The sequence below is a fragment of the Artemia franciscana genome, chromosome 7, assembly GCF_032884065.1.
Source record: "Artemia franciscana chromosome 7, ASM3288406v1, whole genome shotgun sequence".
Lineage (NCBI taxonomy): Eukaryota > Metazoa > Arthropoda > Branchiopoda > Anostraca > Artemiidae > Artemia > Artemia franciscana.
Window position 1 is genome coordinate 40,199,794 of NC_088869.1, and position 72,089 is coordinate 40,271,882.

The 72,089-nt window shown below is 34.9% G+C and overlaps 2 protein-coding genes across 4 annotated transcripts in view; one reads left to right on the forward strand and one right to left on the reverse strand.

Annotated features, from left to right (window-relative positions):
- The window catches only part of LOC136029284 (serine/threonine-protein phosphatase 4 regulatory subunit 3-like), a gene marked incomplete at its 3' end in the record, with an annotated part of 55,996 nt that extends 46,484 nt beyond the window's left edge, over positions 1 to 9,512 (reverse strand). For both annotated transcript variants that reach the window (XM_065707539.1, XM_065707538.1), the window contains 1 exon segment: positions 9,373 to 9,512.
- A 9,024-nt stretch (positions 9,513 to 18,536) lies between these two features.
- LOC136029288 (DDB1- and CUL4-associated factor 13-like) lies at positions 18,537 to 52,844 on the forward strand. Of its 2 annotated transcripts, none has more exons than XM_065707544.1 (4): positions 18,537 to 18,660; positions 28,549 to 28,763; positions 35,136 to 35,273; positions 51,833 to 52,844. In XM_065707544.1, exons 2-4 carry the CDS (start codon positions 28,562 to 28,564, stop codon positions 52,828 to 52,830), a joined length of 1,338 nt encoding a protein of 445 aa, XP_065563616.1. In that variant the 5' UTR covers positions 18,537 to 18,660; positions 28,549 to 28,561; the 3' UTR covers positions 52,831 to 52,844. The 2 variants fall into 2 exon arrangements, with proteins under 2 accessions (XP_065563616.1, XP_065563617.1); XM_065707545.1 differs by having other exon boundaries at positions 18,541 to 18,664.
- Positions 52,845 to 72,089: the final 19,245 nt, after the last annotated feature.

Consider the following 72,089-nt stretch of genomic DNA (forward strand, 5'->3'; position numbering starts at 1 on the left):
GATTACATTTTGAGTTAGTTCTTTATGTTTCTAACGGAAAACATTACCATATTTTCTGTCAAAAACATTACTTTAATGTTTACCTCACTGCTGCTCATGGGTACTAACTGAAAAGTTTGCTTGTGGCTTTAATAGCTTGAATGACTTCCACATAATTTCATGATTAAGGACAGACTTGTGAGACCTGGTCTGCTCCATTTTGAAGTTCTTTCATATGCTGAAATTGACGGTTTTCAATTTCTTCTTTTTATAAATGATTTACCAGATGCTTTGCCTCTTTGTAAAATTATTATATTTACTGATGATGTAGTAATTTTTTCCTCTCACTGGGACTTAGCAGTTCTTTTCAATAACTTTGAATGTATATTACAAGGTGTATCTTTTTGATACTCAAGGAATTTACTAGCTCTTAATGAGAAAAATGCCAATATATGTTGTTTTTGCAAACTGGATTGGTCATTTCAGATGGATTCTCTCTTTTGTTGAATAGTCTTGAATTAAAAAGGGTTGATCAGTTTAAATACCTTGGTGTTATTTTAGATGAAAATTTGTCATTTCACAAACATGTGAAAACACTATCGTCAAAAATTTCCTTAAATATTGGTATTCTATCATGTCTTCATTATTTTTTTCCTAAAAATATTCTGAAATCAACGTATTATTCTTTTGTCCACCCATATTTTCTTTATTGTATTTCTATTTGGGCTTCTACTTTTCCATCTGTATTTAATCTCTACAAATACTCCAGAATAAAGCAATGAGAATTTGTTTTAATGTTGAGCATAGATCTTCAGTTAGACACTTATATGGGAATTCAGGAATATATTCTTTGGATCCAACTTCATGCAATTTCTATTTCTAATATTTGTCATGATTATTTATGCAATAGTTTACCTTCAAATTTCTCTGGTATTTTTTCAAGTAATTCCCAATTTTATAATTATCCAAACACTCATCATTCAGATTTTTTGTGTGAATTTCCTCCTAAGTCAAGAGCAGGTTTCAGCATCCGTCATACTGGGTCAAAAGTTTGGAACTCGATTCCAGTATCAGTATGAGAATGTAGCAATAAGTGAGAGTTTTAAAATTACTAAAAAAGATTTAACAACACAGCGATCATTTTTTCAGAGACAATGAACTTATATTTATTAAAAAATTGCAAAACATAATTGCAAAGTTGAAATTTGTCAAAATTATTGGGTGTGAGGATTAAAGGTATGACGGATTTATATGTAAATTATGATGGGTTTTCAAATATTTAAATAAATAACAAATGATTAGGCGATTTGTGTTCAATGTGTTGTGGGGAATTATTTTTTGTTTTTAAGGTTTTTTTGTATATTTATCTTGATTCTGTAGGCTTGTATTTACTTTGGCTTGATTTATTTTTATTTTATCAGAGCTAAAGTATGTAACACAGTCAGTGCTAGCTTTTATTTTCGTAGTGTAGGTAACATTCTAATATTGTCAGTGCTAAAGTATGCCACCAGGCAAGTGCACTGGTTTGTCATATTTATGTATGTAATTGGTGCAAATAAAAAATTATCAATCTATCTATCTATCAATGAAGGCATTTGTTCTTATGGGGATTTCTCCTCTTTTCCAAAATGAGGCAAATTTTCTCAGGCTTGTAACTTTTTCTGGATAGATTCTAAATTATCAAACTTTATAAATTGGAAACACCATAAAAAAAAACAATTCTTTTAATGTGTATACTCATTTCAAAACACCTGTTTAAGAGTTTTGACACAATTAGCATGTTTAGTTCCTTACTTGCAGTTTGTCAACTATTAATCCTACTGACTGTTAGAGCCATCAACTGTTAAACATACAAAAATCACCATGAAACCCAATTTTTCCACCTAAATATCAATTAAAACCAGGTTCTTTGGTAACACTTTCTGTCCCCCTATGAGAAATCCCCTGATGGTGGCCATGATCCCCTCCTCCCTATCTTTCCACAATTTTTACTGGCAAGCATGTGAATGTAATCTTTTATGGTACAAAGAAAACATTTTCCTCCAATAACAGGAGAGAGGGACCATTACCCTGCAGTATTCATATTCAGGCTTAGTCTAAACAAAGGGAGACTAGAGATTAATTTCTACCTTGCCTGCCTCAGGCTTAATTTATCTGAAGGTTCATTGAGAGTTTAAAAATGTACTTTTGAGGCATCAGGCACATCCCCCCACTGGCCTTCCTCCATATAGCTGATGCAAATTACACATTACTGTACAAAATTTATCAAAAATCAAGTGAATCAACTTAGCAAAATACAGCTTTAATTTTTTTTTTCATTGAATGGCTATCTCAGATTTCCACAATTTTTCTTCCAAAAAAAATCAAATTCCACATTTTTTGTTGTCAGGAGCTTAAAACCTTCACATTAGGATTCTCTGATATGCTGAGTTTGATGGTATGACTTTTGTCAAGGTCATTACTCTATTGGGGGTGTTTTGCCCTTTTTCAAAAATTCTGACTTGTAGCCATTGATAGGTAGCTAAAATATGATGAATTTTACAAATTTAATTTCATTACAAAAGACTTATTCCTTTAGTGTGTACACTGTTATTGCAACTTTTTTTTATATCTTTAGCTACTATTTAGCCACATTACTCCTTTAATGTTTGTTACCATCACCAATTTAACAGGGTCTTTGACTAAATTAAGCCTGTAGATGTTGCAATAAAATAGCAAAAGTCCATTATTGGTGATCCAAAACTGTACTTGATATTTTCATAACATCCTATGCTGGCAGGCATTTCAGACTATTCAGACATATTACCTTTGAGTCTACCAATAATCTAGCAATTTTAGGTGACCCTTGTCTAATTCAAGAATATCAGAAATAGAAGCAATGGGTTCTTTTCATGTGCAAAATATGTATTCACAATGCAGTTTCTATTAAGCTGTGGAAATATAATAAGCTGTGGAAATATAAACAAAATTTCATGAATATTCTTCTATACATTTACTCTTCATTCCAAATTCAAATCAAAGATTTGGCAGCCTTTTCTGGGTTTTTTTGCTCAAACTTAACACACGTGTCCATGATTGAGCTCCAATGTTGGTTATCTGTGCATTTAAAAGTGTTAGACCAGCTACTGGGTATCTTAGCCTAGACTGTTTGGCAAACTTTAACTTCTTCATGTTATTTAGTTACACAGAAATTGCTCTTCTTATGCTCTTTCTCAAGTTGCTTCTGGGAAAATTCAACTTTGAGCCATTAAACAGGCCCCATAAGATAAACCTTATTTTGATCACCATACAAAAAAAAAAGTGATCATCACTAGAAATGGCAAACGCGGCGATTAAGATAATCATTAGAAATGTGTTTTTACAGTTGTTAAAAACATAGCATTCATTTGTAAATCAACTATTTAAAAGTAATATATTCCAAAGACATTGATCACAATCTGATTCTACAAGATTTGATTTATAGATGCTATCCTTAAATGTCTTATTCTTATTTTTAATAAGAATTATCTGATTCTACAAAATTTGATTTATGGATGCTATCCTTAAATGTCTTATTCTTATTTTTAAATATATAAATGTCATAAATGTTCTTATTTTCTAGTTATTTGTGAACATCTTTATGTGAAAATACAGAACAGTTATAAATATTTTAAAATTTTGATTATTCTTCTTACTCTACCATCTTGAATTCATACACATTCACCTTTGGCGAATTCTCACATGATATTCTTCACATTTAGCACACACTGCTGAACACAGCAGGTAATTCTTACATGATAATCTGTCATGTTTACTATGCACTGCTGAACACCACATTTGCACTCAGAGTAGTCAAAACATTTTTTAATGTCACAAGAAATAAAATATATGACTCTCTTGAGTGCTGGTGAAAGAGTAGTTGGTAGAAGTTGCAGTGAATTGTCAGCCAAAGTCCTCCCTTAATGGCAAAGACCCAAGTCATTTCCAAACCATTTTTGAACTTACACAGAATATACACAGAAGTTGTGCTGAGAAGCATCAGATGTGCATAAGTTGGTGGTAGCATAGCCAAATCAAAATTTGCTTGTGGCCCCTTTTAATTGGTATATTGGTGGTACATGTAAAATCTGTGGTCATCCAATATTTATTCCTTGATTTACCATAAAAAGCAATGATAAAAGGTTTCTCCTGCTGCTGCAATCTGTTGCTTGGTTGAATTTCTGTCATTGAAAACACTGTTTAATACAAATAAATACTACTTATTGTTAATTAATTTTTAAGTTTACACCCACAATCTTACCACAATTATGTAACTGCTGACATATACATTATTACTATTACCATTTTATTTTTTATAGAAAATCTGAATATATGTTTTTAACTATACATGTTATACCTAGACTCAGCTGTCAAGTGAATTTTCACTTAGCACCACTGCAGTGTATTTTTTTAGGAAAAATAAAACTGCCAAACTTCAAGTTTTGTTATTACTAATTTGAATTTTTTTCAGTAACTATTAGAGATAGGATAAAAGTTAAAAGGACAGAAGAGATCTATTTTTTGTGTTATATAACTTTTGTTTGAAAATTTGTTTTGTGTTTCCAATGATTTGTGAATATAGCCAAAAGAGTGAAAATCTGCTGCTATTTTCAAAGATGGTGGCCATAGTAATTTGTGAAGGTTGTACCTGTATGTATCTTGGACAGAACCTTAATTTTTTTTGAAAAAGATGATATCATTATTGACTTTTTCAGGTATATTTCTTCTATTAGCTCACATTAACTTATCCTTACTGCTTAAATGTAATTTTTTGGGGTATGTTCTCCTCTTTAGTAAATAGTTATTATTGTTTCAGTCTATATTTATTGCTATTTTGGTCAGGTATGTTTTTTTTTTCTTTCAGTTTACATCAGTTAATAGTTATCACTTTTTTCAGTTTATATTTACTGTTATTATGGCACTTGGTGACATAATGTCTACCAAGTGACATATAGCAATCACAAATTCTGTTGGTCTGCCTGTCCTGGTTTTGCTAGTTTGGGCACTTCCAGGTAATCTAGGACAATAAAATTTGGCAGGCGTATCAGGATCCAGACCATATTAAATTAGAAATTGTCATTTCCCTGATTCAACCATCTGGGGAGAGTGGGGGACGGTTAAGTTGGAAAAATTAGAAAAAAATGAGGTATTTCAACTTACAAATGGGAGATTGGATCTTAGTGAAATTTGATATTTAGAAGGATATCATGTCTCAGAGGTCTTATTTTAAATCCTGACAGGATCTGGTGACATTGGCGGGAGCCTAAAATCTTGGAAAACACTTAAGAGTGGAGGGATCAGGATGAAACTTCATGGGAAAAATAAGCAGAAGTCCTAAATACATGATTGACATAACCAAAACGGATATGCTCTATTTGGGAGAGTTGGGGGGGGGGGGAGGGTAATTCTGAAAAATTAGAAAAATGAGGTATTTTTAACTGATGAAGGAGTGATTGGATCTTAATGAAATTCCATATTTAGAAGGACTTCATAACTCAGATCTCTTATTTCAAATCCCGACTGGATCCAGCATCATTGGGGGGGGGGGGGGGAACCAGAAATCTTGGAAAACGCTTAAAGTGGAGAGATCAGGATGAAACTTGCAAGAAAGAATAAAGAAAGAGTCCAAGATACATGACTGACATAACTGGACTGGATCTGCTCCCTTTGGTGGAGTTGGGGGGGGGGGGTAACTAAGAAAAATTAGAAAAATTAGGCATTTGTAACTTACAAACAGGTGATAAAATTGGATATTTAGAAGGATTTTGTGCTTTAGAGGTCTTATTTTGAATCCTGACCAGACTTGGTGACATTGAGGGCAGTTAGAGGGGGAAACTGGAATTCTTGGAAAATGTGAAAATTGAGGTATTTTTATCTTATGAATGGGTGATTGGATCTTAATGAAACTTAATGATTGGATCTTATTGATATATAGAGGGATCTCATGTCTCAGATGATCCATTTTTAATTTGAATCAGACCCAGGGAAACAGAAATCACAGGGGGGTGGAACAGAAATCTTGGAAAACACTTAGAGTGGAGAGATCAGGATGAAACTTGATGGGAAGAATAAGCACAAGTTATAGATAAATAATTGACATGATTGGAACACATCCATTCTCTTTGGAGGAGCTGGGGTTTGGTGCTTTTTGCAAGTTTGGTGCTTCTGGATGTGCTAGGATGATGAAAATTGGTAGGCATGTCAGGGAGCTGCACAAACAGACTTGATAAAGTTGTTTTCCCTGATTCAATCATCTGGGGGCTTAAGGGTGTGGAAAAATTTAAAAAAAATGAGGCATTTATAACTTATGAGTGGATGATCAGATCTTAATGAATTTTGATATTTAGTAGGACCACATGACTCAGAGCTCTTATTTTAATCCTGACTGGCATTAAGCCTCTGATTTTCCTTTTAAATCAATCTATTGATTCTTAGGATTTTGCTAGAGCTCATACCATATGAGCTCTTGGCTCTCCTGGCCTTGTCTCAAGTGCAATATGAGCTCTTAGCTCTTGTTTTTCATGTATGATTTTTTATTTTACATTATTCAAATTTATTACTTTTTTCAGCTTATATTTACAGTTTTTTCCAGTTGGGTGCCTAAAATGTGCAGAATATACCCTTCATCTAGGAAATAATACATCACCTTAAAAATGGCAAATAGCATAAATGGTAGATTTTTTTTAATATTTTTACTTTAAAAAATCAGCTTTTAAGTGCCTGTTCTGCATTTCAAGGATCAAAATGGATTTTGAAAAGAAAATTAATGTTTCAATAAAATAATCTATACTTATTTTCATTCATCTAAAAAGATCAACTTTTTTCTGTAAGAAGGGGGAGGGATTACAAGGCTGCAAATCACCCATAAAACTTTTTCTGTGATCACTTTAAAACTTGCAGCCACAGTCCCTTGAACCAAGGAGACTAATTTACAAAAAAATACCCAAAGGATTGGTTCCTATGAAATCAGTCCTTCCTATTTCAACAATAATGATTGACTGTTGGGGAGCCTACTCTGCTCTACCAGAACTCAGCTATTCTCACCACCAAATCATTCATTAGAAAGGCTTTTTTGATCTGGAGATTCAAACATCATAAGAATTAAGTATGTTCAGAGGCATGACAATTTTTTAAAAATATACTAAGGGGTCAGGGACTGGGAGTATGCACCTGAAGCAGTACATTGCTAGGTTCTTGTTCCATAAAACTTACAAGCCTGAAGATTACCCTCACCATTTTGTATTCATACTGTAAAAATATATCTACTTAGGTCAGAGCCATGGAGGCTGAAGCCACCCATGTAGATATTGAATTATGTGATGATTCAGATGAGGAGACCCACAAGCTGGCAAGTCTGTAAGGTTTTATAACTACATCAACAAAGACATGTTTCCTTTTTTTTTCATAATTTTCTTAGTTCATTCATTGGGTAATTTAGCTACTTTTCCATTATTTTTGTAGAAGGCAGGCAACTGGTTATTTTCTGCTTAATTTTTCAATTTACCCTGATTTTTACTGTTCTCTGTCTTATATTACAGAAAAGTTTATTGTACATAAAAAATGCCTTTACATGCAAACATCAGGAAAACATTTGGGATTAGAATTTATTTTTCAAATATTAATATTTACTGATTGTATGGATTTTGAATGAACAAATAAATGCCTCTGGAATATATTTCAATAAAGTGATTGATTTTATAATTGAATTATGAGATTTTAGCTAATATTTTTGGTAAAGCTCTATAATTAGGCTAGTTAAGAAGAAATATGTTAAGAAAACAATTCTTATTTCATAATATGCAGAATAATCATAACTGACATATTTTGGCTATAATTTTACTATACTTGATAGTCAGCCCTTTAAAATATGCTCATATAGGCTATGGGTTGGCCAAATAAAATATTTTCTAAGCTATGTATTCTACCATGTATCACTCATGTTTTGCTACAGTTGATTCAAATTATGGGCACATGGGTTGAAACAAAAAATACACATGGTAGAGTACATGGAGCATGTATAATTTGTATATAAGGGAGGGGGAGGGGGTTGGTTAAAGTATGGTAAAACTGTAGTAAAAATGCATTAGCTACAACTATTCTGCATATTATGAAGCAAGAATTCTTTTCTTAACATGATTCCTTCTTAATGGCCCTAATTCTATACCTTCAGCCAAACAATTTTCTAACTGGACTATATCTCAGCCTAAAACTATGAACAAGTCAATAAGTCAGTTTCTAGGGTCTTATTAACAGCTCAAATGAGAAATTGACAAAGAAGCATTTCTAGAACTAGGAAAGAGCATTAAAAATGCATCAAATGATGTATTTACTTTTTTCCTTGCTAAACCATAGGGTAAAAGACCTCTTTTTGGGAAAGAGTACTTTTCATTGGCATTCTGGTAAAATATAGACAGGTTTTTTGGACCACCTTTACTTTATTATAATATTATGCAATGTGAGAGTAGTAACAAGAGCCCTGCCTACTTGGTGAAATTTTCACCAATAGTTTGTCAATATAGGCTAAATTTAAAATGTGGTCTCTGTTTTGATAAGCAATTGAAAAAACATTCTGTTTAATATTTGTGGCATATAGAATAAATATCAAGCAATAAAAGTTACATTTTTAGAACCAGAAGCAAATCAGCTTTCTGTAAATATATAATTAAAACTGAAAGGATTTAGACCTATGCATCAAAATAGGATAATGGGTATTTCCAAAAAGAAGTTCTTGTAGTTAAATCAATTAGGCTAACTAATAATTTCAAGTGTTTGATCTTAGATAATTTTAACAGTAACCACATTGATGCATAGTTTAGATTTGTAGCAATTTTTTATATATAAAATCCTTCTTAATTTCATTTTTGGTACCAAGGTGTGAGGGTTTTAGTTTTAAATAATTTGCTCAATTATATACTGTTTTTTACCCTAAGAACAATAAAACTTACTGGATACTTGAATAGATCACTGCTGAGGAAATTTTTATTCATATTATCCAGCCAAAAACAAATTAGGCTATCTTGTTTTTAAAATAACCCACTAAATAGGCAGCACTTCCCTCTGGGGAAATGTGTTTTGCTTATACCAAGCAGCTAGGGGCATAAGCTACACACCTATTCAATGGTAGGCTATTATAGGGTCAAGATGAAAACTCCTAGTGAGCTAAAAAAGAAAATTAAAACTATGATTTACAAAATACCAAAAAGTCTAGCGGCGTCACTGAGCCATTAGGAATAAAATAAAAGTGGTTTAAATGTGCCAAAGTGATGGAAGTAAAACTGGTGTAACTAGACACTGTTACAAGAATATCAATTAACAAAATGATGAACAAATTCTTCAACTAGATAAATTTCTGTTAGTTAAGTCAAATATCCAAACCTATAAAAAGTCAATAAATATCATCAATGTTTATGAACATTTAAAATTAACACCAAATAAGCGCCATTTTAGCTTCTTTTCTTCGTTTCGCAATCATGAGAAGCTATACAGAAATTTAATAAAGCGAAACTTTTATGTCGTAACCAAGACAAATAATTGACTTCGACGAAACTGTAAATAGTTCGCCTTTTGCTACTGAAAACACATATGCCAGAAAATCATGTTGGTTTATTGCACCGGGTTATTTTAGGTGCAAAAGAATCTAAAGCTGTTTTTGATTTGGAAATTACTTTTAATTGATGAATTGTTGAAGCTTTTGCATTCCTATTTTAAATAGTTCACTCACAGAAATAAGTGGGCTATTTACTTATTTTGATTTATTTAAGTGTTTACTTAAATAACCACGAAAAACAAAAGTTCAAGATCTGTTTTGCTGCAAAATTATAATTTTGTCTTTCATCAAGCAAAATCCTCCTCAACCGTATTTTCTAAACTTTCCTGAATATAAATGGATCTCGATCCAAGGTTTTATTAAAGGAAACTACTTGCACTATGTTTTGATGGAAGTATTTGGTTCTAAGAGCAATGCATGTCAACGCTATTTATTCTAAAGGGTTCTATTTTATTGTCTTTAAAAAATAATTAATGAATTAATACAGCCACATCTGTTGCCAAATTTTTTTTATTAATGTTCCCTTGATCCTGAGGTTTTAATTGAGTTGTCTGCAAATGTGAATGCCAGCACGGAGAGGAGGGTTAAGGGGCAATGCCCCCCTCCCGGAAATTTGGGACTATAAAGTAATTATAATGAAACCAAAGGACAGATATCAGAATAGGGGAAAATAATGAAAAAATGTGTGTCGCCCCATTGTTTGCTGCTTGCCAATAAATTTTAACCACTAATAAGAATAATATAATTTCTAATCCGTGGCTGACCGACCCCTTTCCAGTTTTCCACAAATATTTTTCTATATGATTTGGTTGGAGCAAAAAAATCAAATTCTTCATAGTAATGATTGGTAAGTAAATAGCAATTCTTGTCAATAACAAAAGCATAAGAGCCTAACTGTTAATAATATTCAATCAAAGAACCAACCATTTATGGTGATCCTAAATATTTATTTGTTTGTTAGTAATTAGTGCTGTTATTAATATACAAGAAAGTTCGTATAATTGTAGAAAACACAAAGAAAAGAAATTAAAAAGGGGTAATTTCAGTAAAAACGTGCTGTCAACTTTTTTTTGCATCGCAAGAGCACCCATGAGCTGATATATGAAGACACTATAATCAGAAATGTTTCCCCTAAGCAGAATGACGAGGGTTTTTGTATTTTTCTCCTGAACAGACTTGTTTTTTGTGTTTCATAATCATTTTCTTTCCAAGAGTGATTAAATTTATTTAGTTGTCACTTGAAAAAAATTGCAGTCGTAACGTTCAAAAGTGTAAAATATATTCGTTTTTGGTATTCAAAATTAAATTGAAAATATTGAAATAAACATTTTTGTTTGATTTTCTTAATGTTAGTTTTAATTTTTTAGTTTGAACAAACTACTTTGATAATGGGTTACTTTTTTCATAAACACTGAGTCTAAAGACATTAAATATTTTGGTGTTTGTTAAACAAGTTCAAAATCGTCGATATTGTTAAAAAAATATCCATCCAACGCTCTGGCGCTGCTCAACAGAACTGAATGCTGAGAGTTTGTATCTTAGTCTTAGTGATTTGACTATTGTTTTGTGCATTTTTTGCGATTACTTACTTTTTCATATTTATATACTTTTACTATAAGCGACATACTTTTTCCATTTCCTTTAGAATAATATCAGTCCCTAAGCTTCATTAAATAAATAAAAAATAATTTTTTCAGCTGAAAAGAAGGAGCAACATTAAAATTTAAAATAAACAGAAATTATTATGCATATGACGAATTCTCCCTCTCCTCAACACCTCGCTCTTCACGCTAAAGCGTTTTGGCACTTTAAGGAAAGTTACTTATTGTTCTAGTTAAACGCCATTTGTGTTTCAGGAGTCGTTTTTAAAGAACTGGGACAAAATGTAAGCTTTAGCGTAAAGAGCGAGTTGTTGAGAATGGAGCAGCCCCCCTCATATACGTAATGATTTCTGTTGATTTCAAGTTTTAATGCTGTTCCTTACTTTCAGTTGAAAAAAAAACATCATAGTAAAGAGTAGGGAGCTAAGGAGCAGACTCCCCTTCATACAAAGAATATTATGTTCAAATAGGTTTCGAATCTATTACTTGCTTTCAGTTGAAAAGGTCTTTTTCTTATTTAATTTTTAATTGTTTTCCAAATCATACCTAGGCCTAACCAAGATATAATTTGAGACACGATCCCTTAAATCCATGGTTAATTGCTTTTAAAATGTGTGAATCAATAATTTCGCGTTGATTAGCGCCATCATACGTTTAAATTTACTATTTCACTTTTGGATAAAATTTGAATGTACTTCAAAAATAAGCAATGAACAGTAATTTTGGCGTAAAGTCCCTCTTAATATTTCTACTAAAGAATTTCAGTTGGATGAAAATTGGTATTATTGTTTGTATGGATACAAATTCTGTGAGACTTTTGATCTTCACATAACTGAAGCCATCACAACTTCTACAATAGGATTTTCTTATCGATAAATAGATTACATGCATTCTTTTAAATGCTTTGAAGTACTTCATATAAATAGAAAAAAATATTACCATTTAAAATTTCTGAGGACTAAGTTACTAGCATTATTTGCCATTCCAAAGAAATTTCCTTGCGGGGCGTATAATCACCTGCCTTGCCGTTTCCACCTATGTGCTTTCAGATATGAGATTGTAACATTTCAGCTGTATAAAGAAACCTTTTAATTAATTCTTACTCCTGTACCTCTTTAAACATTTATCTGAAGCCTTAGGAAGAGTAAGCAGTTTGTCCATTAAAATGTAATTTTTCAGGAATTTAAGCTACCCCCCTGAAAACAATGATCCCCCCTCATTATAGCTTATACGCAATTACAGATCATTGATCGTTGCCTAATTTCATTACAAATAAAGCGACTCAACTTGGTTGAATCCAGTACAGATACCGTTTGGCATTACTTCTTTTGCAACTGGGAAGCCTAAATATAACTAGATCTAGGTTACAGGGGCAGCGTGAAGTATAGCGGCAACCTTTGTTCGGCTTCGCCGAGTAAAGTGTTCCGAGGCCAACACTTGGGTTTTGTTTCCTCGCTTTAAACGCTGAAGTTGTTAATCTGTAAGGATCTTAAAATAAATACTAGGTGCACCAACTTGCAAAAGTTGCTAACCCCTCATCGCTGAGGATGATTTTAGCCTAACAGCCGATTATTACTTACAAGTCCCCTAAATGTCTTTTCACTGGAACCAAATTGATCTTATCATCAAATACACCGGAAACAAATAACAGGTACACCAACTAGCGAAAATTGCGGACCCCTCATTGTCGAAGATGGTTATGAGCTAAAAGCCGACTGTTGCTTAAAAATCCTCTATATGTCTCACAATTGGTATCGATTTTTGGTTTCAGTATGTACATTACTACACAGTTGTCAACCCCTTTAAACTTTCAAACTGGTATATCTCATGATGGAAATTTTCTACCAAAAAATGGATGACATGTACTTTGATCAGATCATCAAGAGCTATCGACTGCCATCGAAAAAAAACTTTATCTGTCATAGTTCAAAAGTTGACTTTTTTGCCGTATGCCAAGTTTCCAACGTCATCACTTAGAAAGGAGCAAAAGATAAACTCTAATTTCTTTAGCAATGAGAGAACTTTCAAAGTTTAAGAGGTCCATCTGATACCATTTCTGTATCGGCCTATTTTTGGTTTCAGTGTGTACTAATACTGAAGTTGTCAACCCCTTTAAACTTTCAAACTGGTATATCTCATGAAGGAATTTTTCTACCAAAAAAAGGATCATATATACTTTGATCAGCTCATTAAGAGCTATCGACTGCGGTAAAAAAAATCTATCTGTCTTAGTTCAAAAGTTGCCAATTTTGCCGTAGGCCAAGTTTCTAACTTCATCACTTAGAAAGGAGCAAAGGATAAGCTCTAATTTCTTTAGCAATGAGAGAACTCTTAAAGTTTAAGAGGCATATCCGAAACCATTTCTCTACCGCAATCCCAAGTGTGAAAAACCGAATGATATAATCAGCTTAAATCACGAACAGAAAACATTGTAGAAACAATAGATGGCAATACTTTCGGTCCCCACTTTTTTGTTGTTGTAGATTTTTCTAAACTTTCTCTAGATTTTTTGGCTGTGGGGCTGGGTAACTGCCGCATATATTTAACACTTATAGATTTTAGTCCATCTTGAATTTGAAACTGGTGCCTGCCTGCTTGCCTGCTAGAACAGAGCTTTCCACTCAAAAGCAGAAACATGGTTTGATGAAACGAAAGCTTGACTGCATAACTTCAGATAGATCTCTCTGACATAGGCTATAAAACTCTATAGGCTATAAAAAAAGTCACTTCACATACTATAGTCTCTGGCTCAAAGACAAGCAAAAACCATCCTTTTTGGCTCCAGGCAAGAACTCTATGAAGCTTTCCAAAATGTAAAATCATTTTCATCAATCTGGCCTAAGGTCCACACTCTCCTCAACACCGCAGAGGTTAGATCCTTACCGCTTTCTAGGAGTAAGCTGAAATCATGGTGCTAGAAAAAAAACACGACAAAACCAAAGTGTTGCTCTCACAACACAATTATTGATACTTTGAAATCATTAAGCTTCTTAGAATTTTAAATTTGATTCTAAATTCGTCATCTTCGGGGTAAAGTCATAGTTTGGTACTCTAAACAACCTAAAATTCACCCAACCACTACTGCTATTTTTGTGTCTACCCCCTATAAAATTTTCCGCTGGTGCCCTTGTCTACAAATCCTGATATTTGAGGCAAATCAGCATAAAAAAAAGTTTTTTGGTACTAAGAATAGATAATTTTTCTTTTTCCTTACTCGCACTTTTTCATTCCACATTTACTGTCAAAATATATCAAAATGTTCGTGGAAGCGAATTATTGTGCGTAAAGACGAGTCAGCCCAAAAGTAGCTAAAACTATAAAAAACGGAAACTCAAAACAGAGTTACATTATACCAAATATGAAGGGGGCTATACGTTCTTCAACTCTTTACACTAAATTTTTTCGTAGTAAATGAGAGCTAACATGGATTAGAAGTATTTTTAAAGAACCCTACGACTTTAATGTAAAAAATGAGCACTTAGGAAGGGACAACCCCTCACACATGGATTAATTTCTGTTAGCTGGAACTTTTAATGTTGCTCCTTACTTTGTGTTGAAAAACTTGAGTTGAAAAACTTTGAGTTGAAAAATTTAAAACAAAAGCGAGTAGTACTCCTGATTGAGTACTACATCTCAATTTATTAACATACCAGTACAATATTTTACTATTATGCCGTCTAGCTGCATCTCCCAGATCCTCAGCAATTTTATCCATGGCCACCACTTCAGACCACATTAGCTCGTATTTTAATACTTTCTCCACTTTCTGTACCTTCCTTTTGTTTTCCTATGATCTATCACTCAGATGAATCTTGTACAAGCCCCTTAACGTTTATATCATGAAAAGAGAAATCACCAATGCAAAAGCACAAACACAAAAAAAAAGAAAAAAAAGGAGAGACAGAAGGAGAAAAGGAAGACTGTTTTATTAAATTAGTGATTAATATAGACCAGCACTTGAATGAGGCCTTAACCCTACTCATCCATACAATCACATAGGTCAAACAGCATAGCCATACACAATCAACCATAAAGAATAATCCGTGGACAGGCAGTCATGTCGTCAATAAGTATAAGTCGTCATTTACCAAACAATAGAAAAAATAATAAAGACAAATACTTCAGAGGCAACAACCCAACACAAGGGCTCATCGGGAGAATACACTGGCCTATATAGGGTTTCGCCACTTTAAATTCTCTACCCAGCCAAGTGTTGTGGCTACCACAGAATATCCATGGCATCCCGTGTCAGGTATCACCCCCAAAATACATGCCTATGAAAGAAAAAAAACAGCAAATGTAAAACAACCAAGTAACACCAAAACAAGCTTATCCTGTTAATATATCCCTCTTTTTAGCAACAATAGGTAAACTAAATATAATAAATTTTACCAAAGCACAAATATTAACACATTGCAAAAAACCTGAATGAACTAAACAATTATAGAATTCATCTTTACCATGTGGCTAATTTTAAAAAAAAATCCGCTCAATTAGAAACACAATTCAAAATAAATGGCGCTGCAACAACATTTCTCGAACCTCCGAAATTAGTTGAAAATTTCTTTAAGTATTTCTAGATAATTCTTTTGATATTTATTTAAAAGTTCGTTATAATGAAAACTAATTTTTTTAAAATTGCCAAGTTAATTTATTTGCAGAAAAACAGCTTGATATCAATTTTTGGCTTAAGATTTTACATCTATTTTTAAAATCAATATAATTACTACAAATCCTTGCATAACGAAATAACTGTGAGAAAAACGCTGAATATGTGATATTTGAGTGTATATTACTTTCAGGGAATGGGAAACTAATCACTTCAAAATCAAAATCATCCGTTTTATTATACATTTTAATACTTAATTTATTATTATCACAAATATTAATATTTAAATCTAAGAAATGATCTTCATGACCAGCGCCATGACTAGGTTCAAGAATAAGCTCTGATGGATATATATTTTTAGAAATATCAATGAATCCTTACAATTTAAGACCAAAATATCATCTAAATATCTTTTATTATTTGACAAAACATGTTTTATATTAATTGGATTATTCTTATCCATCATATATTTATATTCTAGTTGACTTAAAAACAAGTCAGCTATAAATGGGCTGGCATTCTCCCCCATGGGAATTCCCACAGTTTGCTTGTACAAATCACCACCAAATCTTATATAAGTATTGTATAAAACAAATTCTAATAACTCAAAAATCATATCCAAGCTGTAACATCTCAAGTTAATTGTAGTATTAAAGCAATTTGTCCATATAGCTTTTTTATTATATGTGTCTATTTTTAAGAACCTTTTACTAGATAAGAGGAAAGATTTCTTGATAACAGTTTTTAAATTATCAAACACTACATTAAGTGATAAATTAGTAGATATAATATACTCTCTTTTCAAAAAATAGAAGAGTGAGTTCTTAGCATGGGGTGTATCCTTGTTTTCGTCTTTCAAACTCTTAAGCGGCCCCCTAAACTCAGATTTCTTTAAATGTGTTATATATCATGTTCAAACATACAGAAGCAGTTAGATATAAGAGCTCTTTATGAGGGGTGTTTTTACAGTTTTGTTTTCTGAAACAATTAAGCGTATTATTTCTCCTTTTCCAAGATAGAGCTCTTTGTGAGGTATGTATCTCAATTTCGATCTTTAAAAAACCTTTTGCTGCCCCACTGAATCAAGAGTTTTTCTTTGAGACTTTCAGATATAAACAGAGATTTAAAAGGCTTTCGAACTCGAAACTAACATGCAAGTGCATTACTAAATCATAAAAAATCGTCACCCACGGTCAGAAATTCGAAGGTTGTATTTCATTCTAAAGAAATTTTTTTTTGGATGTCGCGTTCAAATTTCCCCAACCATCTTTCAAATTTTTTGAAAATTTCACTTTATTAATCTTTTTAGGATTAAACTAAAAACAAGTTTATTCAACTGAAAGCAAGGAACAACATTAAAACTTAATACATAAATTATTTCACATATGAGGGGTGCTAGCCTCTTTTCTACTTCTTGCTTGTTATGCTAAGGTGTTTTGATCCTTTTAGTACAAACTTATTGCAATATTCTAATTCATTGGCTTTTGTGTTTCTATAGCCGTGCCTAAAGAACTGGGAATGAATTCAAATTTTACCGTAAAGAGCGAGTGGTAAACGAAGAGGCAGCCCCTTCATATACCGAATAATTTTTATTTGTTTGAAGTTTTAATATTACTTCTTACTTTCAATTAAGAACATTTCTTTCTGTTTTATTTATTTTTTGATTATTTTTCAAATCATCCTGGGAACCTCCAACTCCCTATGAAAATGTTTTGCCGGATAATGCCAATCAGAAAATCCTCCTTATTTGTAATACGGTGCAACCATAGAGACAGTAAGACATTTTAAAATCATTCCATATATTATTTTCATATATTACTTTCATTCCATATTATTATTCTTCTTCATCTTCGAGAGCCATTAGCTCGATACGATACTCCTAGGAAAAAAGAAAAAAAGATGTTTTAGTGATCTTTCTTCTGAGGAAAAGAACCAAATCCCACATTTTTGGAGATAGAAGCTTGAATCACCCACAGTAGGTTTTTCTGATATGCTGAATCAGAGGGTATTATTTTTATTAGGATTTTTTACTTTTTAGGGGTGTTTTCTCTCCTTTTCCGAAAGTAAGGCAGATTTTCTCTGGCTTGGACCTTTTTGTGGGCTATATTAATCTTGATGAGCTTATATATTTAGAATTATCATAAAAACTAAGGTCTTGATATATCAATTGTAACCAAAACTTATTTTTTACAGTTTCGGTTATTATTGGGCCGAGTCGTTACTTACTAGGAACTCGCTACTACGAACTGTTTGACTGTCTCCAACTTTTAGCTATCTTGCAAAATATACATTTACCTTCGAAAAGCTGCTAAAAACATGTAAATAGTAGTGAGCAGAACAGGTTGTGAAAAGAAAAGCAAATTTGTAATGCAAACTGTAAAAAAACACACACAAAAGGCGAAATGCTTAGAGGAGTTTTAAGATGGGGGAAGTTTTAAACAGGAATTCAGTTAAACTGACGTCGCTAAAAAGTACAAAGAATTTAACGCACAGCTTAGATACCAATAAAATTGTGAAAACTCCTATCTTGCCCATGAGAAGCTTTTGGTACTGAGGTCTGAACTTGGCGCCTCCTCCAAGCCCGCGCTCTGACGCGTAGATCGTACTACAACTTCATAGGCGGGAACACAATACATACTTTTAGCATAGCTTAAATACTAATATTGGTATCTAAGATATGGACTTTTAGATTCAGACTGCCAGTTTCCTGTCTCCAGCCACTAGTGTCGCTACCGCGCACCCTATCCCAAAAATAAATCGAGTTTTTATAACAGTATTGGTACTTAAGCTGTGATTTGAGGGAAGAAGAAGAAATAAATTTACAACAACAACGAAAACAAATTTTTTCTTGCTGTGTAGGCTAGAGAGAAAAGGGCTAGAGCAGTGAACTGTGAATATATAGTCTAGTATGTATGTTTTAGAGTTATGGGCGCTAGGCAACAGTTTAATTCTAGCCTAGGCCTGTTTTTCAGTTGTAACACATACCTTGAATTTGGTATTAAGCCTGGTCCTATTTAATTATCAGATCTCAAGGAAAAACAAAAGGTAAAATTTTAGCTTAGATGCTTCTTGTTATCCCGGAAAGTAGGTGAGTTATCCTTGGTTTCCATTGATGAAATCACAATTGAAGAAAATCACAAATTGTTCATTCAGAAATGGCTCACTGCAGCTGTTGAAAACCAGAAAATATTACAAGGTATTTGAAATGAATAGACTATGCATAGGAAGGTAAAATTCTAGTCCATTGACTTCTTGCTATCTTGGAAAGTTGTTGGGCTAGTGAATTGAAACTTTCAGGGATGTGTCTACAGGCTAAAGTATATCCCAGGAAGTTATTTTTAGGTCCCTAACTATACCCCTTCCCCCTCTTCTATATAACACAGCTTTTTGTGCATTACAGCTTATATTTTGATCAAATTTGATCCTATATTACTATTAAAAGTGTAAATCCTTGCTTACCTTAGAAAAATTCAACTTTTCACTGTTTTTTAAGCTACTAGCCTATATTCCATAATTAGATCACAAGCATTGAAAAACACTTATTACCTTTTACGGTATAGTTAAGACTGGAATGTAGGCATTTAAACAAACCACCTTGTCAAGTTTAGATAACAATATTTTGAAGTGTTTTATCTAAGCCTTTAAACAGGGTTAATTTAAGGGGTTTCTCACTCCAAATTACGATTAAGTGCAGGTTATCCTTAGCAATTCTTCTAGTAATTATATATGCAATATAATTTTTTTTTATGTTAATCTATGGAAACTTTCAATATTTATTTATCAAAGAAGAGGCTTTTTTAATTTTTGTTTAATTGATGTAATATCAAATGTGCCAGCTATATGTGATTACTATGGTGCAACAACAGGGCAGTTGCCCAAATAAAAACTTCAACAATTTCATTATTCAAGAATTAGCTTTTATAATATGGCAACCCTGCAAGTCTTCTGTTCTTTCTTAGTTAAATTTTTTTTTCTCTTATTGGCTTTTCAGGTTTGTTTTTATTCTTCAGGTTTCTTGTGTGTTCAAGCGCATATGCAAGTTTTTGTTGGGGGGAGGAGGGGTGAAAAAAGTACTAAACGTGGAACAATTTGTTTATATGTATTTTGTTACTTTTTATGAGTTGAAAAAATTTGGGGTGGGGTTGAAACTTGGTAGCCAACCCCCTGGGTACGGCTTTGGTAGTTTCTATGTTTAAGTGTATCAATAACATCTACCTTTTAAATCATAATGGCATAGAGAAAGTCCATTTTTTCAAGAAGGCTCAATAGCGATTTTTAAAAACCGGAAGAGAGGCAAAACAGAAATCTGAGACCAGTGGCGTCAATTACAAGAGGGACAAGGGAATTGCCCCATACTCTCCCTCTAGATTTTTTTAAAAATACTTTCATTGAAAATGCCTTTATTTGTGTTTTCTTTGAAAAAGAATGACAGATTCCCCCCCCCCGCTATATTTTCAAAATGCATTTTACACCTCTCTAAATTTTGTGATTTGACACTGTCTTAGACAGGACCTCTCAATTCAACAAACACAAAGAAGACTTACAAACATCTTATGGATTTGTTAGCAATCTTTAACGATATTTCCGTCATTATAAATTTTTCACAGATATATTAAAAATAAGAATGCTAAAATACCTTATAACTTCATCAAAAGCTCCTTTCAGATCCAGGAAAGCTGTTCCAGCTCCCTGGGGAATTGCTATGTCACTTGTAATTACCTTTCCATGTGTCATCCAGTATTCAAAAGAGTAATTAATGTAGAGTCCATATATTGAGAAGACCGTTTATTTTAATGGCAATGTAAATATGTGGGAGGTTGTGAGGAAATTAATACAATCTTTTCCCTTTAAATTCAAATTGGTTAGGAAAAAACCAAGCCGTATCCAGGAGGGCTAGAGGGTATGAACCCCATCCAAAACCTTTCTTTGACTTGTAAAAATGTAACAAAGTGAATATAAACAAGTCTCATGCATTTCAATTTTTTTTTTTTTTTAAATTCCTCAAAAATATCTTTAATACCCTTTCCCCCTAAAAATTTCCTGGTTACCACCCTATGAAAAAGATTTAGAAATGTGAAAAATACCAGTTTTAAAATTTTAAGGGGTGTGTAACATTTCTAAATCTTCTATTTTGGTAAAACGCCAACGACTGGAAGAAGGGGTTGTTGGAACACAAATATTCAATTGACAAAGTTGTAGTTTGCACCAAAGGCCCGAGAATCTTGATTTTGCCTTGGCCCAACACGTGCACGATAACCCTCACCACTTCATTTTGTTTGAAAACACTTCATAGGAAGCAGCCCCTTTCATATACGAAGTAATTTCTGTTCGTTTTAAGTTTTAATGTTGCTCCTTACTTTCAGTAAAAAAAAAAATTGTTTTTTCTATTTAATAATATTTAAAGCTCAATTTTTCGTGAGAAACCAGGAAAGGAAAAGGTATAATTAATGGAAAAAAAATCTAATACTTAAGAAAATGAGAATTTTGTCAGCCAGTAGCAAATTATGAAGACGAAAATCAAGCAAATATTTCGACAAGGACCTCCGAATAATGAAGTGTTTTCAAACAAAATGAAGTGGCGAGGGTTATCGTGCATGTGTTGGGCCAAGGCAGAATCAAGATTCTCAGGCCTTTGGTGCAAACTACGACTTTGTCGATTGAATATTTGTGTTCCAACAACCCCTTCTCCCAGTTGTTGGCGTTTTACCAATATAGAAGATTTAGAAATGTTACACACCCCTTAAAATTTTAAAACTGGTATTTTTCACATTTCTAAATCTTTTTCATAGGGTGGTAACCAGGAAATTTTTAGGGGGAAAGGGTATTAAAGATATTTTTGAGGAATTTAAAAAAAAAACTGAAACACATGAGACTTGTTTATATTCACTTTGTTACGTTTTTATGAGTCGGAGAAAGGTTTCGGACGGGGTTCATACCCTCTAGCCCTCCTGGATATGGCTTGGTTTTTCCTAACCAATTTGAATTTAAAGGGAAAAGATTGTATTAATTTCCTCACAACCTCCCACATATTTACATTGCCATTAAAATAAATGGTCTTCTCAATATATGGACTCTACATTAATTACTCTTTTGAATACTGGATGACACATGGAAAGGTAATTACGAGTGACATAGCAATTCCCCAGGGAGCCGGAACAGCTTTCCTGGATCTGAAAGGAGCTTTTGATGAAGTTATAAGGTATTTTAGCATTCTTATTTTTAATATATCTGTGAAAAATTTATAATGACGGAAATATTGTTAAAGATTGCTAACAAATCCATAAGATGTTCGTAAGTCTTCTTTGTGTTTGTTGAATTGAGAGGTCCTGTCTAAGACAGTGTCAAATCACAAAATTTAGAGAGGTGTAAAATGCATTTTGAAAATATAGCGGAGGGGGGGAATCTGTCGTTCGTTTTCAAAGAAAACACAAATAAAGGCATTTTCAATGAAAGTATTTAAAAAAAAAATCTAGAGTGAGAGTATGGGGCAATTCCCTTGTCCCTCTTGTAATTGACGCCACTGGTCTCAGATTTCTGTTTTGCCTCTCTTCAGGTTTTTAAAAATTGCTATTGAGCCTTCTTGAAAAAATGGACTTTCTCTTCGCCATTATGATTTAAAAGGTAGATGTTATTGATACACTTAAACATAGAAACTACCAAAGCCGTACCCAGGGGGTTGGCTACCAAGTTTCAACCCCACCCCAAATTTTTTCAACTTGTAAAAAGTAACAAAATACATATAAACAAATCGTTCCACGTTTAGTACTTTTTTCACCCCTCCTCCCCCCAACAAAAACTTTCCTAACCAATTTGAATTTAAAGGGAAAAGATTGTATTAATTTCCTCACAACCTCCCACATATTTACATTGCCATTAAAATAAATGGTCTTCTCAATATATGGACTCTACATTAATTACTCTTTTGAATACTGGATGACACATGGAAAGGTAATTACGAGTGACATAGCAATTCCCCAGGGAGCCGGAACAGCTTTCCTGGATCTGAAAGGAGCTTTTGATGAAGTTATAAGGTATTTTAGCATTCTTATTTTTAATATATCTGTGAAAAATTTATAATGACGGAAATATTGTTAAAGATTGCTAACAAATCCATAAGATATTCGTAAGTCTTCTTTGTGTTTGTTGAATTGAGAGGTCCTGTGTAAGACAGTGTCAAATCACAAAATTTAGAGAGGTGTAAAATGCATTTTGAAAATATAGCGGAGGGGGGGAATCTGTCGTTCGTTTTCAAAGAAAACACAAATAAAGGCATTTTCAATGAAAGTATTTAAAAAAAAATCTAGAGTGAGAGTATGGGGCAATTCCCTTGTCCCTCTTGTAATTGACGCCACTGGTCTCAGATTTCTGTTTTGCCTCTCTTCAGGTTTTTAAAAATTGCTATTGAGCCTTCTTGAAAAAATGGACTTTCTCTTCGCCATTATGATTTAAAAGGTAGATGTTATTGATACACTTAAACATAGAAACTACCAAAGCCGTACCCAGGGGGTTGGCTACCAAGTTTCAACCCCACCCCAAATTTTTTCAACTTGTAAAAAGTAACAAAATACATATAAACAAATCTTTCCACGTTTAGTACTTTTTTTACCCCTCCTCCCCCCAACAAAAACTTACATATGCCCTTGAACACACAAGAAATTTGAATAAATAAAATCAAACCTGAAAAGCCAATAAGAGAAAAAAAAATAACTAAGAAAGAACAGAAGACTTGCAGGGTTGCCATATTATAAAAACTAATTCTTGAATAACGAAATTGTTGAAGTTTTTATTTGGGCAACTGCCCTGTTGTAGCACCATAGTAATCACATATAGCTGGCACATTCTATATTACATCAATTAAACAAAATTAAAAAAGCCTCTTCTTTGATAAATAAATATTGAAAGTTTCCATAGATTAACATAAAAAAAATTATATTGCATAAATAATTACTAGAAGAATTGCTAAGGATAACCTGCACTTAATCATAATTTGGAGTGAGAAACCCCTTAAATTAACCCTGTTTAAAGGCTTAGATAAAACACTTCAAAATATTGTTATCTAAACTTGACAAGAGGGTTTGTTTAAACGCCTACATTCCAGTCTTAACTATATACCATAAAAGGTAATAATTGTTTTTCAATGCTTGTGATCTAATTATGGAATATAGTAGCTTAAAAAACAGTGAAAAGTTGAATTTTTCTAAGGTAAGCAAGGATTTACACTTTTAATAGTAATATAGGATCAAATTTGACCAAAATATAAGCTGTAATGCACAAAAAGCTGCGTTATATAGAAGAGGGGGAAGGGGTATAGTTAGGGACCTAAAAATAACTTCCAGGGATATACTTTAGCCTGTAGACACATCCCTGAAAGTTTCAATTCACTAGCCCAATAACTTTCCAAGATAGCAAGAAGTCAATGGACTAGAATTTTACCAATAGGCTAAATCAAGCTCTAGAAGCCAAGACAAATATTTAAAACTTAGATAAAATTCTGGAAAAGCTAGGCCTACTCTTTGCTACCTTGGAAAGGTGTTAGATTAGAAATATGAAAAAGATGAATTTTTGACATGCTACTGTTTGCTTTCTTGGAAAAGGGATTAGTTAACAAAATAAAACTTTCAGTAACAAGTCTAGGGCCAAAAACATAGTCTGGCAAGGTATTGCCAAACTACTGATTTAATACTCTTCTGGTTCCCAAGTCTTAGAAATTTTCCTACTTGACTGGTCTATAGCCTACCTAATAGAATTTGGATAGAACAATATTGTACCAGATTATTCTCAGTTTTTCAGTTTCTTTTTCTCTGATTTTAGTTTTGAAATGCATTCTGGTAAAATTCTAGTTAATTGAATTCTTGCTATCTTAGAAATGGTTTAGGTTATGAAAATGAAACTTTTGTTTGATTGTTTTACAATTTGTTTTACATTATTTTTACAAAATAATAGGATATTTGAAATTGCAAATCTGTAATAGTTTAGAAACAAATTTGGGCTATATATTTGCACATCAGGGGGGTGGGGGTAATACATAGCATATATCAAATATGTAAACTAACCATTGCTGTATTTAATATAGTTAAATTTATAGCAAACAGTATAACTGGCATTCATAATAGCCAGCTTTCATATTTTTGACCAAAAACACATGCTTTTATTTAAAATTTGATGTCAAGGAAGAAGAAAACATCATAACATTAGAAAGATTAATTTATCCAAATTGATATTGGAAAATCAGTGCTTGTGGATTATAAGACATTAAAAAAAAATGGATTTATAACAAAGGTTGAGATCAATGTTATAAGGTATTTAAGGTTTGAGACCAATTCTCTTAGCCTTTTTTATACCCCATGTTTTGGTCTTTTTAAGAGGTCGAAATGTGCTTAAATTTACATTTCCAGTAGAAGCAATTATTATATTAGTAAAGAGCCTAAAAAAGGCATTGAGTGGTATATTCACTTAATATGAAAGCCAGTAATACTGTTTGCTCTAATTTTACCAACAGGTCTATACCTATTGAAATTTGGCAAAACAACATTTTACCTTAATTTTCAGATACTAGTTGCTTTTTCTCTGCCTTTAGTTCTGGAAATACAATTCCTGTTATTTGAGTAGAATTTTGAGCCAAATCAATTTTTTTTTTTTTTTCAAAATTTAGCAAATGTATTTGCATATCTTTAAAACCTTATAAAATGGAATTGAGCAAAGTTATGAAGCTGAAAACAATTTTGTTGTACTTCAATTAAGCAGAGGATCTATTTTGTAAGGTTTCACTTTTATAACACATATTTTCAAAGGTCATCAAAGCTTAAGGGCCTCTAGAGGGAGAAGGAGTGGAGGTAGTTGCTTCAAAATATCTTCCCAGGACATACTTTATTCTGTAGATTCATCCCTGAAAGTTTCATTTTCTTAACCTAAACCCTTTCTGAGATAGCAAGAAGTCAATTAACTAGAATTTTACCATGCATTCCTGTTGCTTGTGTAGAATTTCAAGCCATATGAATTGTTATGGCACTGTTGGTCTGTCCTGGTTTTGCTACTTTAGGCACTTCCAGGTAAGCTAGGACAATGAAATTTGGCAGGCTTATCAGGGACTAGACCAGATTAAATTGGAACTAGTCATTTCCCCAATTTGACCATCTGGGGGGGGGAGTGGGGGCCAGTCAATTCAGAAAAATTAGAAAAAATGAAGTATTTTTAACTTACAAATGTGTGATGGGATCTGAATGAAATTTGATGTTTGGAAGGATATCATGTCTTAGAGCTCTTATTTTAAATCCCAAACAGATCCAGTGACATTGGGAGGAGTTCAAGGGGAGGGGAACCTAAAATCTTGAAAAATGCTTAGAGTGGAGGGGCTAGGATGAAACTTTGTGGGAAAAGTAAGCAGAAGTCCTAGATACATGATTAATATAACCAGAACAGATCTGCTCTGTTTAGGGGAGTTGGGTGGGCTTAATTCTGAAAGATCGGAAAAAATGAGGTATTTTTAACTTACAAAGGAGTGACTGAATCTTAATGAAATTTGAAGCTTGGAAGGATATCATGTCTCAAAGCTCTTATTTCAAATCCTGACTGGATCTGGTGACATTGAGGGGAAGTGAGAGGGGGAACCTAAAATCTCTGAAAATGCTTAGAATGGTGGAAACAGGATGAAACTTGGTGGGGAAAAATAAGCACAAGTCCTAGATACATTATTAACATAAAACTTGGGGGGGGGAAATAAGCACAAGTCCTAGATACATTATTAACATAACCGGAATGGATCCGCTCTCTTTGGGGGAGTTGGGGGGAAGAGGGTTAATTCTGAAAAATTAAAAAAATGAGGTATTTTTAACTTACAAAGGAGTGATCATATCTTAATGAAATTTGATGTTTGGAAGGATATCATGTCTCAGAGCTCTTATTTTAAATTCCGACTGGGTCTGGTCACATTGGGGGGGGGGGACCTAAGATCTTGGAAAATGCTTAGAGTAGAGGGATCAGGATGAAACTTGATGAGAAAAATAATCATAAGTCCTAGATACGTGATTGACATAACTGGAACAGATCTGCTCTATTTGGGGGAGTTGTGGGGGGAGGGGAGGGTTAATTCTGAAAAATGAGGTATTTTTAATTTACAAAGGGGTGATCATATCTTAATGAAATTTGATGTTTGGAAGGATATCATGTCTCAGAGCTCTTATTTTAAATCCTGACTGGATCTGGCAAAGGGGAAGTTGGGGGGGGGGGAACCTAAAATCTTGGAAAATGCTTAGAGTGGAGGGATTGGGATGAAACTTGGTGGGAAAAATAAGCACAAGTCCCAGATACAGGATTGATATAACTGGAATGGATCTGCTCTCTTTGGGGGAGTTGGGGGAAGGGTCAATTCTAAGAAATTAGAAAAAATGAGGTATTTTTAACTTACAAAAGATTGATCACATGTTGATGAAATTTCATATTTAGAAGGACATCAAAACTCAGATCTCTTATTTGAAATCCCAACTGGATCTAGTGTCATTAGGAGGGGAGGGGACCAGAAATCTTGGAAAATGCTAAAGCAGAGAGATCAGTATGAAACTTGGTGGAAAGAATAAGCACAAGTCCAAGATAGGTGACTGAATAATCAGACCGGATCCACTCTCTTTGGGGGAGTTTGGGGTGGGAGTAATTTGGAAAAATTAGAAAAAATGAGGATATCTAAAAGGATCTTATGCTTTAGAACTTTCATTTTAAATCCAGACCAGATCCAGTGACATTGAAGGGAGTTGGAGAGGGAAACCAGAATTTTTTGAAAATGTGAAAATTGAGATATCTTAAAAATGGGTGATTGGATCTTAATGAAACTTGATATATAGAAGAATCTTATGTCTCAGATGCTCCATTTTTAATTTGAATTGTATCCAGGGACATAGAGGGCTGGAGGGGGAAGCAGAAATCTTAGAAAATCCTTAGAGTGGAGAGATTGGGATGAAACTTGATGGATTGAATAAGCACAACTTATAGATACAAGATTGACATAATTGGTACTGATCCTTTCTCTTTGGGGGAGCTGTGGCTTGTTAATTTGGAAAAATTGAGGTATTTTTAACTTAAGAACAGGTGACTGGATCTTAATGAAATTTGATATTTAGAAGGAACTCATGTCTCAGATTTCTTATTTCAAACCATGACCAGATCTGTTGACATTGGGGGGAATTGCAGGGGGAAACCGGAAATGTTTGAAAATGCTTATAAATGTCATAGATATGTGATTGATGTAACTGGACTGGATCTGCTCTTTTTGGGGGAGTTAGGTGGTGGGGTTCAGTGCTTTGGCAAGTTTGAAGCTTATGGATGTGCTATGACAATGAAAATTGTTAGTTGTGTCAGGGAGCTGCACAAATTGACTTGATAAAGTTGTTTTCCCCAATTCGACCATCTGGGGGGCTGAAGGGAGAGAAAAAAGTAGAAAAATTGAGGTATTTTTACCTTAGAGTGGGTGATCAGATCTTAATGAGTTTTGACATTTAGAAGGACCTCATGACTCAGAGTTCTTATTTTAAATCCTGACTGGCATTAAGCCTCTGATTTTCCTTTTAAAGCAATCTATTGATTCTTAGAATTTTGCTAGAGCTCATACTAAATCAGCTCTTGGCTCTTGGCTCTTCTTACCTCATCACAAGTGCCATATGAGCTCTTAGCTCTTGTTTTATTTTAAATTTAAAAAATGTGAAGAAAGACTTGAGCAAAATGAGAACTTTGTGGGAGGGTGCAAAGAGGGATGCTTTGAATAGACAAAGGGACTTATAGTTTTATTAAAATATTTTTAATTCTAGATGAAAAGTTAAAATGAAGATTAAGACTCTTGTGCGAAATCCAGATGAGTATATACGTGAAACCAAGCATGATATCCACAAAATTCATAGGAACTATGACCCATCTTTGCATCCATTTGAAGTGGCACGGGAGTACACCAGAGCTCTGAATTCAGTCAAGCTTGAAAGAGTATTCGCCAAGCCTTTTATTTGTTCCCTAGATGGGCACAGAGATGGTAAGTTATACAAGTTTGTAAATCTGTTAATTTGTTTATGTGTTTTTTAGTTTGCCATTCCACCCCCTTAATTTTTCTTCTTTTGCAAATACTTTCACCATTTAAGAAAAAAAGCGTTATTTCGGTCATTATTTAAGCAGTAGTATAGACATCTAACAATCATATGAGCTTGTGGAAATTCTTACAAGTTGTTACTTCTTGGTAATCAAGTTAAAAAAAAACCTTTTTCCACAAAATAAGTTTTTCAAAGAAAAGTGAAGAACTCCATTAAACCAAAAATGAGTCAAAATAAAATAATCTACCAAGCATAAAACTACCACAAGTCAGCATTGATAAATAAATGAAACCCAAAACGAACAGAAATTACTATTAATAACTGAGTCAAACTCGAAACGGGCAGAAATTAACATGAGTAGGGGTCTAAACTCCCTATGCCTTCTCAAGGCCAGAGCATAATTTGCACTTCACTGAAAAAAAATACAAATGGGCATTTTCAGTTTGATATACATATACTGATATTTATTAGTTGAAATGTAAATAATATTTGATTTATTAAAATTAAGTGTTATTTATTAAAATTAAAGTAAAGTTTTTTTAAGTGCAGATTAGTTCTGGGCTTGGGAAGGCTTGGGGTTTTGAGCTCTACTCATGTTAATTTCTGCTTGTTACTAGTACAATTAATGCTACACGTATGAAGGTGAAAATTTGACAAAATATTGATAGGGAATTTGAACTAATTCCAAATACAGTATTTACGTGCAGATTGTCAAAAGGGAATATCTCAACAATTGATTGAGGCATTAAGTTGAATCTTTCGGAGAATACTTAAAGGGGAAGATCAATTGACAAAAAAATTAATATATGCATGTTACTACTAACACTAATACCACTGCTACTTTTCCTTATGCTACTATTGCTACTAAACTACTCTAACGACTACTTCGATTGCAACAACTTGTAAAGCTTAGAGTATTAAGGGGAAAGGGAATTTCAGAAGGGTGAAAAAGCGCACATATTGTTGCAACAATTTTTTTGAAATGGCTTAATGTGTCAAGGTGAAACTTCCGGGGCATCATGAAAGTGATGTTCAACTGACCAATATACATCCGTATATTTTGTATTGTTTGTCTGTATAGCTTGGGACATTCCCCTCAATACTTCGCCCAATCCGTGTGCTCCAGAATAATGCCATTACATCATTTTGTGGAATAGGGAACCGATTCGGTCGGGTCAGTGTACAGTATGATTAATATAATGCCTGCAGCCGGATTGCTGGATTTTTATACACTGGTTTTTATATATAAGTACTATTATGGTTGCGTTCCAGAATGTTTTACAGGATTTTTCGAGAAAGATCTAATGTTCATGGTCACAGAACTCGAAAAAGTGGAGATATTGTGGTTCCACGCCTAATTTCAAGTAGGACTGCTTTTTCAGTTATTTATAGAGAGACTAAGCTGTGGAATAAGCTTGTCCCAAGTACCAAAGAATTGCCCATTAATCAATTTAAAACCGAGCTGCGTGTGGGTTTGCCTGTTAGGTATACCTTTGAAATAGATTGAGAATGATGGAATTAATATTGTCAATAATTGTTTTTTGTTTGTTTGTTTTTGTTTTTTGCTTCGGGATCATGACATTATGTTGTTTTATTGTGCATGAAATATTTATGTAAGTTTTTTTTTCTCTGTACACGGTTTCACCCTTCTGCTTATTATAGATTAACTTGTTGTTTTTTTTTTGTTCTTTGTTTTTATTATTTTTTTTTCTCTTCTATTTTTTGTTCATTTTGTTAGTAGTACACCCTCGCAAGTGACGCTTTTGGTGTGCTACCGATTGATTTTATCTCTGTTATTTATTTTGGATAATAAATTAATACTACTACTAAAAAAAGGCAATAAGCACGTGCTACTAACACTAATAATACTGATGCCAGTACTGGTACTACTATTGCTAATACAACACTAACGCTGCAACTACTTTTATTACCACCGAAACTACTGTGATAATAGTAGCCTACTATTAAGGCTAAGTCTATGAAGGTAAAATTTGATAGAATATTGATGGCAAATTCGAACTAGCAAAAAAAACTATGTGCATTTTAATTGTCAAAATAGTGTATCTTAACAATTTCTTTGCATATTATGCTGTAACTCTCAGAGAATGCTTTAAGGGATGATCAATTGACCAAAAGAAAATATGTTTACACTGCTACTAATACTACTGCTACTGCAACATTTACTAGCTTTACTACTGCTATTACTATTGCTCCAGTTACTACTTCTATCGTAACTACTTGTAAGGTTAAGGTCACTAATTTCAAGAAGCATACGATATACTGGTTTAAAAGACTAAATCGACAATATAACAGAAATAGCCAATTGCATTAGATTAAGTGGCTGTATTACTGCTGTACTTGCTATTACAACTACGCCTAAGGGTATGAAGGGGAAATTTTCAGAGGATATTTCTAAATATTTCTGATGTACGGATGACAACCTTAATTGTCATAGTAGTAGTGGTAGTAGTGCGACAGTTGTAGCAGTAATATTATACAATTATTAATAGTAACAGTAGTAGAAGTGGTATTAATAAAAGTAGTAACTGGTAAATTTCGCCCTTTGGTAAATACAACCGTATCAGCAATCTGTATATACATATTATGTTTTAATTTAGTTTAAAATTTCCTTCAACGTTTCCTCAGATTAATATCTTCGGCCTTAATAGTACTCGCTATATAAGTATTAGTTTTAGTGATAGTAGTGGTAGTAGTAATAGTACTTGTGGTACCAGTAGAAACTGCAGTAGTTATAGTAGTGTACAAATACAAATGTCTTTTTGGTCAATTAATCATCTCCGTTATCATTTCATGAACATTCCAATTTTAATACTCAGTCATTCATGAGTTACATACTTTTAACAACCCATATACCTATAACGTGTTATGATTTAGTTCAACTCTCACTTAACATTCCCTGAAAGACTTATCTTAATGCTTTTCGTAGTTTGGGAAAGTAGAAGTCAAACATCCATATCTTTTATCAATAACACGCACTATGTTTAAATAATGAACAAATTGCATTACTTGCAGCCCTTCCCTTTAGGCTTTGAGGAGAGGGGGGGGGGGATTTGACATCCTTAAACATGTAAATACTGAGCTTTTCAACAATGTTGACAAAATTGATGTCTTAAAACTTTATTTGGACGTTTGTTATGGAAAATGATGGGTGGGGGCGGGGTTGGTTTCCATCAAATCACTTTGACTCTTAAAAAGGTCACTATAACTTCCAGTTTAAAATCAAATGAGACCCATCTGAATATAATACGGCCGCCCATTCCATAAGAACCTTGTATACCCCTTGGTTATAACTTAAACCTCTGGCTCCATGGCCCTGGGGGCTCGTTCCAGCCCCGGAGGCATTGTTATAGATAAGAATTATTGTAAAAAGCCTGCGACCATAGCAACACAATAAAGTCTACAAACAAAGTTCAGGAACAAAATACAACTTTAGAAAAAAAAGTCAAGGCTCAACATACTAAGCAGCAAACACCAATCATAAGAACCGTAACAAGCTATCCCCTCATACATGATCCCCTGTGTTTAATCCCTAAACGAAGAAACTTACACAACTGTTTAATAGCACATGCGTTTCTCTCAGCCATCCGCTCAATTAACCGGGATTTACTTCCAAACACTCTTCCAAAACATTCCGCAACTCAGATTGCTCTTTACACTCGGACACAACATGAAATAAGTTTTCATTCATACATCCACACATAGGGCAAAAGCATGGGCCAGCCGTCAGCCTAAACTTTCCCAAAAATTTCCTTCCAAACTATCCCCTCTTACCAACAACAGTTCTTCGAATCCTCTGTATTCAACCAAAATTTAAAACAAACCTCCCCCTTCCAAAAGTCTTTAGCTTGGGAGTAAAACCTCAAAGACATAGATTGATCCCTATGAGCTTGTCACTCTTGGATGTCTTGGTCATTTAGGGTCGCTGGAATTTCTTCCATGCTGACACGCTTTCACCCATTGGGCCTTTCCCTTCATTCCGCATCTCCGACTGGCCACAAAGGTCCAGTACTTTCTTGCCCTGATGTGGCCACGAATCCCGTCTACCGTCCTTCAAGCTGTCTAAATAAGCTGCCTTAAGAAGCCAAACTTTAGGAAGCTTAGTTATTTTCTCCCAGAATTTCACCATTCTAACTAATCGAACACTTCTTAGGTAAAAAGCCCCAAATCTCCTTTCAGTACCACTGAACTAAATGAATCTGTCAAGCCTAAGGTTCTCTTAAAATGTCTTAGCTGAAATACTTCTAGCTTAGCTGCTTTAGCAAAATTCCAAACTTCATAACCTCAATCTAAACTAGAAGCTACTTTTGTCGGGAAAACTCTTTTTTGGATCCTCATGTCAGCAAGCTGACCTAAATTACTTCTCAAAGGCAGATTGATTAGCCTATTACCTCTTAAATTACAATCTTCTACATGCCTTGACATCCATCTTACTGCACTAAACTTAGCACCCAAATAAACAAATTCTTCTTTCATCTCTAACATCATTCCTCCAAAATTAAAATGAACCTTAGAATCAACAGCCCCTTTGCTCCTAAATATTAATACTACTGACTTCTTAGCGTACAACTCTAAATCCTTCTTTTCTAGATCATTTTTTATTATATCTAATTGCTTCTGGAGATTATCTCTACTATCAAACAGTTCGTGGTAACGAACTCTAGTAAGGAGCGACCCGGCTCAATAGTAAACGAAACTCTAAAAAACGGAATTTCGATACTAAGAGATATATCAAAAGAATCGGATTTTTATGCTGATTTTAAATATACAAGGTTCATCAAATTTAGTCTTTGGCATCAAAAGTTACGAGCCTGAGAAAATTTGCCTTATTTGGAAAATAGGGAGTAACACCCCCTAAAAGTCATGGGATCTTAACGAAAATCACATCATCGCATTCAGAGTATCAAAGAACCCTATGGAAGAAAAAAATTCAAGGTCCAATCTACAAAAATTTGGAATTTCGTATTTTTTGCCGGAAGACAAATCACGGGTGCGTGTTTATTTGTTTGTTTGTTTGTTGTTGTTTTTTTCCAGGGGTCATCGTATCGACCAAGGGGTCCTAGAGTGTTGCAAGAGGGCTCATTCTAACGGAAATGAAAAGTTCTAGTGCCCTTTTTAAGTGACCAAAAAAATTGGAGGGCACCTAGGCCCCCTCCCACGCTCATGTTTTTCCCGAAGTCAACGGATCAAAATTTTGAGATAGCCATTTTGTTCCGCATAGTCGAAAACCATAATAACTATGTCTTTGGGGATGGCTTACCCCCCACAGTCCCTGGGGGAATGTTTACATACAGTAATGGTTACTGGGAAGTGTACCGACGTTATGAGAGGGATTTTTTTGGTTTGGGTGTGGAGTTCAGGGGAGGGGGCTATATGGGAGGATCTTTCCTTGGAGGAATATTTCATGGGGAAAGAGAAATTCAGTGAAAAGGGCGCAGGATTTTCTAGCATTACTATTAAAAAAAAACAATGAAAATATAAACGTGAAAAAGTTTTTTCAATTGAAAGTAAAGAGAAGCATTAAAACTTAAAACGAACAGAGATTATTACGCATATGAGGGGTTCTAAAAATACTTTAGCATAAAGAGCGAGGTATTTAGGAGGAGATAAATACTTTGCTCTTTATGCTAAAACATTTTTAATTAATTTCAACTATTTATTCTACGGCCTTTCTGATTCAGTGGTCATTCTTAAAGAATTGGGACAAAACAAGATTTAGTGTGAAGAGCGAGGTATTAACGAGGGGACCAACCCCCTCATATATATAATCAAAAATATAAGAATATAAAAGTTTGTTACGTAAGTTAATTCTTAAGTTATGTATATTTTTTATTAATAAAAACGTTCGTTAAAAATTAAAAGATCTAGTTGCTTTTTTAAGTAACCGAAAAATTGGAGGGCAACTAGTCCTCCTTCCCCACCCCTTATTTCTCAAAATCGTCTGATCAAAACTAAGAGAAAGCCATTTAGCCAAAAAAAGAATTAATATGTAAATTTTATTTGAATAATTTATGTACGGAGAGCCAAAATCAGACATGCATTAATTCAAAAACTCTCAGAAATTAAATAAAAAAACAAGTTTTTTGAAATGAAAGTAAGGAGCGACATTAAAACTGAAAACGAACAGAAATTACTCCGTATATGAAAGGGGCTTTTCCTCCTCTAAACCCTGCTCCTTGCACTAAAGTTTGATTCTTTCTCGCAACTCTACTTTTTAAAACAATAAAAAACTTTAGCGTAAGGAGCGGGGTGTCGAGGAGGTTAAGTGTAGCTTTGACTTAAACATAGTTGTCTTTTAGCTGTCTACACACTGGCCAAACATCCTGAAAGAATATCATGGCTTTTTAGCGGTTCATGTGATGGCGAATTGAGAATATGGGATGTTGCAGCTAGAAAACACCTGAATACTATTCATGCGCACGATGGGTATATCAGAGGTAGTGTATTTTATTGCTAGAAATTTAAAATCCTGATCCTAATCAAAATTCCGTCAAAGATGTTTAAGATTGCTAGACAATAAAACTGAAAATTTATCAGGAAACGCGAGTGTAGATGGGTGCTAACTAAGAGGGGAGGTTAGAGTGAATTCTTGGGGGAGGGAAAATTATTAGATTTTTAGAGTACCAGTGTTCCAGAGGGAGGTGGCCCTCCGGGTCATTCTAGAGTTGGAACGCAACCCCCCATCCTGTTCTGTACAAGTACGCAAGAACCCGAGGTTCAGAATTTAATGCTCACAATTTAACTTACTGGACTAGCTTGGCCATGGTCCCATTTTATACCTCCAATTATATAGATTGATATTCTGTTATTAAAACTAGGTGCAGCGTGCCAGCACTTTCTTTTTTTTTTAGTTAAATGGAGGGGCTAGAGGTTTTGATTTTTTGCTTATAGTGATACGGGTTGAAATCCTTGCGTAAGTCTTTTTATTGCTTATATTTCTGCTGAAACATTTGGAAAGCACTAAGTCCAGCTTGGACCCAACTTGTTTATTGTTTACACAGAATCGGGATTTGGGTCGTTTTTGTACGTAGTTAGGACCTAGCTTTTTGTTGCATCGAACTAAGCCTAGCGGATTTTCATTTTCGTAATGAGTTTATGCGAAAGCGTCTCGATAACAATCCAAACAAGGAGAAGAAGGAAGAATTACCCATTTTGCGTCAAATCAGGACTTCGTTTTTGATCAGAGCTTGCATCGAACTTTCTCCGTCTATTTGCCTGAACAATGAAGGCATCAACTTCTTCAAATTCCCTTAAATGGTGTATCTTATGAAGTAACTTTTTATGAAAGGATTAGTTAAACAAGGACTACCGACAAGCGTTACAAAAAAAAAGAAGAAAATCTGTTTTTGTTCATAAGTTCATTTTCATGCCACAGACCAACTTTCTTTTGTCACTACTAAGAGAGAAACAAAGATTAAGCTCATTTTTTTCCCCAATGAGAGACGTGTAAAGGTCATGGAGGCAGGCACATTGATCCCATTCCTCTGCCTCAGTTCCGGAATTCGAAAATTAAATAAGAGAGTGAACCAAAATAATGGTTGCAGCAGAAGCTCTAATGGTTGCAATAGCAGCAACGGCTTGAATTGCCCTAAATTTGAAACCTGTCTAGTGATAAGTGTTCCCCATGGAACACTATTTTGAAAACAGTAGTTCTTGTTAAAACAATATTCAAACTGAATGAAAAATTTTTAAGAGAATATTTAAGAAGTTCAAGAATATCAGGAAACCGTTCAAAATTAAATTCGAGTTGAAATAAAATGTAATTCATTGAAATCGCTGCAGTCAAGAACCTTTGACTATGGGCTTCGAAGTCCCCAAATTTTGAAAAACTGTAGAATACCGCGAAAAGGCTCATTAGAAAAGAAATGGAAGTGTTTAATGCCATGCTTTAATACGAAATAGATGGCGCTGCAGAAAGTGTTGTTTTTGCCAGTTTCTCTTGCAGAATATATATTTTGGCCCAAATAGAGTCAAAATGACAGAGGATATAAACTCTGAGGTGAGTGATTTGTCATGTTCTAGACCCTTAACTAGAGGTTTAGAGTTCCCCTTCTTGAAAACCGAGGAATATCGTATCTTACCACGGGTATCCTAACTGTTTTGTAAGAAGATCTACTACAGGCGGTATCAAGTCAAAGTGTCAGGGAAAGGAGTCGATAGAAAAAAAAGGATTAATGACACAGCCGAAATTTGAAAGAACCTTTCTAATGCTTTTGAATCTTACCTAGATTGGGAAGGTGTTAATGATACAATTCTATATAATTGCAATGCAATTTTTACCAAAAATCATGATTATTACCGAAAATCGTGCTATTTAGCCATTTATTTCAGGCAAAAAGGAAAGCATTGTATTATTGAATGGGTTGAGAAGAGCATATAAGAAAGAAGTAAAAGGAAATTAGAATTCCTTGGGAGGGAGTAAGCAGTTAAGCTTTGAGTAGATTGGGATGTAGTTGCTGGTCTTTGGAAGTATTTTCAACTCAAAGTAAGGAGCAACATTAATACTTAGAACGAACAGAAATTATTCCATATATGAAAGGGCGTCCCTTCCTCATCCTTTTCTCATTATGTTCAAGCCACAAAACTCTTTAAAATACTTCTCATTTGAATTTAAAGTCCCCTGTATTTCAGGATTCATTTTTTTTTTATTTGGACACAAAGTCAAACTTTAGCGTAAAGAACGAGGGATGAGGAAGGGGAAGGAAATCCCCGTTATAAACGCGATAATTTCTATTTTTGTTTTAATGCTGCTCGTTGCTCTCAGTTGGAAATTTCAAATTTTAATTTAATTTGTCATCGTTTTTCGAATAATACTTTGCCCTGCTCCTCCTCTCCGTGTTAAATTTCTTTGGAAAATTTCCCCCCTACAGAAAATTCTGGAATCCTCCCAAATGGAAAATCCTCCCTCCCCAAATACTTCTGAGCATATCCCGATAACAAATAATGTGTGTAAACAATGGGAAAATTGCATAACTTAAAGCCCTTTCCCTATGTGGTGAGGGGGGTCGCTTCGTTTCCAGAGGCATTTGATTATGCTTAATCAAATAGCTATCTCAAAATATTGACCAGATGCCTTTGAGGAAAAGAGGGTGCGGGAAGGGGCTCTCTGTCTCCCTATCTTTTTGGTCACTTAAAAAGTTTCTAGAACTCTTGATTTCCGTTCGAACGAGCACTCTTCGTTCGAACGATCTTCTAAGACCAGTAGTGTGATACGGTAACCCTTGGGGAAAAATACAAAACAAATAAACGCACATCCGTGATCTTTCTTCTGACCAAAAAATACTAAGTTCCACATTTTAGTAGATAGGAGCTTGAAACATCTACAGTAGGGGACTCTGATATAAAGAATCTAATGGTGGGATTTTTCTTAAAATACTTGAATTTTTGGCGGTGCTTACCCCCAAGAACTACTGGAAAATCAGGCACATTTTTTCAGGCTCGTAACTTTTGATGGGTAACATTAAACTTAATGAATTCCATATATTTGGAATCAACATGAATAGCCAAATCTTTTGATGAATTAATTATTATTAAAATTCACATTCTTGAGATTCACTTACTCTCTTACTCTGGGTTGAGTCGCTCCTTACTTACAGTTAGTTACCCCGAATTGTTTGATTAGCAGTAATAATCGCAGCTGAGGACGGCTATTAGTTATATAGCTGGAATATTAAATTAGTTTTTTGTTTTTTTTTTGTCGCTCTCTTGGTTAAAACGACCCATGTATATTTGAATTGTTTTGTTCTTGTTAAATGGAACTGCAATAAGTCAAAGGACGCAATAATTTTAAGATATTAAAACTTTTCCCAAAATACAATATGCTCTCTTTTTCCACATCGCAATAGTTTGAGAGAATAGCTTTGATATCAAATTTGCTGTTTTGTATCATGTATGGAAAATTTTTCTTTTACAAACAACTAGTAGACAAAAAGCAAAAAAAAATTCAGTTTTTCCACTGGACTGTCAAATTTATGCGGATTAAAATATCACTTTTCGAATTCTGGCAGTTATGTGGCCTAGAAGATCAGAGACAGGATTCCAACAAAAGTGGGACTTCAGTAGACTTGACTCTCTAATCTTAGGAACAAGCCGAGTGGCTGTTTCTGTCTTAACCCTTAGATTTTTTGTGACATTACTGCTTAAGTCTAGACTAAAATAGATTATCTTAAACAAATATTTACCCCTATCATTTAGAGTAATTCCTTGGCATTTAAAATTTTTGCTATACATGAAGAATAGTAATGATAGGAGTGTTAGCAATAAAAGCGGCCGTAACACCAGGGCTGGATTCTTTCTGCAAAACTTAAATGTTACTGACACAAGTTATGACTGACAGAAATAGTTATGGTTAAAAGAGTCGTTTTATATTGTAAATTAATGTATTAATGGATTATTTTTTAACCATTAAATTTTGGCCATCTTATTACGCAGAGTAATAGTATCTCTGTGGTCATCATGGTTACACTAATGGTTGCAACCTAGTAAAGAGCGAACATGGGGGAGGACTCAGTTTGAATGGAAATTGAAATAGCTTCGGCCCTATTTTAAGGAACCACATATATTGGCCCACATCAAAAATGCGTTTCCTGCCATTTTATGCCACAAAAAAATACATGCTTACTTAATCTGTGCCACAAAACTTACATGCTTACTTAACCTGTGACAAAAAACATCCATGCCTACTTAACCTGTGCCACAAAACATACATGCTTACTTAATCTGTGCCATAAAACACACATGCTTACTTCACCTGTACTACAAAACACATACGCTTACTTAACCTCTGCCACGTACATGCTTACTTAACCTGTGCCACAAAACAAACTTGCTTACTTAATCTGTGCCACAAAATATACATGCTTTCTTCACCTTTGCCACAAAACATACATGCTTACTTAATCTGTGCCACAAAACATACATGCTTACATATTCTGTGCCACAAAACATAGATGCTTACTTAACCTGTGACACAAAACATACATGATTACTTAACCTGTGTCACAAAAGATACATACTTACTTAATCTGTGCCACAAAACAAAACATGCATAAAAACATTAATTTTTGCTAAAAGGGGGGCAAAATGAGGGGGATGCATATTCTAAGAGGGTCTGTCGATTCCTCGCGGTCTAAAATCCTAAAAGCTTCTTTCTTGAAAAATATGAGAACTATTTTCTTGCATGGTTAGTCGTGATGTATCCTTCTTTTCTTTTTTTCCGCCAGTGGTAGCGGGTTACTATCGTATCATAGAGAGAAGTTTATTGGCACATTTAAGAGACACTTCTCTGTGTGTTTCTTATAAGTTTGTCTTATTTACTCCACTCTAAAGTGCCATATGGCACTTAACTGTTTATATGAATTGTTTAAAAATTGTTTCAATAAAGTGTAAAATACATAACTTTCTAATAAAATGCATTTTCGAAATCTGTATTTTTTTTTTATCATGGAGTAGTAGCTGTAATAGAAAATCAGTAGTTGCAATAGCAATCGCAGTCGTGGAAGTAGCTAAAGTAGTGGTGGAGATAACTGTGGCAGGAATAGCTGTATAGTTTTAGAAATCTTCACGGCGGAAGTTATCATTCTAAGAGTAGTTGTGATACCAATAGTTGTGACAGTACTAACCGTAATAGTAGTGATAATTATAGCGGCAGCAGCTGCAGTAGGGTTAATCATGGCAAGAATATATTTAGTAGGCATGGTCGTTGATGGAGTAGTCATAGCAGTGAGAGTCGTTGTAGGAGAACTATGACTCTTTCAAGCACAAGGTGTTGCTCCTGCGCTGTATGTATTGTTTCGCTCTAGCAGGCTTACTTTTGGCAATTTTTTGTTATTCCAGGCCAGAATAGTTGTCTTGAAATTTTACACAATGCCATGGGTATGCAAAGAGTATGTGACTCTAATCAGTTTTCTTACCAAAACATAGCCCTAAATCTCATAATTTACAATTATTTTTCTTCCTTCCCAATTTTAAAATCGTATTTTGTATAATGGGATGAATCGAGAAAAAAGTATTTTGGCGACATCCCTCTTTACTAAATCTAGCCGACCACATAGACTGATCACGCAAAAAGGCCGCAAATCACCTAGTTCATAAGGATTAGCTTAGAATCCTGAATATAACAGGATGATTTTTTAGCCTACTAGGTTTTGGCGGATGATACCCAGCAGAAACAAGTGTTGTGAACTGTAATTTGATCGCATTCAAGTAAAATTATAGTTTAGATCATGGGTCGGCAACCCGTGGCCAGCGAAGTGTATTGGTGCGGCCCGCAAGGCCCTCGCTGCAGCGCACCTGACGGACCATATTACTCACCGTACCAATACGCAATGAAGTGAAAGGGGGGCCATATAGTAATCTCGAAAAAATCCGTAAGCTTCATCTAGCATAGTTAGTTTGATGTTCACCTATTCGGTCTAAACCAATTCTTTTGGTATGTTACAATTTTTGTTTTTGAGCAAACCCATCTCAAAGCATGGGAAACACATGCCCAAAACCCTTCTTTAGGGTTTCTTTGTTTATTCTTTTTTAACTCAAAATGCAATTCCTCCCCAAAGGACAAAAAGGTTACGTCGGGTAAATTTATGAGCATTCAGCTAGAGTTTTGGTCACCAAAAGTTCTAAGGACTTTTTATGGCTCAAACGCTCGAATTTTAATGGTTTTATATTGGTTGCAGCGATAGCTGCAAACTAAGAAGAGCGCGAACCTTGGCCCGTAGTTCGAAATCGCTTAAAACCAATCTGTAGCTGATTGAGGAATGGTAACTACGTATTACTTCGATTAAACTCTACTGTAAATTTTTATTGCGGAAACAAATATATAGAAATTTTGGAAAGAGCCTGAAACTTCCTAAGAATGGTGTTAAACCGCAACGAAAAGTATGCTATTGGAATTGCTATGGTCAGAAACGCTACACAGGCGAACTACAGATCCCACCTTGGATAATTAGGAAAGTAACTTGTTTGCACGAAGTATTGATATGTTTAAGTAAAAAGACATTGTTTGCCTCAGCAATGTCAATTTTTCTGCCACCTTGATGCACTAAGCATCAGTTTCTGCCCAAAGAGGGCCAAAATGCCAGAAAATGGAAATTTTATGATACCCATTCGTTTTTTCATCGTGTAAAAATCCTAAAAAGGAGGTTTAGAGACCCCTCTCCTCATCTTGAATATTCCCCTCACCTTTGAATCATTTGGACCTGAATAAAGTGGCGCTTTCTGCCATTTTAAGCCGCAAATCATCAATTATTGCCCAAAAAAAAGTCAACGTGCAAGGGAGTGCAAATTCTAATAGAGACAATCGATTTTTAATTGTATAAAACTCTTGATAGGAGGTTTTGAGCCCCCCTCCCATCTTGAATGACGAGGAAAGTAACATGTTACTATCAAGTCGAATTTAGAGACCCTCTAAAAATTGAAAGCCATGGCTAAAAGTAGACAGAGTTAAATACTCAATACTGTGGGTGTTTTTGCTGGATTTAGATCAACAAACAGGTCGTGGCAACTAACCGTAAGTAAAAAACAATATGCTGCCAGAATTGTTAGTATTGTATAGTTGGTTAAGTTAAAATTTTCTTTTTCTGCTAGAAGCAGCCGGACACCATAAGATCGCTGAGAGATGTTTAATGGCTATACACAAGCTACTGCCTCTTATGCCTGGACAGTATGATTATGGACAGTATGCAGAGGATATCTTACTGTATAAAAGGGGGCGGTTATCCTTTGATGAATACAAACAGGTTTAGGAGGCGGTCCTGATCTGAGAGATTTGAGTCTCCTCTTGACAGCAATGTCGGAAACTTCTTCAATATGACTAATTTTCTGTCTTCTCAGCACTTCACCATTAGCTGTAGCTACTTTCAATGCAGCAATTATTATCTCATGTCAGCAATCTTCCTTTTTCTTTTCTTTTTTTTAACATCACTCATCAAGTACCTAGATAATTAGTAAAACACTCGGTCAGATAGAGTCCACATACAAATCAATCCCTATTACATCATTGTAACAAGTCTATCATCCTATACTTCAAGGATTCATCATCAATCAAAGTTCCTACTGCAAGCCCCACCGAAAGCTCTCCTAAATTTTCCTCTTTACACAACATTCCTATTTCTTTTCTTAAATTTTCATATTTTTTATAATCAAAAACATAATGGAAAATACTTTCTATCTCACTACAATTATCACACTGAGGACTATCAGCTTTGCCTCTGATAAACAACCTATGCTTAATACCTACATGGGTCGACCGAAAACGGAACATTAAGCAACCATATTTTCTTTTTAATCTACTATAATTTTTCATATCAAAACCAGGTTTCTTTTTCTGGGTAAGAGCTATATTACTACTATTATCCCTCATTTCCTCAAAATATTTTTGGTAAATACTTCTAACCATCTCTCTAATCTGTTTATATGGTTCTGTAGGAGTGTATAAAATAACTTTTTTGCTGGCTTTTTGGCATATTTATCTGCTCTTTCATTATCCACCACCCCCACATGGGCTGAACACCACAAAAATTGTATCACTACTTCTTTCTGAACAATCTTCAGAAAAGAGCTATAACACTTACGGAAAATTATTTGGAAAATTCTTTAGGGATTGGAGGGCTGATTTTGAGTCACTGCATATGAGGAACTTATTTTGGTTTTGGCCACTTTCACTAATTTTATTAAAAGACACATTCTAGTGCACTTTCAATTGCTTTTATTTCTGCCTCAAAAACTGTTGATTCTTTGCTATTTGGCTTTGTTATCTCTGTATTGAATGCTGGAACCACTGCTGAGCAGCCCACTCAATATGATACTTTTAAGACTGATTGACGCTGTAGACAAAGTTTTAATATAAGAACAATGCGGTTAGAAAAGGTCGAGGATGTGTCGACTAAGCTTTCACTCTTAGGTTAATTAAATAAAAAAAAAACTAATTTTTTTAGCTGAAAGTAAGGAGCGACATTAAAACTTAAAACGAACAGAAATTACTCCGTATATGAAATGGGTTGTCCCCTCCGCAATCCTTCGCTCTTTGCACTAAAGTTTTTAATTGTTTTAAAAAGTAGAATTGTGGCAAAGAGTCAAACTTTAGCGTAAAGAGCGAGGGCAACTAGAACTTTTAAATTTTAACGAACGTTTTTATTAGTAAAAAATAAACGTAACTTAAGAATTAACTTACGTAACAAACTTTCATAATCTTATATTTTCATTATGTAAACGAGGGGGTTTGTACCCTCGTTAATACCTCGCTCTTTACACTAAATCGTAAGTTTTGTCCCAATTCTTTAAGAATGACCCCTGAATCAGAAAGGCCGTAGAATAAATAGTTGAAATTACTAAAAATAATTTAGCATAAAGAGCGAGGTTTTTATCTCCTCCTAAATACCTCGCTCTTTATGCTAAAGTATTTTTAGAACCCCTCTTATGCGTAATAATCTCTGTTCGTTTTAAGTTTCAATGCTACTCCTTCCTTTCATTTGAAAAAACGTTTTCAGGTTTATTTTTCATTGTTTTCTTATAGTAATACTAGAAAATCCTGCGCCCTTTTCATTGAATTTTTCTTCCCCCATGACAGATTCCTCCAAGGAAAGATCCTCCAACATAGCCCCCTCCCCTCAGCCCCACCCCCAAACAAAATAAAATCCCCCTGAAAACGTCTGTACACTTCCCAATAACCATTACTATATGTAAACACTGGTCAAAGTTTGTAACTTGCAGCCCCTTCCCCAGGGATTGTGGGGGAGTAAGTCATCCCCAAAGACATAGTTATTATGGTTTTCGACTATGCTGAACAAAATGGCTATCTCAAAATTTTGATCCGTTGACTTTGGGAAAAAATGAGCGTGGGAGGGGGCCTAGATGCCCTCCAATTTTTTGGTCACTTAAAAAGGGCACTAGAACTTTTCATTTCCGTTAGAAAGAGCCCTCTTGCGATATTCTAGGACCAATTGGTCGATACGATGACCCCTGAAAAAAACAACAACAAAAAAACAAACAAACAAATAAACACGCACCCGTGATTTGTCTTCTGGCAAAAAATACAAAATTCCACATTTTTGTAGATAGGAGCTTGAAACTTCTACAGTAGGGTTTTCTGATACGCTGAATCTGATGGTGTCATTTTCGTTAAGATTCTACGACTTTTAGGGGGTTGTTTCCCCCTATTTTCTTAAATAATGCAAATTTTCTCAGGCTCGTAACTTTTGATGGGTAAGACTAAACTTGATGAAACTTATATATTTAAAATCAAAATTAAAATGCGATTCTTTTGATGTAGCTATTGATATCAAAATTCCATTTTTTAGAGTTTTGGTTACTATTGAGCCGGGTCGCTCCTTACTTGATAATTAATAAGTGCCTTAGTTGTCAAACACCTTTGGTCCTCAGTTTTATAGATTATGGGCAAGTGTTCGATTCTGTTGATAGAAGCGCTTTAGCAAAGGTTTTACCCTTGTGTGGTATACCAGACAAATACATTAAAGTGATTATTGCTATGTACTTGAATAACACTGCTGTGGTTCAGGTAGGAAATGAGATAACCAGCTGTTTTTTTTTTGTTTTTTTTTTTTTTTTTTCTTATTAAATCAGGAGTTAAGCAGGGTTGTGTTCTATCCTCCTTTATATGGATTATTTTGAGGGACTTTGTCTTAAGGAGCACAAGAGAGGTAACGGGACGGAATCAAATCGGGAGAAAAAACTCTCCTGGATTTGGATTTTGCTGATGATTTAATCATCCTAGCTGAAAATGTGAGCAAAATGAATGAACTATTAGAGGTTTTCCGAGTTCAGGGAGGTGCTAGAATAGGTTATAAAATTACTGTTAAGAAGACTAAGTCTCTAAGGCTAGGAAAAAGTGAAGATGAAAAGGTGAAGTTGGGTAAAAAAAAGATTGATCAGGAGGACAGCTTCACTTACCTTGGTAGTATTATTAGTAAAAACTGTGGGAGCAGTGAAGATATTAAAAATAGAATAGCTGAGGCTCATGGTGTTTTTTTTACAGTTAAAAAAAAGTTTGGAAAAATAGGAAGATAAGTCTGCAAACCAAGTTTAGAATATTGGAAGCTACAGTGATGACAGTGGTCAGGTATGGCTCTGAAGTACAGGCACACTGAAAAGCGGTTGAAGATTTACTAGATGTTTTCCAGAGAAATTGCCTATGGATTGTTTTGGGTTCCAGGCTGACTGGCCGTATTTCAAACTGTAGGCTGTACGAAAATATGGTTTAATCCCGCTTTCTAGGACTATAATGAAAGTAATTTGAGATGGCTAGGGCACGTTCTGGGGATGAGGGATGACAGGTTGCCGAAGATTGTCCTTTTTGACAACCGTCTAGGGCTAGACGGAAAGCAGGTCGTCCTCGTCCAGGGTGGGAGGATAGCCATAAAGAAAGATTTAAAGGAAGTCGGAATTTCCTGGGAGGGTGCTTTGAATAGATATGGATGGACGAGGAGCGTGCGTAGCTGTGTTGACCTCAGGCGGCTTGGTGCTGCGGTTAGTTGTTAGTATTTATAGTTTCCGTAGTTTTGTTACTAAAGTATTATATTTTCATCATATTTTGGCCTATTTCATTATGATTAACCTAACTTTACTTCTTAAGTGTTGTCGGGATATCATATAAGTGCCCCGCTTTCTTTTGTTCCATTTTAATTCCTGGACTTAGATTATGCTGATGATTTAAGCATATTAGATGAAAGTGTGAGCAAAATGAATGAATTTTTAGAGGTTTTACGAGTTCAGGGTGCTAAAATAGGCTTGAAAATTAATGTTAAGAAGACTAAGTCACTAAGGCTAGGAATAGGTGAAGATGAACAGGTGACATTAGGTAACGAAAAGATTGATCAGGTTGAGAGCTTCAGTTACCTTGGTAGTATTATTAGTAAAGATGGTGGGAGCAGTGAAGATGTTAAAAGTAGAATAGCTAAGGCTCAGTGTGTTTTTTCACAGTTAAAAAAAGTTTGAAAGAATAGAAAGATAAGTCTACAAACCAAGATTAGAATATTGGAAGCTACAGTGATGACAGTGGTCAAATATGGCTCTGAAGCATGGGCACTCCGAAAAGCAGATGAAAATTTACTAGATGTTTTCCAGAGAAATTGCCTACGGATTGTTCTGGGTACCCGGCTGACTGACTGTATTTCAAACAATAGGTTGTACGAAAAGTGTGGTTCAATCCCGCTTTCTGGGGCTATAATGAAAGAAAGGTTGAGATGACTAGGCCACGTTCTACGGATGAAGGATGACAGATTACCGAAGATTGTCCTTTTTGGCCAACCGTCTGGGGCTACACGGAAAGCAGGTCGTCCTTGTCTGGGTTGGGAGGATGTCATAAATAAAGATTTAAAGGAAATGGGAACTTCTTGGGAAGGTGTAAAAAGGGAGGCTTTAAATAGATTAGGTTGGAGAAGGAGCGTGCGTAGCTGTGTTGGCCTCAGGCGGCTTGGTGATGCAGTAAGTTATTAGTAGTAGTAGTAGTAGTAGTTTACAAATAGAAGGCTTCTCTTTTATTGATTTTGTTGAGTTTTGTATCGGTATCTTCCAGGTGTATCAGATCGAAGATCAATACTCGATCGAAGACCAGTGTCGGGCAAGACTATTCCTCTTTCCTGTGTGACGTAAAACTCTTTTCCCGTCATCTAAAGATCACTGAACTTGTACTCTATGCTTCTTCTTTCAAATTTTTTTTTCTCTCTCTTTTTTTTACACTCAAATTGCCGAGTAATGTAAGATAATAAATATGTCTTATATGTCGTTAAGACCCAAATGAATGTTTTGATAAATGACTAGGTTTTGTTGTAAGACAGATCTTGCTATACATTGGAAGGTCGACGTGTTTTAGTGTGATTTGATCATATTTTTTTCGTATTCGCTCTCGTTCTATTAAGCAATGACACAGCTCTTCATCGGAAGTTCATGGTCGCCAAATTTTTTTAGTTTCTTTTTTCTGTTTTGAGATTGTTAGGCCTATAGTTAATTCTTCCGGGTTTAAAATATTAATTACATACTTACATTCATCCTTCCACGCTGGAGGGAATCCTTTTAAGATTGGTCCAAAAGAGCTCTATTGGTTGCAAAAGCTTGTTTTGCTATTTTATTTCTGTTTGTCTTTCATATCATGGCCAGACCTCACCAAGATATGATATGGGCTACCGGCCCCATAAATTCTGGATTTCTTGCTGTTAAATTTTATACATCATAATTGCAAGTTATTTGATAGCGTCCCGGTTTTCAGTTTTTCCGCTTGATGATTAAGATGTTGGATTGTAATTAAAATTTGTGATAAAATTTGAATATTTAGTCAAAATTTTCGATGAATATTAGTTCTCTTGAATAAACCCTTAATGATGTTTTACTACCGAATTTCGAGTCGATGGAAAGGGTTATTATTGTTCATATGGGTGGACGTTTTGCATGAACTTTGAGTTTTTACGCGGCTGAAGCCATCACAACTTCTACAATAGGGTTACTTGATGTTTAAATACGTGATACATATGTTTAAATACAGTGAAACATCGTACATGAATAGAAAGGAGAAGTATTACCATTTAAAATTACTGAAACAAAGCTCCTGGTAGCACTTGCGAGCCCCCTTCCTTCTCCCAAATAAATTTTCTGACGATACCCGTGGTGTCCCACCTCACTTTTTCCATCTCTGTACCGTTAGACATGTGAATGCAATATGTGTGCTACCTAGAAAAAAAGTTGTTGTAATAGGAGTGGGGTACTATTATCTGCCCTAGTAACAATAAGAAGGACATAGATCGAAAGTTTTCTGGGAATCGAAAGGGACGAAATATCAATTCTTCCCCCCTCCAAAATTCATTTTGTATTTATCTGAAGGCTAAGTGAGAGTGGGAGGTTTGGGTTTTAAATGCGCTCTTTGAGGCGTTTGCCCCCTCCCCCGCATAGAGAATGATCCATCGCCCCTTCTGCATAATAGCTGTTGCGCGATTATACATCACTAAGCATAATTACATGAAAAATCAACTGAATCAACTTGGTCAAATTAAGCATAAAGATAAATGCCCATATTAACAATTTATCTTGTATAGATTACATGACTTTTCATGAACGAATGCGCCACCGTGCGGTATTACTTCATCTGAAACTGTGAAGCTCAGAACATAATTTTTTGATTTTTTTTTAAATCACTTGGCTATCTCAGAATTTTCAATCGATGGCAACTTAGTCCTCTTTGGAGCAAAATCGCAGTTTGGTGCCACAAAATGGCAGAAAACGACACTTCCCCGTTACACATTCATTTTGGTCTCTGAAAAGGGGTACTAGAACCTTTAGTTTTCCTTCGAAAGAGCCCTCCCATGACCTTCTAAGAGCATTGGCTAAATACTATCACCCCTGGAGAAAAAAACAACAGCAAATTGACCCCCATAAGCGATATTTCTTCTGACAAAAAAGAATGCAAATTCCACATTTTTGTATATAGGAGCTTAAAATATCTGCAGTAAGGTTCTCTGATATGCTGAATCCAATGATATGATTTTCACTAAAATCGTTTGACTTTCTAGTGGTGTTTCACCCCCCTTTTTTCAGAAATCAGGCGGATTTTCCCAGACTCTTGGCTTTTGATCGGTAGTATTAATCTCAATGGATTCTATATATTTGAAATCAGCATAAAAGGCCAATTCTTTTAATGTATAAAATGTTATCATTTTTTTTTTTTTTTTAGAGTTTCGGATACCATTTGGTGGTTTTGCTCCTAACTTAAAGTTTGTTACCATGAACTGCTTAATTTTTCGGTTCCTTCGAATGGTATGTATATTAGATAGGGTGATGGTGAGCTTAGTAGTTAATTGTTGATCTAGAAAATCCAATCTCCCGTCGCCTCTGGTGTTGATGCGCTGCAATAATTGGAGCTTTTCCTTTTAAAACCTAATAAAGCTCTGAAAATCGAAATAGTTGTTTCTGAACTGGTTTTGTGTATCATGATATGTTTGAGCGATGAAAATAGAGTTTAAATGTATTTCTTTTTTCAGTCTCTTTGCAATTCATTAATCTCAATGTTTTGCAAACATTGAAGGAGCGTGAAATATTTTGTTTCAGTCGAGACCATGAGTGACCTTTGTAAGATAAGTTATATTGCCACCTTGTACGACAATATTTTATCGTGAATTCGAAGTTGACAGGTTTTTCCATACACGGTTTGAATAAATAAAAGGGTTTGCTTTTAACTCTAGAGCAGGGACTCGCAAACTTTTCCTTGGTTTACATTCCTCTGAGTCTTGTACCATGATCTTACAAATCCTTAAGAAGAGGCTGCTGAATGTTTTCTAAACATTGATCAATTATGCACTATATTTGGCTGTTGAAGTAGATTGGTGTGCTGTATTCAGGATCCTTTGTCTGAGAGGACACGGGTTCGAATCCCAGTGTACCCAATTGTTTAGCTTGGGACGGGGGTCAGTGGCGTGACTCTGTAAGCTTAGCCAGAGTCGACCCAGCTCTAAATGGGTACTTGGAGAAGTCTGGGGAAGGTAAACAGGTCGGGTGTGTGTAAGCACAGGATGGTTGGCCCCCCAACCTCCCATTGCACTTCCTGGCTGAAGGGCCAAGAAACGGAGATCAGCACCGCCGGTAGGGACTGTAAAGTTTAATGCCGTATCCTTTACCTTTATATTTGGCTATTTATTAGAAATCCTGGCCAAATCCTTTTGGGTGTGGGCTTTCTTGCCGCCAAGGGGGCGGAGACTGCTTTTAAGTCCTTCTTGAGCCCGAATTGTTTTTAATTTTGGATCTAAGGCCATTAAGCATTTCGCGTACTGCACTTAATACCCCCTTGATAACAACCACTTTCAATTTTCTCAGGAGTAATAGTATGAAAATAACATGTATTCAGAAAGTTCTCGTCGTTGACAAATTTATATCCAACTTAATGCAGACGGAAAGGAGCTTTCACTATAGACAAAAGATCTGTGAGAAATTTAAATATAGAGCTCCAAATTAAATACATTTACCACACAAAGTTAGACTGTCTGTTAAGAGAAAAATTCTAAAAGAAACAAAAAGGTAGGTGAAAAGGTAAGTGAACGGGGGAATTTTGTCCACTAGCTTTAATTCAGGGAAATACTAAAAAATTGTATCAGATCGAAGGTTAAAATTGGGTAAATCAGTATCATAATCCCTAACTAAGCTAAATTTATAACCTAGATATGACGCAGATCCAACAATTGGTTTCAAAGTATGAGCAAGCTTATTCAGTGACTAAATTGATTTACGGTCTGAGAACCGCCACAATTAGCACATTTTATGGTGTTGGTACTGGGTAAATCCTTTAAAAAAGGGCCACTGCGGGCTCAGCAAGTAAATTTTTTTGATCTTACTACTACATAGATTGAGAAGCTGGTCAGAAGGCCTACACCTAAAGGAACATTTGTAAGTCTACTGTGGTAATCTTATAGATTCGTAATCGTTGACAATCTCAAAACCAATTTTCATACCATTTTTTCTCGTGTCTCTCTTTGCAAACGTATCCAAAATCCAACTTCATGATTTGGGACGAACCAATCCGATCTGCGGCCACATCTCGGATATATTTTAAAATTCGGGAATAATAAATGACGGCGGAATTCCTTTTACTATTTCATGGTAAAGTTTCTGCAGAATCTTCGTGCCGGCTAGAAACGACAGGTTTCAGAGAATTACAGAAATCAGAAACTACAGATTTCTCAAATGTTCGCAAACAGTTTATCTCCATTCAGCCGAACGCTAGCAACTGAGTAGTGGCTTGGTAGAGGACTAAAATACGTTTAGGCAATATAGAAACAAAATTAGCATTTTGCACCATACAAGTTATTGCATTTTTCAAATTAGCACCATACCCTCCATGTAAAATCGCAAGCTAAAACACAGCGAAAGCCAAATATTGTGAAATGTTTATCGGTAAAAAAAATGATTCGGTAAATTCACCGAATTAATGCTCACTGAACAAATAGATGGTACCAAGCTACTGTATCAGACTGTAATAAAATGCTAATAACTGCTATATTTTCAGGTATTGCTTTCACTGTTGAGGGGTCAGCATTTTATACTATTGGTGATGATAAGACAATTCGACGATGGAAGTGTGAAACGCCTTTAGAGGGAAATATTGAAGAGGTTGTGTCAACAAACATATCAAAGTCAATGCTCCTTAGTATATCACATCACTGGCGGGATGCAAAATATGCCACTGCTGGCGAAGTGTGCCAGATTTGGGAAGAAAGTCGGGCCCAGCCAATTCGGTCTTTTACTTGGGGAGTTGACAGCTTGCATCAAGTGCGGTTTAATCCAATTGAAACAAATATCCTGAGTGCCTGTGCTAGTGATCGTAGTGTAATCTTATATGATATGAGGGAGAAGAAACCTTTGAGGAAAGTAGTGATGAAACTTAAGTGTAATGCTCTTTCTTGGAATCCCATGGAAGCATTTACCTTTACAGTAGCCAACGAAGATTACCATTTGTACTCTTTCGATATGAGAAATTTAAATGCACCAATGAATGTGCATAAAGACCATACTTCCGCCGTAATTGATGTCGACTATTCGCCTACTGGAAAGGAATTTGTTTCTGGTAGCTATGACAAAACAATTAGAATATTTGAAGCGGATAAAGGCCATTCTAGGGACATCTATCACACTAAACGCATGCAACGGATCACTTGCGTTTTGTGGTCAAATGATGATAAATACATAATGTCTGGGTCTGATGAAATGAATATTCGAATGTGGAAAGCTCGAGCATCTGAGAAGCTTGGTGTTGTTAAAGAAAGAGAGCGTGTTGCTCTCAATTCTGCTGCTAAGTTGAAGGAGAAGTTTGCTGCTCATCCACAGATTAAACGAATTGCTCGACATAGACAAGTACCTCGTCATGTCTTTAACGCTAAGAAAGAACTCAAAGCAATGGTACAATCTCGAGCGAGAAAAGAAGCAAATCGCCGTGCCCATTCAAAACCAGGAACTGTTCCTTATGTTCCAGAAAGACAAAAACATGTTGTCAGAGAAGACGAATAAAATTGTTTCTTAGATTTCTTTTTTTTCTTTCTTTTTTTATAGGTAGTTTCCTTTCGTAAATTCTGAAATAGCCTTAATATGTGGAGTATTGAAATTCGGAGATTTATCAATCGAACACATACTGTATATAGCAGGTGAACACAATTTTACGCCACCAACTGAACGTTTGACCCTGCTTCGGGGCCTGTATTTTATTTTCGGAATTTTTTATCCAGGATTTTTCTTTTGGGAGGGTACAAAAGGATTTTTCGGGGGAGGGGGGTACAAAAACGCATAAAATATTTTTTTATTAATTTTTATTACGTTTTTTCGAATTGGACAAACATTTCGAAGAGGGGTTTAAACCCCCTAACCCTCCCCCCTGGATTCGGCCTTGGTCACCCTATATAATGTGTTATACATGTAAAGAAGTATTCCAGCATTAATAGTATTGGGTATCTGAATGGTATAGGCTATTCTGAAGTATGTAGGCTATTCCTGTCATAAGATTCCTGCGGGTATATGTATAATAACAGGCCAAAACCCCTTGGAACTCATAGTCAACAGTCCTGATCTTCAAAACTAATAACTATTAGAATGTAAATAGATTTTATTATAAGATTCCTATCAAAGCAGTATCTATTCGACAAATGTATGAGATATGCCATCTTCCTGTATGGGAAACAAATCTTGAAAGAAAGCAACAATAAATGAAAGATCTCGTCTGGTGCCTCGTTGAAATATTTTTGAAAAGATTTTATCCATTTTAAACAAACATAGAGAGAGAGCAGGCGAGGTGGGGGGGGAGAAGTAAAAATTACGTATTACATTTCAAGTTATAACTCGAATTATTAGTAGGTTTTTGAAGATAAATTTGATTATTAATTTAACGGGAAATAGCATAGAAATTTACGGACTAGAAATAATATAACGTTGGCAAAGAAACGAGGCTATGGCAGAAAAAAAAACACATCTGAAGAACAAATCCACGACCTCTATACTAGTACTAACGACTCATCGCAGTTTCAAGCCGCTTGAGGTAAATAAAATATGCACTCCCCTCTCCCCAAATCTGTTTAAAGCTTTACTTCCTCCTATGAAGCTCTTATTCCTCCAAGATTCAGCTTGGGGGATGAGTGTAAATTTTCGGAGGTGCAGAGGGGCCAAGTTGATATCAAATTTTGACTTGGAGGAAGGGAAAGAGGTAAATCGAAAAAAAAACCGTGCATTCAAGCTATTAAAATACCATATCCGCAACATTCGGGAACGACTTTTTGGGATCTAGCAGAAATCTCCGAAGTATTGGGGGTGGAGATAAGGCAGCAAGACTTCGCTTTTTGCCAAAAGGGAGGGAATGTGGGGGGACATAAACTTGAAACATATACCCATAACCTATTGAGTGAAAGGGAATTTAAGCACAGGAAAACTTCGAAAAAACTGTTTTGCCAAAAAATAGGCCCGAAACTTTCTTGTAGTCAGCTAGTATTCGTAATACTTTTTTTCAGCCCAGACTAAAAGATTCGGGACGAACCAAACTGGTCCTTAAATTTAGTCTCTCCAATCGGCTTGAAAATCATGGTTGCAGCAGTAGCTGCAACCTAGTAAAGAGCGAACCAAAGCCCATAGTAACGAAAAGCTGAAAAACGCGGTTTAAAAAAACTGCCAATTAAAAAAAATCACCATCTGATACTGAATCAGAAGTGGTAACTATTATTTCGGTTAATCTTAAAAGTAAAAGCTTATTGCGAAAGGAAACTTTTGGTGATTTCGAAAAAGAGCCCCAAACACCTTAAAAATGGCGCCAGGTCGGAATAAAATTGCATTATTGGAATCAGAATGGTCGAAAACCTTTAGTAGGACAATTACAGTTCACCTTCACCTTGACAACCAAGAAAAATCACTTTTTTTTACATGGGTTGCACTGATGTGTCTCCTTTATTTCTTTCTTTTTCACCAGGGCTAGGAAATGACCAAAGCATCATATACAGATATTTAATGGCTCATTTGAACGGAAATTAAATTTGCTAGTGCCTTTTTCAAGTGACCGAAAAGATTAGAGGGCCACTAGCCCCTCCCTAAAAGACCCTTCCCCCTAATATGATATGGTTTTGATGATGATAAGACTCTCCATAGTCCCTTGGGAAGAGCTGCACATGGTATCGGGCGTATTCAATTCAATTTATTTATAACCCATCTACAAAAAGAGGGCGGAACGCCCTTAAGATGGAGTAATAAGAGAAAAAAAAAAGGTACAAATAAATACAAATCAACACAACCAAACAATTAAATAAGTAATGCTGACCATGGGTGAGACACTATCGACATAGAAGAACGAAAATCATGAAGCCTTTTATCAATAATAGATGTAGGAGAAATTAGGCGGAATTTGTTCACTAAGTAACTATTTCTAGTCCAAGGAGGGTAACTGAGAAGGAATTTAGCATAACGAAAATATACTCTACGAACAGATAGTTTCTGAGGTTCACTAAAAAACTGCCAAACCGGACAAAGAGAAAGGAGATGAGGTACAACTAGGCTATTATAAATTTTCGCAAGATTTAATTTATCAATATGTTTAATATTAGATGCAATTGAAGCATAAGCAATTCTCAGTTTTTTCTTCAAAAGTTCAAGGGATAAATTCACAGTTTCTTTCATATTTTTTCCAATAGGCATTCCAAGGTAAACTAATTTTTGAGAAAGGGGGACATGAACATTAGCTAAAGATAAAAAAAATAGGGCCATTTGTCTCTTTAAAATTGAAAGCTACAACAGCAGTTTTATCAACATTGAAAGAAAGCCCAATATTTTTATATTCATTATAAAGCTGATTAAACGCGTTTTCACATCCACTAAAAGTACGGCTTAGATTCAAAACGTCATCTGCAAAAGTTATTAAAGACAAGTTAAATCCACGGTGAATACAACTAAAATTAACAGAATTTTGGGCATTTAAAACAGAGTTATTAAATAAAGAAGGTGAGGTAAGGCCACCTTGACGGACTCCTTTCAAAATATTAAAAAGGGAAGATCCCCCCTTTAACTTCGCCTTAAGGTGATGGTACATATACAGAAGGCACTTCACTATACAAAAATTTTCCCCTCTTTTATACGCTTCAAATAAAACTTGGGAAAAAATACAAGAGTCGAAAGCACGAGCAACATCTAAAGCACAAAGGATAATATGGGATCTACTTCTTTCTGCATCAGCAAGAACATTCATTAAAGCAAAAAGGGCATGCTCCCGGCTAATACCTTTTTGGTAACCAAACTGGTGGGGTGGGACATAACATTTAGAAACAATTTCATCCAAAATAACTGACTCAAACAATTTAAAAATAGTACAAGAAACTGTTATAGGTCGGAACGAATCACACGAAGTAAAATCCTTTTTGCCTTTTTTCGGGATAGGGGTTATTTGACCAACTGTAAATTGATAAGGAACAACTCCGTTTTCAATAGACATTTGAAAAAGTAGAGATAAATGATTAAAAAGAAGAGCACTTGCATAATCAAAATGTCTGGCAGTAATTCCATCAACTCCCGCAGAATTTCTTTTCTTTAGTTTTTGACAATAAAACGATACATCACTTGGCTTAATAATAAATGTCGAGGGTTCGTGTTTCTTCAGACAACCACTTAATTCTTTTTCAAATTTTGACTCAAGAGCAGGATCGGGAGAAGAAAACTCATGCTTATAATAATTTATCCACTCAGGCTCAGGAATATTATTTGCACTAATGTGTTCACAAGGGCGTTCAAATTTTTTCCAGAGCTTCGAAGGGTTCTCTGCAATTTTATGAGCGTTTTTGTCAATAAGATCAACCTTATGTTTTCTTAACACTTTAGCAAAAAAACGTTTAGAACGTAGCCGCAGACCATTTATAGTCCCAGACTTAGGCCTGCCGTAATCCCTCCAAATATTCAGCCAAATTTTAGAAGACTCGCACGCAGAAATAAGGGAAGGGGTTTTTGACCAACCCTGAAGTTGAGAGCCTTTCCTAATACGCTTGCACGGGACAGCTGAAGCTTCAGCACACTTTAATGCATGGTTAATTTCAGCTAGATAGGTGGTAAGTCCGATGGCTATTTCTTTTTCACTAAGGCCAGAGCGCGTGCACAACAAATGAAAGGGCACCTTTATTTTATTTAATATTCTGTCACATTCAAAACGAAACATCTCGCGGTTAACTTCTTTCCAGTCTTTTATATAAAACCACTTTTTATCTGGCTGTTTAGGGGCATGAAATGAAGCATTTATTTTCAACTTTATTGGAAGGTGATCCGAATAAAAGCCATCACAAATTACCTCGACAGTTTCACAGGGGAAAGATGCAATAAAATGATCAAGGTTAGAAGTCGCTGACAGGACACCAATAAACGTGAAAGTTTCTGTTTTGTCAGCAACTGAGTAGGAAGGGGGGAGGGAATTCAGAAGGAGTTGGGTTCTTGGCGATGAACTGTCTGTTAAGTCACAATTAAAGTCTCCTGCAATCAAAACTCGAGCATTTGGATGCTTTGAAACTCCCTTCACAAAACTCGCTAGCTTTTTGCAAGCATTTATGAATTTATTCTCTGATTGCGAAGAGCAGTAATTAGTTGGCAGGTAAACGTTTATACAGATTAGGTCCGAAAATTCGGCAGCAATGAAATGGTCATTCGACTCAAGGAGATTGACGGGAAATTGTGAAATAATAGCTAATCCGCCTGAAGGTCGGCCACGGCTCTTATTCATTTTCGCTGGGTGAAATAAGAGATAAGAATTCTGTGAAATGCTGAGTAAATTTTTCCTTTCATGAGACAAAAAATGTTCTTGCAGAAAAATTATTTCATTTGTACTTAAAAGTTCAGAGAGGACTAGGCCTTTGTCAACCACTTTGCCATTGATATTCCATGATAAGAGACTTAAGGCTCGAGCCATTATGCTGACTTAACTTTACTTAAAAGTCCTTGGGTGACTGGACATTTGAAGCTGTAACAGGGATGATCCTGTGATTTGCACAATGCACACTTCTTGGGCCTTTGACAAGGAGATGTTTTGGAGCTTGAATGACCATGGTCACCGCAGACTGCGCAAATAGCTTCATTTTTGCAGCTACTGGATATATGTCCGTAAGCTTGACACTTGAAATATCTTACCGGGAGGGAGAGATACTCAGCCACTATGATCCTCTCATAATCTATGACTGGGGGATTTTTTATGGCATTCATAAGATCAACTTTGGTTTCAAATTTCAATCGAAACGAGTGGGTGTTGCCAATCTGTCTTGAACTGACACATTTAGGAATCAGTGCGCGAAGTTCATCGTCATTTATATTGCTGGGGACAAATCGAGCAATACCGAGGTGAGAGGGGCTCCTGATTGTTGCAGAAAGAGATTTATCACTGTTCTGAAAGACCCCGACAAGAGTTTCTGCATCAGCCTTGCTAGCTGTAACAACTCGCCAATTATCTTTTCTGGGCTGAACTTCGACAATTTTAGAGCACTCTCTGCCACACATTTTTTGCAAAAAGTCTTTCCTCAAATCGGACTTCGTGAGGTCAGAGGGCAAATTCTTGAGTACCACTTCATATGAGGGCTTTGTTTCAGTAACTGTAGGAACAATCGAGGGGGCGGGAGGGTCCTTATTCATGGAATTGTCTAGCTTATTACAAACTTCTGTAACTTTTCTGGTGATTACCGCAGCTATCTCACCAGGACAGATAGGGACTTCGTCAGGTTCAACTATCACAAAGACTGGCAGCTCAACGTTACGTTGCTCACAAAGTTCAAATACCTTTAACATTTCGTTAATATTGTCTTCATCACTTTTTTTAATTGACACTCTATTGGAGATACCACAGTATCTCCTTAGCCTTGATTATATCGTCCTTTGTAAAAAACTCGCATGCTTTACGACTTATCTCGTCACTCTTATTTCCAGCTTTTCGAGCACGATTTAAAAAGTTCAAAATCGCATTCCAAACTAATTTCTCCGACATGGCTATTGCAGATAATATGTCATTGAAATATATTCAAGTTCTTAAGTCCTTGTACGAAAATCTCTTTGCTTAATAAATCACTAAGTCCCAAGGGAATTTGCACTCAAATACCAAAATTATCAATTAGCCAACAAATGAAAATAATCCGATTATGAATGATGTTTCAATAAATATCTATAGGGAAATCAGACCAGCTTGAGCTCACTGTATTAATAGGTTATATCCAAAATAAGGTGTTTACCAAGCGAACTCTCAAATAAGACTGACATATATTTATATGTACTGGTATGACATATATCGTATCGGGCATATCGATGGATCGGTATCCTGTGTTTTCCTTTTTCAGCCATTTTCTAGACTCACTTTCTAAAGCATGTACCTGGAAGGAAATCTATTTCAATATCATGGTTGCAGCAGTAGCTGCAACCTAGTAAAGAACGAACCACAGCCTATAGTAATCCAAAGTTGAAAACACGTTTTCATTAAAACTGCCCGTTAAAATAAAATGCTATCTGTCACTGAATCAGGAACTTTAACTATAGTTTCGGTTAATCTTAAAAGTAAAAGTTTATTGCGAAATAAAATTTATGGTTATTTCAAAAAAGAGTCTGAAGTTCCTTGAAAATGGTGTCAGATCGGAAAAAAAGTACACCATTGGAATCAGCATGGTCTAAAACCTTTATTAGGACAATTACAGTCCTCCACCTTGAGCACCAGGGAAAATCACTTTTTTGCATGGGTAGCACTAATTTGTCTCTTTTTTTTCCACCAGGCCTAGCGAATGACCAAAACATCATAGAAATATGTTTAAAGGCTCGTTTGGACGAAAATTAAATTTTCTAGTCCCTTTTTTAAGTGATGGAAAAGATTGCAGGACAACAAGCCTTCCCTCAGAGGCCCTCTCCCCCAAAGTTATTCAATCATAATTTTAATATAGCCATTTCGTTCAACATAGTTCAAAGGTCCACTATCTATGGTTTTGGTGATGATATGACCCTCCATAGTCCCTGGGGAAAGGGCTGTACACTGTATCGGTATTGTAAGTATTGATATCTTGCGTATTGGTATGACCGTATTATTATTTGATGTATTGTTATCGCGGGCATCTTAGACAGATTTTTAATATCTCATATAAAAAGATATTACTCATACCTTCGTCCTTCCTATAGATTCCACCATCAGCAAATTTAAAATGGCACTAAAAAGGCGCTTTTGGTGCAATGTATCAAAGGAAAAAGCTGTGGCTAGTGGCCTACCAGAAATTTTTAGAGTGACGTTTAATGGCTCCTTTGAAAGCTATTCCTCATATTTACGCGATTTTTATCAATTCTACCATCCATTCGTGTGATATAAAACTCAGCTTTTGGTGTCACTTCTTAAGTAGAGAAGCTTGGAGGTATAAAACGATGTCGTCATTGTAATAATTATGGTCCAAAACCCTTAACTGGAGGTTTGTAAAAACACCTCCTGTATGTGCTTCCTCCAAGCCCCCTGAATAATCTACGCACCTAAGATACAAGCTCCAAAATATCAGATTAAATTATTAAAGGCGCGGTTGTGTCAGTAAAGCATTGTACTTCAAATTAGAGTGTCTTGCGTGCAATGTCTGCTTGGTTTTTTATCAATCACAGTTTTGTCCCTTTTATATGATGATTTTCAGATAATTTCACTGATTTTGCACTCATGTTTAAATCGTGTGTCCCGGGAAGGTGTTTCGTCAAGCATTTTGATCCCAAAGGGAATAGAGGTCATCCAGTTCATGGTTTGCAACAACATTCTTAGTAGATCGCTAAATCCATACCAAAAATGAATGGCGTAATTTTGTCAAAATCCTATGTGTGTGGGGGTGGTCAAAGTTGGAACCAATTTTCTCAAATCAAGTGAAAATGGCAGAGAAGTATTTTTAGTAATTTCAACTATTTATTCTACGGCTTTTGTGATTCAGGGGTCATTCTTAATGAATTGGGATAAAATTTAAGCTTTAGTGTAAAGAGCGAGGTACTGACGATGGGGCGAATCCCCTCATATATGTAATAAAAACATGATAATACAAAAGTTATTTACGTAAGCTAATTTATAAGTTACGTAAATCTTTTACCAATAAAAAGATTCGTAAAAAATTAAAAGTTCTAGTTGCCTTTTTAATTAACCAAAAAATCGGAGGGCAACTAGGCTTCGTCCCCCGCTCTTTTTTTCTCAAAATCATTCGATCAAAATTATGAGAAAGCCATTTAGCAAAAAAAAAATATACAAATTTCGTTTTGATTATTCCTCTGCGGAGAGCCAAAATCAAAACATGCATTGATTCAAAACGTTCAGAAATTAAATAAAAAAAAAACAAGTTTTTTTAACAGAAAGTAAGGAGCGACATTAAAACTTAAAACGAACAGAAATTACTTCGTATATGAAAGAGGCTGCTTCCTCATCAACGCCCCGCTCTTTACGCTAAAGTTTTTTACTGTTTTAAAAAGAAGAATTGAGAGAAAGAGTCAAACTTTAGTGTAAAGAGCGGGGCGTTGATGAGGAAGCAGCCTCTTTCATATACGAAGCAATTTCTGTGCGTTTTAAGTTTTAATGTCGCTCCTTACTTTCAGTTAAAAAAACTTGTCTTTTTTTTATTTAATAACCCAAACAAAATGATTTCCATCGCTTCTACAGAGTTCTAAATTCAAACTGAAAGAGATCAGGGACCAGGTACAAAACCATTGTTTACACTTACCCCTTGGCAACTTCTTGCCCGAACACTAATTGATAAGTTCATAGTTTGCAAAAATAATTTCTCGGGCCATGATTTTGGCAATAGACTCATTCCTGAAAGTTTCTTCTAGTTTGGAAAAGTTCTGGGGTTATCCAGATACGTTAGAAACAGTGAACAAAGCAAAAAACGATTTTTGAGCTTCTAAATAGTGCTATTGACTATTAACGCGGGTTTAAAAAAAACGCGCAATTTAAATGCGGGTTGAATTACCTGAGCGTCGACTTAAGCGGGGGTTCAGTTGAACGAGGGTTCAGTAGAAAGTGGGCACAGTTAAATGGGGTTCAGCTGCACCGGACTCAGTTGAATGGGGTTGAATTGCAAGGGTGTTCAATTAAACGGGGTTCGGTTACACGAGGTTTCAGTTGCATGACATTCAGTTACACGAGGGCTCAGCTACATTGGTTCATTTGTATGGGGTTTTGCTTACACGAGGCCTCAAATTACATGCAAACCCTTAAATACATACGTATAAATAAGTATCCACCATATCACAAAAAAAATCTTTTATGTTGTATTTTGTTACAACTGTTTGTTTCTTTAAATTAATGCATGCCAAGGTTATTTACTAAAAAAGAATTCTGCTATTCTCTCTCTCTCTCTCTAAAGAAAAAAAAACAATTCTTATATTTTTTTTTTATTAATTGAGGTTCTCTTTATCTTTAAATTTCAATCGAGTTTTCTACACGATCTAAAATTTTTGAGCAGAACAACGTACAATATTTGACCTTTTCGTGCTAAGAATGAATATAATCAAATTTTCCTTCCTAAATTTATTATTTTCGCTAAGGTCTCCTTATTCCAATCAACTTATACTGAAAATGTCACGCTGATCGGGAAAAAAAAAGTTTTCTACACGATCTAAAATTTTGGAGCAGAGCGGCATATAATATTTGACTTTTTCGTGCTAAAAGTCAATATAACCAGCTTTTCCTTCCTAAATTTATTGTTTTCGTTAAGGTCTCCTTATTCCAGTTTAGTTATACTGACAGTGTCACGCTGATCGGAGAAAAAAAAGTTTGTCTCGCTTTGGGGTTTCGCCAATCGATACAGGCCATTTATTTCAAAATTTAATTTTTTCCTCTTAGGTTTGTTTGGCCCAGTAAGTTGATTGCCCATTGGAGACAAAAAAAAAATTTGGGCATAGTTTGGAAATCACGAATGAATATAACGATGTCTTGCTACAGCCTTTGTCTTCATTGAGGTTTTCTTGTCTCTGTCGACATACAAATAGTAGATCCAATTTCGGCCGTCACGAACCATACGCCCAAAATTAGTTGCAAATTTGTTTTCTGTATAGAAGCCCACCGTGCCACGTGACTTATGAATGTTGTTAATTTAGAAAAAACACTGTTTTCCCAAGGGAAGTAAATGGCGAAGTTGAAACTTAAGACAAACAAAAATATTATTTCCCAGCCTATCTAATATATATCAATAAAACTAGTACAAACAAACAAACTGGTGGTATTTCTCTATGTTTGTAGGATTACAGAAAACTAGCACTTTACTCAAAACACAAAAGTCAAGGATAAAAAACAAGAATATTGATTAGGAATCAAAAGTAAATACGTAGCTTCACAACAACAAACTAATCTATAATGCTTTACATAGTCTTACAGGAGCTGTGATATCAGTAACTTTCAGTATACAATTAAAAATATCTTAAAAACTTAGGCATTATAATAATATGTTTTAATTCGTTAAACAACATACAAAATAATGGATTGATTTATCAGGTAACATCTTGATTTCACCTAGTATTGCTAGAAATGAAGAACATATCAACCGTAATATGAACTCTGGAAATCTAGTTATTTCTCTCTAAAAAAAAGGAGAATTTCAAGTTGTGATACATATTACAAAGCAAGTCTGTAGTGTTAATACTAATAAGATTCCCTCACCTCGAACTTGAGCTTGTCACTTCACTGGTGGCAAATTAAACGAAAAGAAAAACAAAACAAAAAATAAAGCAACAATTTAAAACTGCTTTACTTTTATATTGTTGAAGGTGTCCTTACATGGTTCACTTTTACCGTACCCAAACTCCTATATTGTTTCGTGTTTTCAGAAAAGAGCTAGTTTTCTGTAATCCTACAAACATACGGAAATATCACCAGTTGATTTATTTGCACTAGTTTTATTGATATATGTTAGATATGTTGGGAAGTCATAATGTTTGTTCCTTTTAAGTTTCAAATTCGCTATTTACTTCCCTCATAATTTTCTTAAAATTAATCTTTGCTCGTTTTTGATTAAAATTTTATTTAAAAACAAACACTACCATGGTCTTTTTATTTATAGGGAGTAATTTCTGTTCGTTTTAAGTTTTAATGCTGCTCCTTAGTTTCAGCTGAAAACTTATCCTTTTATATAATTTCTAATCACCTCCAGTCTAGCGGAGATAAGACACCTCAACCCTTGTTAAGAAGCTAACCGAAGAATCCGTACAAGAATCGAAGGTAAAAAGTTGAAGGAAAAAAACAAGTAAAAGTTTAAAAAAAGAAGAAATAGATCTTTAATTCTTCGTTTAAAAAAACATAAATTTAGTAGCACTTAAGAAAGTAGCTCTAGGCGAGTAGCTGCGATAAAAAAAGGTTAACTAAGTGGACAGGTTTGCACATGGACATGGTTGTGTAAAATTTTACCAATTCAACTGAAATGTGTCTTTAGGCTTAGGAAGTTATTTGACCTGTCCTCATAAGGAAAAGCAACTCATTACTTAGAAATGAATCGAAATTTCAAGAAAGATCATTTCTTGTGTAGGTACGATAAATGGTATTATAAACTAAGTTCGTTTTCATTCCAAAAATTTTGAGAATTATCTGAATTCTCCTACAGAACTGTTTTCATTTGTCTTTCTTCCTCTTTGGATTCATAATCGTAAGTATGGAGAGAGTATTACGGTGGAATTGTTAAATTAATAATTTGAAAAGGTAAGTATAATAATAAGTAATCCTTCTTTTAATATACAACTTTGAGTAGTTGCGGAACCACATGGTTCCAGAACTATGGGGCAGAGGGGGCAACTGCCCCTTCTAGACATCGGTTTTCCCCCAAATCTCAGTTTACCCCTCCCTCCTCCTGCTGAGATTTAGTTTCTCCAAAAATGTTGTCAAAACTAAGATAAGCCTGCATAATTCAAGCATCCATTGAAACAGGTCAGTTTTCTTTCGTACATGTTTACCTTTTATTACTCTATGACTCATTTTTCAGTTTTCTCTGCCATTTTCACTTGATTTGAGAAAATTGGTTCCAACTTTGACCACCCCCACACACATAGGATTTTGACAAAATTACGCCATTCATTTTTGGTATGGATTTAGCGATCTACTAAGAATGTTGTTGCAAACCATGAACTGGATGACCTCTATTCCCTTTGGGATCAAAATGCTTGACGAAACACCTTCCCGGGACACACGATTTAAACATGAGTGCAAAATCAGTGAAATTATCTGAAAATCATCATATAAAAGGGACAAAACTGTGATTGATAAAAAACCAAGCAGACATTGCACGCAAGACACTCTAATTTGAAGTTCAATGCTTTACTGACACAACCGCGCCTTTAATAATTTAATCTGATATTTTGGAGCTTGTATCTTAGGTGCGTAGATTATTCAGGGGGCTTGGAGGAAGCACATACAGGAGGTGTTTTTACAAACCTCCAGTTAAGGGTTTTGGACCATAATTATTACAATGACGACATCGTTTTATACCTCCAAGCTTCTCTACTTAAGAAGTGACACCAAAAGCTGAGTTTTATATCACACGAATGGATGGTAGAATTGATAAAAATCGCGTAAATATGAGGAATAGCTTTCAAAGAAGCCATTAAACGCCACTCTAAAAATTTCTGGTAGGCCACTAGCCCCAGCTTTTTCATTTGAGACATAGCACCAAAAGTGCCTTTTTAGTGCCATTTGGAACTTGCTGATGGTGGAATCTATAGGAAGGACGAAGGTATGAGTAATATCTTTTTATATGAGATATTAAAAATCTGTCTAAGATGCCCGCGATAACAATACATCAAATAATAATACGGTCATACCAATACGCATGATATCAATACTTACAATACCGATACAGTGTACAGCCCTTTCCCCAGGGACTATGGAGGGTCATATCATCACCAAAACCATAGATAGTGGACCTTTGAACTATGTTGAACGAAATGGCTATATTAAAATTATGATTGAATAACTTTGGGGGAGAGGGCCTCTGAGAGAAGGCTTGTTGTCCTGCAATCTTTTCCATCACTTAAGAAAGGCACTAGAAAATTTAATTTTCGTCCAAACGAGCCTTTAAACATATTTCTATGATGTTTTGGTCATTCGCTAGGCCTGGTGGAAAAAAAGAGACAAATTAGTGCTACCCATGCAAAAAAGTGATTTTCCCTGGTGCTCAAGGTGGAGGACTGTAATTGTCCTAATAAAGGTTTTAGACCATGCTGATTCCAATGGTGTACTTTTTTTCCGATCTGAAACCATTTTCAAGGAACTTCAGACTCTTTTTGAAATAACCATAAATTTTATTTCGCAATAAACTTTTACTTTTAAGATTAACCGAAACTATAGTTAAAGTTCCTGATTCAGTGACAGATAGCATTTTATTTTAACGGGCAGTTTTAATGAAAACGTGTTTTCAACTTTGGATTACTATAGGCTGTGGTTCGTTCTTTACTAGGTTGCAGCTACTGCTGCAACCATGATATTGAAATAGATTTCCTTCCAGGTACATGCTTTAGAAAGTGAGTCTAGAAAATGGCTGAAAAAGGAAAACACAGGATACCGATCCATCGATATGCCCGATACGATATATGTCATACCAATACATATAGATATATGTCAGTCTTATTTGAGAGTTCGCTTGGTAAACACCTTATTTTGGATATAACCTATTAATACAGTGAGCTCAAGCTGGTCTGATTTCCCTATAGACATTTATTGAAACATCATTCATAATCGGATTATTTTCATTTGTTGGCTAATTGATAATTTTGGTATTTGAGTGCAAATTCCCTTGGGACTTAGTGATTTATTAAGCAAAGAGATTTTCGTACAAGGACTTAAGAACTTGAATATATTTCAATGACATATTATCTGCAATAGCCATGTCGGAGAAATTAGTTTGGAATGCGATTTTGAACTTTTTAAATCGTGCTCGAAAAGCTGGAAATAAGAGTGACGAGATAAGTCGTAAAGCATGCGAGTTTTTTACAAAGGACGATATAATCAAGGCTAAGGAGATGCTGTGGTCTTCTGCTCACTACACCAATAGAGTGTCAATTAAAAAAAGTGCCGAAGACAATATTAACGAAATGTTAAAGGTACTTGAACTTTGTGAGCAACGTAACGTTGAGCTGCCAGTCTTTGTGATAGTTGAACCTGACGAAGTCCCTATCTGTCCTGGTGAGATAGCTGCGGTAATCACCAGAAAAGTTACAGAAGTTTGTAATAAGCTAGACAATTTCATGAATAAGGACCCTCCCGCCCCCTCGATTGTTCCATAGATAGATAGATACATAAGTTTTCAGCTTAAACTAAGGACCAACTTTAAAATTTAAAACGAATAGAAATTATTCCGTATAAATAAAAAGACCATGGTAGTGTTCTTTTTTAAATTAAATTTTAATCAAAAACGAGCAAAGATTAATTAAAAAAAAAATTCTCAGGAAAGTAAATAGTGAATTTGAAACTCAAAAGGAACAAACATTATGACTTCCCAAAATATCTAACATATATCAATAAAACTAGTCCAAATAAGTCAACTGGTGATATTTCCTATGTTTGTAGGATTACAGAAAACTAACACTTTTCTGAAAACATGAAACAATATAGGAATTTGGGTACGGTAAAAGTGAACCATTTACAGACACCTTCAACAACATAAAAGTAAATCAGTTTTAAATTGTTGCTTTATTTTTCGTTTTGTTTTTTTCTTATCGTTTAATTGACACCACTTCAGCACAATGAACTAAGTTCATTGACTTATTGTCGTTTTGAATTTGGAAAGGACATTTCGTGATTTTTTTTTTGTAGACAAGTTCGAAGTGAGGGAATCATATTAGTATTAAGACTACAGACTTGCTTTGTAATATGCATCACAACTTGAAATTCTCCTTTTTTTTAGAGAGAAATAACTGGATTTCCAGAGTTCATATTACAGTTGATATGTGTTTCATTTCGAGTAATACTAGGTGAAATCAAGATGTTACATTATAAATCAATCCATTATTTTGTATGTTGTTTAAAGAATTTAAACATATTATTATAATGCCTAAGTTATTAACATAATTTTAATTGTATACTGAAAGTTACTGATATCACAGCTCCTCTAAGACTATGTAAAGCATTATAGATTAGTTTGTTGTTGTGAAGCTACGTATTCTCTTTTGATTCCTAAATCGATGTTCTTGTTTTTTATGCTTGACTTTTGTGTTTTCAGTAAAGTGCTAGTTTTCTGTAAACCTACAAACATAGGGAAGTGTCTCCAGTTTATTTGTTTGCACTGGTTTTATTGATATATATTAGATAGGCTGGGAAGTAATATTTTTTGTTCGTCAAGTTTCAACTTCGCTATTTACTTTTTCTCGGGAAAACTGTGTTTTTTCTAAATTACTAACATTCATAAGTCACGTGGCACGGAGGGCTTCTATACAGAAAACAAATTTGCAACTAATTTCGGGCGTATGGTTCGTGACGCCCGAAAGTGGATCTACTATTTATATGTCGACAGAGACAAGAAAACCTCAATGAAGACAAAGGCTATGGCAAGACATCGTTATATTCATTCGTGATTTCCAAACTATGCCCAAATCTCTTTTTGTCTCCAACTGGCAATCAACTTACTGGGCCAAACAAAACTAAGAGGAAAAAACAATATTTTGAAATAAATGGCCTATATCGATTGGCGAAAACCCAAAGCGAGACAAACCTTTTTTTTATTCGATTATCATGACACTTTCAGTATAACTAAACTGGAATAAGGAGATCTTAACGAAAACAATAAATTTAGGAAGAAAAAGTTGGTTATATTGACTTTTAGCATGAAAAAGTCAAATATTGTATGCTGTTCTGCTCCAAAATTTTAGATCGTGTACAAATCTTTTTTTCCCGATCAGCGTGACATTTCCAGTATAACTAGACTGGAATAAGGAGACCTTAACGAAAACAATAGATTTAGGAAGAACAAATTGATCATAACCATTCTTAGCACGAAAAGATCAAATATTGTACGCTGTTCTGCTCAAAACTTTAGATCATGTAGAAAACTCGATTGAAATTTAAGAATAAAGAGAACCTCAATTAATACAAAAAAAAATATAAGAACTGTTTTTTTTTCTTTAGAGAGAGGAGAGAGAGAGAGAGAGAGAGAGAGAGAGAGAGAGAGAGAGAGAGAGAGAGAGAGAGAGAGAGAGAGAGAGAGAGAGAGAGAGAGGAGAGAGAGAGAGAGAGAGAGAGAGAGAGAGAGAGAGAGAGAGAGAGAGAGAGAGAGAGAGAGCAGAGTGGATTTTTTTTTTTAGTAAATTACCTTGGCATGCATTAATTTAAAGAAACCAACAGTTGTAACAAATACAACATAAAACGATTTTTTTTTGTAATATGGTGGATACTTATTTATACGTTTGTATTTAAGGGTTTGCATGTAAGCAAAACCCTACGCAAATGAACCCATCTAACTGAGCCCTCGTGCAACTGAACATCATGCAACTGAACCCTTGTTTAACCGAACCCCGTTTAATTGAACGCCCTTGCAATTCAACCCCATTCAACTGAGTCTGGTGCAACTCAACCCCATTTAACTGTGCCCACTTTCTATTGAACCCTCGTTCAACTGAACCCCGGCTTAACTCGACACTCAGGTAATTCAACCCGCATCTAATCAAGCTCGGTTTGGCTCAACTTAACCCAAAGTCTAAGGATAAGTTTGCAATTGCACTCAAAATCGTTTTTCGCTTTGTTCACAGATTCTAACTTATCTGGATAACCCCAGAACTTTTCCAAACTAGAAGAAAATTTCAGGAATGGGTCTATTGCCAAAATCATGGCCCGAGAAGTTATTTTTCTATGATAAGTTCAAACTGTGAACTTATCAATTAGTGTTTGGGCAAGAATTTGTCAAGGGGTAAGTGGAAACACTGGTTTTGTACCTGGTTCCGCTTTCTCTTTCATTTTGAATTTAGAACTCTTTAGAAGTGACGGAAATCATTTTGTTTGGGTCATTCCATATAAAATCCATAAGGTAATGATATCGAGTATTACAGATTCTAAAAAAAAACCTGTAAGTTTTTTTACAGTTTTTTTTTTAGAATCTGTAATATGAATCTTTTTAGAATCTGAATTTTTCTAAATTTTTTTAGAATCTGAATCTGTATATATATTTTTTTTAATAAGGTTTTTTGCTACCTTCGATATAAAGAACCATCAAAAAATTTGTGTCGCATTCTGTTTTTGGTTTTGAGTTTGCAGCCATTCGTAATTTTGACTTTTTTTACTTCTTTGTATAAAGAAAACAAATACTAAAAATTTTATTCTTTTGAAAATAATATTTTCTTTCATACTTACGGATTAACTTAAACGAAATTTTTTACTGTTTTAAACACATGTATGAATAATTAAAAACAATAGTTTGAATCGAGTCACTTACAAAATATTGATAGAAACTATGCTTGTCAAAAGTGTTTATTTTTTTGAGAAATTCCATTTTATTATTACAAAACATATATTTTTTTTAAATCAAATTGTCTGTTTAAAATTGTTATAAAAAATGGTATAAAACTGTTATAAAATTGGGTGGGAGCAGTATGCATTCATGGTAGATCTATCTATTCCATTGTATTTGCTTAGATTTATCGACCACTTTTATGACGTTCATTTTAAGTCTTAATCAACTTTCATTATAGTCGTGTGCTTTCAAGTCTTGAGCGTTGTTATTGAATCCTAAGCAAAGCTTATGAATTAATTTTCCACCCTCCTCCATCAAATAGGATGAGGTAGAAGCCATTTTTAAAGTAAAGTTCGTGGCTTGTATCATATCTAAAACTTTCAGGCGCATTACCGAGAGGAAAAAAACATCAAGGGAAAGAAGTTTCAACGGTTTTCTGACATGGGAGGTAGGGAGACGTTAACTACTCCCACCTCTCTTATTAGAGACAAGCCCCCCTCGTTCGCGTAAGTCATTACGCGCCCTATTAGTTACGCGCCATTGTAGCTGTGTCCCTGTGTCTCACCTGTGTATATAGATAGATCTATATATGTTTTTAACTACGTAAAACTTGCGAAAATACAACATTCTTCGCTGTCCCATTGTCTGTGAATATAAATAGATTGTCAGGTTTACCGACTCTTGAACATGCAACATATAATTGTCCATGGATAAAACAATCCGTATTCAGATCTATACCTCATTATTCTAATGATTTCCCTTGAGCTATGTTGATGGTGATTGCTAATCGAACATTCCTGTGTCCCCGTCGTCATTTATATATCCCCCTGTGCCCCCCGGTGTCCCTGTTGTAGTTTTGTCCCTGTGTCCCGGTCGTCATTTATATTCCCTTTGTCCCGGTCGTCATTTATATTCACTGTGTCCCGGTGTCCTGGTCGTCATTTGTGTCTCGTTGTCCCGCTCTGTAATTTCTCTTTGAGTGTCCCGGTCGTCATTTATATTCCCTGTGTCCCGGTCGTCATTTGTGTTCTGGTGTCCCGGTCGTCATTTGTGTTCCGGTGTCCCGGTCTGTAGTGTCATCTTATAATGACGTCATATGCAAACCCACAAACAAACGAACATGCATACATACAACTTATTTTTTTATATATAGATATAGTTTCTTTTTTAGTTTTTCTGTTTTATTTTTTAATTTTTTTAGTTTTGCAGCTTTTTTAGTTTTTTAGCTTTTGTTCTTTTTAGTTTTTTACCTGTTCTATTTTTTCCTTTTTTTTAATTTTTTTTTCTTTTTAGGTTTTTTTCTTTTTTTAGCTTTTTTTATGCCATATTAGTTACGCGCCATTGTAGTTGTGTCCCTGTGTCCCACCTGTGAATATAGATATATATATATATATATATATATATATATATATATATATATATATATATATATATATATATATATATATATATATATATATATATATACTAGCTGTTGGGGTGGCGCTTCACGCCACCCAACACCTAGTTGGTGGGGCGCTTCGCGCCCCCCCAAGCCCCCCCCGCGCGCGTAAGTCGTTACGCGCCATATTAGTTACGCGCCATTGTAGTTGTGTCCCTGTGTCCCACCTGTGAATATAGATAGATTTATATATGTGTTTCAAGCTACGTAAAAATTGCGAATATACAACATTTTTGGCTTTCCCACTACTGGAAGCCTTCCGTTTCCAATTGCCAGCAATTGATCTGAAAATGTTTGACCAGAATCATCGTTTTGCAATCGGACACGCATATTTGTAGTTAATTTTAATATTTTTACGTGTGCCCATAAATTAGAATTTTTCAGGCAAGCATTCATTTCGTCTGCAGGAGTTAAACTAAGTAAAAATTGCGAATATA

Bases quoted from the DNA above. Each gene is read 5' to 3' on its own strand.
- LOC136029288 (XM_065707544.1), top strand. From the start codon at position 28,562: ATGAAGATTAAGACTCTTGTGCGAAATCCAGATGAGTATATACGTGAA. The intron at 28,764-35,135 runs GTAAGTTATACA...GTTGTCTTTTAG, and splicing joins CCTAGATGGGCACAGAGATG to CTGTCTACACACTGGCCAAA. The intron at 35,274-51,832 runs GTAGTGTATTTT...CTATATTTTCAG, and splicing joins GCACGATGGGTATATCAGAG to GTATTGCTTTCACTGTTGAG.